This window comes from Dermacentor albipictus, chromosome 1 (genome assembly GCF_038994185.2).
Source record: "Dermacentor albipictus isolate Rhodes 1998 colony chromosome 1, USDA_Dalb.pri_finalv2, whole genome shotgun sequence".
NCBI lineage: Eukaryota > Metazoa > Arthropoda > Arachnida > Ixodida > Ixodidae > Dermacentor > Dermacentor albipictus.
The window spans coordinates 47,074,851-47,140,189 of record NC_091821.1 but is presented as its reverse complement, the minus strand read 5'-3'; the positions used below and the strand labels follow the sequence as shown (position 1 = coordinate 47,140,189).

General features: G+C 45.9%; 1 protein-coding gene across 3 annotated transcripts; it reads right to left on the bottom strand.

The window, feature by feature from the left end:
- Positions 1 to 13,226: 13,226 nt before the first annotated feature.
- On the bottom strand, positions 13,227 to 64,630 carry LOC135905847 (microtubule-associated serine/threonine-protein kinase 2-like). Of its 3 annotated transcripts, none has more exons than XM_065436925.2 (18): positions 64,434 to 64,628; positions 63,966 to 63,995; positions 63,674 to 63,871; positions 63,512 to 63,570; positions 61,490 to 61,855; positions 59,351 to 59,442; positions 53,032 to 53,197; positions 52,464 to 52,636; positions 52,330 to 52,400; positions 52,149 to 52,265; positions 51,529 to 51,770; positions 48,817 to 48,964; positions 47,865 to 47,995; positions 34,671 to 34,803; positions 34,217 to 34,362; positions 32,886 to 33,070; positions 21,161 to 21,323; positions 13,227 to 13,630 (listed from the first exon to the last, which is right to left on the bottom strand). In XM_065436925.2, the coding sequence occupies exons 1-18, from the start codon at positions 64,459 to 64,461 to the stop codon at positions 13,361 to 13,363; spliced, it is 2,718 nt and encodes a 905-aa protein (XP_065292997.1). In that variant the 5' UTR covers positions 64,462 to 64,628; the 3' UTR covers positions 13,227 to 13,360. The 3 variants fall into 3 exon arrangements, with proteins under 3 accessions (XP_065292997.1, XP_065293016.1, XP_065293005.1); XM_065436933.2 differs by lacking the exon at positions 13,227 to 13,630 and adding an exon at positions 15,132 to 15,338 and having other exon boundaries at positions 64,434 to 64,630; XM_065436944.2 differs by lacking the exons at positions 34,217 to 34,362; positions 34,671 to 34,803 and having other exon boundaries at positions 64,434 to 64,630.
- Positions 64,631 to 65,339: the final 709 nt, after the last annotated feature.

Genomic DNA, 65,339 nt, shown 5'->3' with positions numbered 1-65,339 from the left:
AACCGGTTTCTGCTGAATGCTTTGCCTTTCCAATCCTCTCCCTCTCTCTCCCTCTCTCGCATAATGTAAATGAGGTGGGCCATGTCAGTGGGCCACGAACGCTATCTGCCAAACACGAACTGAGTGTTGCTCAAAGGCGGCATCTTTTACAACCGCTGACGAGGGGACATCGACCGCTGAGTGCGCGCCGCCGAGCAGAACAGCGTTAATTGCATTACGTTTGCTGTTGCTTCAATATAGGTGCTGGTACAATGAGCCCGCAAAAGTTATACGGTGCGATATATTCATAGCTACATGTTTCACGCTTCATTACTGTCAAGAGTACTACCCCCCTATATATATATATATATATATATATATATATATATATATATAATACAAGCACAGATGCACCTATAGCATCAGGGAAGTGCAAAACATGCGGTGACGCGGCATGCAACCCTACAAATCGGAATCAAACCGACTTGAAACTCATTAGCCTACATTTCATTTCACTGCAAACAGTGGCTGAGCGAGTGTAGCTTTAAGATGTTTGCGGCTTAAATACACAGGGTGTATTAAGGTTCACTTAACCCTACGCACATGGCTATGGTCATGCAAATGCATATACTAGTCACATTGCGCTTTGTTGTATGTACACTCTGCTTTTCATAATTGTTCTCTTTATTGATTGTGTATGTGTATGTTTTTTTTACTTCTTTTGGGGGGAGGGCGTGTCTTGGTGTTTAATACATGCGTGCGAGGAGCCAGCACTCGACCACAGGGTTTGATTATTATTATTATTATTATTATTATTATTATTATTATTATTATTATTATTATTATTATTATTATTATTATTACTGTTCACTTAACACATACTCCTCTTCCATACGCATATACATTTCTCTCCAAATTACCACCATCATCCTCTTCCTCTTGTTCCCCTTCCCCCGTACCGCAACGGTTTACCCGATTTTTTTTCTTCGAACAGTTTGGCGCCTTCTTACTCTACAAGAAAGACCAGCAACATTGGCGGTGATAGCGCCGCAGGGCCTTCTGTCGTAATGAGCAAAATAAAGGAGTGCGAATGTACACGCACACGCAAGCACGCACGCTTGCTCGCTCGCTCGCTCACTCACTCACTCACTCACTCACTCACTCACTCACTCACTCACTCACTCACTCACTCACTCACTCACTCACTCACTCACTCACTCACTCACTCACTCACTCACTCACTCACTCACTCACTCACTCACTCACTCACTCACTCACTCACTCACTCACTCACTCACTCACTCACTCACTCACTCACTCACTCACTCACATGCACGCAGGCGCGCACTTAACATTCTGTTTAATTTGGGCGCTCATTCCAGTAATGCTTGTGCCGAAACGAACAAACAGTAGAGAGCCTGTTAAAGAGGGCTATTGTTCGAGTGCCATACATCTTACAGTGAAGCAGGCCGACGCTAAACTTGCGCTTATAGCTACAAGCACGGTGGTGAAAACGACCCGGTTTAGTACCGTTGCCGCCATTTTGCCTGTATCGCAACAGCGCGATGGTTCGTCTGGGATGGTCCACGGTGATGGCAAAACAGATTTACGACGGTCACTGCATGTTTAGAGGCGGTCATGCGACCGCATCGATGACGGTGACTATACGACAGCCACCACCGAATCGACAATACAATTTAACGGCCCTCATAAATGCTGTCGATGGCAGTGTGACCTTCAAGAGCTTCATAAAACATTTGTAAAAAAAAATACATGTAGGCGAGCTACCTGGAGACTCGTATACGCGCCGTATATTCCTCCTGCACCAGGACGTGCAATTTCTTAAGCAGATCGCCTGACCCCTTGTGCTTATTGGACATACATAGGCTTCTCTGCAGCGGGCCCTCCTGGAGTTTAGCCAAGAAATTTAGCATTTACCTCTAAAGTTATTCATGATGCAGAGACACTTTAATGCAATAAAAACGAAACTTGAGAGCACCTTTCCTGACTATCGGCCAGCATTTGCGTCAGTAATATCGCGGTTAGGTAACCGTTTTCATTGCATTTACGTCTCAAATCACCTTACTTGGAATCACTTATGCGCGTCTCGAACAAGTGCCTACAACGCGGAAGCTACAAGTAAATCGCGTACGGTGCATGCTACTGCGGCTTCAGCGGCGTTTCACCAGCATCGGGAATATGACGATCTTGCGTCACGTTTGAGGCGAGTGTTCTATAATCAAAAGTATGCACTCCGGTTCAAAAAATGTGCCCCAAGCGGGAGGAGGGGGAGGGGGGGGGGGGAGGTGTCAAAATATTTTTCGTATCTGCTGATCGCGGCGATGTGCCGCGGAAGTTCGGCTTTTTATGTTATCCAAGTGTCAGTATAGAGAAAATAATTGCTTGAGAGGCATACACTTTATTTTTCGGCGACAAAGCGAAGAGACTTTCACCGTATTGAATTTATTCTCTGAATAAAACTAGACAACTCACGTTTGCATGTATTGCTTATTGAGGCACGATAACCTACGGATATTTCTGTCCCACGCACGTGTCAAGCTATACAGGGGCGCTGTAACGTAAAGCTGTTCCAAACGTCTCCATTTCAAATATGCAATCAGCCGTCACCGATTGATCAAAAAAAAAATTCGGGCAACTCCCCACTTCGCCTGCCTGTTAAGCGACATCAGGAAAGCCGCCATATCTCCCGATCTGATATGACGTGTACACAGTGATTCTGAATGATTAGGCTGAATAAAAAAATTGTTATGTCTGATTCGACGCCTTTTCACAATTGACCCTCTAGTATTGGTCAAAATTTTCGGGCTGAGACCATTTCGCATCTGTCATGTGACGTCAAAAAACCGCGATAACTCTCCGCGTCAAAGTGACATGTACGCGTTAAAAATGCATTATTTTCCCAACAAAATTATTATTATTATTATTTCTGAATAGCAGGAGACTGCCCCGTTCCGAAAGGAATAGAAGATGCCTGCCCACGGTTAGCGTTAGCGCTGGCTACTTGGAGCTGCCGGAGAGCCTAGATTTATTTGCATATGAAAAATTTTTTTGCGTGGCACTGTAACGTTATTGAGCCCTTTCGGTACGTATGCGACATCCCCCTCCCAAGTTTTCTTTGCTGAGGATCCGTTTTAGCGGCCTTTTTAACCTCCCGTTGGACGCTTCCGCGATTTTTTACCAGCCACCGCAGGCTAAGTAAGGGGAAGGGGACCAATCGCACACGCCGGCATCACCCTCCTCATCCGGTTACCTATTTTCACTGTGCTGGCTCGGCCAGCGCCTCCCAGATAGCAGTGCTGTGCACTGTACTTTATGGCATCATGCTACTTGGACCGAAATTTCCAATGCCAAGCTCGGCGGGACGAAAGCGGTGACATTGAAATCACCGTGGCATACAATGGAGCGTCTCCATTAGATTCTATGGCGTCGCGTATTCTATGGCATGACGTCGCGGATCGAAGTGCACTGGCCTTGTGCTACTTAGGAAGCGTTGGCTCGGCCCCATCGAAACCCTCTCAGCTTGAGCGTGCTCCTCGCACCTTGTCAGCCGATCATATAAGAAAAACTGCTCAATGTATGCAATGTTATTCTCTTTGAAAGCAAACAAAAGTACCGTCGTATAAAGTAGGACAGCGTTTGAGTGCGATTTTCAAACAACGGTGCGGGTTACTGCGCGGTGTCTGCGTCGGCGGTTACGTAAATTTGACATCAGGAGATTGGAATAAAACAGATTTAAATAGTTCTACATTATACAGCCCAAGAACTTTTACCAAAGAAAGTCCTTAAGCTAGTGTTTATATCATTGACTTGAGCTTATTTTTCAACGGCAATTTTGAGCGAAGGAGACATTATATGCCAGAGGACTGAATTCACAGAACATTTAGTTCGTAAGTCACCTATGCAGACCACCTTCGCCTATAATATGACGAGCGTAAGCATTGGCTGGAATATGCTGTTACGAACTATTATAGCTGAAAAGTTTTTTTGTGAATACGGGCCCTAGTCTATACACAAAGCCGGCGCAAAAAAGTTGCGCGTAGTATGTCATCTTCCCAACCTAATGGTCAGCACCATCACAGATTACCTTGCTGTCTAACACCGTGCTGAAAAGAAAACGATCTTGCAACAACACCAGTCAGTCAGTCGTACACGGCTGAAGCGGACAAGGCCAACTTTGTTTCCGCGCTTTTAAAGCAAATCTTTATTTGCAAGCACTCCCCGGCTTTCCTAACCGTGGCTGCTGGTGTTGCTGCTGTATTGTCAAATAGCTCTCTCACAAACACACAAAATTGAATGACGGGCTTGATGGGGGGATCGAACCGCGGTCCCTAAGCCAGCCAGGTCCTCTAACCATTAAGCCACGACCGTACCTTTCTTTTTCTTTGTTGCATGGAAATACTAGTAACATATACTTCCATAGTACCAACGCCAACTAACTCTTCTGAATGATCGCAATGTGTGTCATAAATCTGCGAGTTTAAAGCCAACAGACAATGAAGCGAAGGAAGGCATCGGGGAAGTTAGCTGTAGTTGAAATTCAAATGTAGAAAATAATGAAGAAAAGGAAATGAAAGTGCACGAGAAGATAACTATATCTTTTTGTACGCAAGATGGAACGGGGATATTTAAAAACGTTAACGCCGTTAACTATGGCCAAATGGCCCTTGTGCTTAATTTTTTTATCTGTACCCCCTTGTTTAACATTAGCAGAGCAAACGGAAATTTTCTTTGCAGGGAATTATGACATTCGTAAAGGCGAAAATTTTTTGTGAAGTCGGATTTGTGTTGATGCTGCGGTAGGTGGTTGGTCTGGGTTACTGCGGAGGTTACATTTAAATCGAATACTTCTTTGTGGCGTCCCACGGGTTCAGCTGCTGTGGTGGTGGTGGCGGTTGAGCTGCGGAAAGAACGGCGAGGAGCGGCAGCACCGGGAGGGGAAAGCTCGTATATGAGAGAGATACACCGATTGACCTGCGAAAATTAAAACGTCATCAGAGTGTGAATGCGGAGTGGAGATAGCACACGCGAGAGGGGTGGCGTGATGTACCGGCGTTAGGTCGGCCGCAGCGACGGAGTTCACGCGAAAGCTGAGCTTACACCGATACCCACGGTGCGTGTGATCTGCATGTTTTATTTATTATCGTGAAAGCTTCATATGTCCCATGAAGAGGAACATCCGTCGTCCCTCCGGCGTTAACATTCGATGGTGATAAAACTAGCGTGACCAAATGATCACGTTCCGGGCACTGGATCTGCTGCGGCACTGCGAAATCCCACAACGAACAGTCACGGCGTTGGACAGACGCCGTGGCTCGCACTCAAAAAAATTGTCTTCGCACAATTCGAAAACTGAGTTCACCGACGTTAAAAAGCAACTTGGCCCACTCTCAAATTTAACTTGACCCGCCCCCAAAATTTGGGTGGCCAACTACCAAAACTGACCTTGCCAAATTCGAAAATTGAGTTCAACCACTTTCAAAACGGATCTGGACCCCTCCCAAAATTGACCTGACCCACCCCCAACATTGACTTTGCCTAATTCGTAAAATGAGTTGACACACGTTCAAAACTGACCTGGGCCACTCCCAAGGTAGACATGAACCACCCCCAAAATTTGGGTGGCCCACCCTCAGCATTGGCTTAAATTCCTCTGCAAATTATTTATATTTGCTTGCCTTCATTCATGCTTTCACGCAAAGTAGTGCGCTTAGGGCGATGGTCTTGTGGTCGAGGCGCTTCATAGCAGGGCATGTGTAAGGTGAACTCACATTGGTGGCTTAGCGTCTAAGACACTGCGCTGCTAAACACGCGGGATCGCATCCCGGCTGTGACGGCCACATTTCATCATCATCATCAGCAGCAGCAGCAGCAGCAGCAGCCTGGCTACGCCCACTGCAGGGCAAAGGGCTCTCCCATACTTCTCCAACTACCCCGGTCATGTACTAATTGTGGCCATGTTCTCCCTGCAAACTTCTTAATCTCATCCGCCCACCTAACTTTCTGCCGCCCTCTGCTTCGCTTCCCTTCCCTTGGAATCCATCCGTAACCCTTAATGACCATCGGTTATCTTCCCTCCTCATTACATGTCCTGCCCAAGCCCATTTCTTTTTCTTGATTTCAGCTAAGATGTCATTAACTCGCGTTTTTTCCCTCACCCAATCTGCTCTTATCCCTTAACGTTACACCCATCATTCTTCTACCCATAGCTCGTTGCGTCGTCCTCAGTTTAAGTAGAACGCTTTTCGTAAGCCTCCAGGTTTCCGCCCCGTACGTGAGTACTGGTAAGACACAGCTGTTATCAACTTTTCTCTTGAGAGATAATGGCAACCTGCTGTTCATGATCTGAGAATGCCTGCCAAACGCGCCCCAGCCCATTCTTATTCTTCTGATTATTTCAGTCTCATGATCCGGATCTGCATTCACTACCTGTCCTAAGTAGATGTATTCCCTTACCACTTGCAGTGCCTCCCTACCTATCGTAAACTGCTGTTGTCTTCCGAGACTGTTTAACATTACTTTAGTTTTCTACAGATTAATTTTTAGACCCACCCTTCTGCTTTGCCTCTCCACGTCGGTGAGCATGCATTGCAGTTGGTACCCTGAGTTACTAAGCAAAACAATATCATTCGCGAATCGCAAGTTACTAAGGTATTCTCCATTAACTCTTATCCCCACTTATTCCCTATCCAGGTCTCTGAATACCTCATGTAAACACGCTATGGATAACATGGGAGAGATCGTATCTCCCTGCCTGACGCCTTTCTTTATTGGGATTTTGTTGCTTTCTTTATGGAAGACTACGGTGGCTGTGGAGCCGCTATAGATATCTTTCAGTATTTTTACATACAGCTCGTCTACACCCTGATTCCGCAATGCCTCCATGACTGCTGAGGTTTCGACTAAATGAAACGCTTTCTCGTAATCAATGAAAGCTATATATAAGGGTTGGTTATATTCCGCACATTTCTCTATAGCCTGATTGATAGTGTGAATATGGTCTATTGTTGAGTAGCCTTTACGGAATCCTGCCTGGTCCTTTGGTTGACGGATGCCTAAGGTGTTCCTGATTCTATTTGCAATTACCTTAGTAAATACTTTGTAGGCGACGGACGGTAAGCTGATCGGTCTATAATTTCTCAAGTCTTTGGTGTCCCATTTCTTATAGATTAGGATTATGTTAGCGTTCTTCCAAGATTCCGGTACGCTCGAAGTCATGAGGCATTTCGTATAGCATGAGGCATTTCGGGCCAGTTTTTCTCGAACAATCTGCCCACCATCCTTCAACAATTCTGCTGTTACCTGATCCTCCCCAGCTGCCTTCCCCCTTTGCATTGCTCCCAAGGCTTTCTTTACTTCTTCCGGCGTTACTTGTGGGATGTCAAATTCCTCTAGACTATTTCCTCTTCCATTATCGTCGTGGGTGCCACTGGTACTGTATAAATTTCTATAGAACTCCTCAGCCACTTGAACTATCTCATGCATATAGTAATGATATTGCCGGCTTTGTTTGTCTCTTAACGCATGCATCTGATTCTTGCCTATTCCTAGTTTCTTCTTCACTGCTTTTAGGCTTCCTCCGTTCCTGAGTGCATGTTCAATTCTATCCATATTATACTTCCTTATGTCAGTTGCCTTACCTTTGTTGATTAACTTGGAAAGTTCTGCCAGGCCAGCTAGGGGCTTTCATACAATGGCGTTTCTTAAACAGATCTTTCGTCTCCTGCGATAGCATACTGGTATCCTGTCTAGCGAAGTTACCACCAACTTCTATTGCACACTCCCTAATGATGCCTATAAGATTGCCGTTCATTGCTTCAACACTAAGGTCGTCTTCCTGAGGTAAAGCTGAACACCTGTGCTGTAGCTTGATCCGGAATTCCTCTATTTTCCATCTGACCGCTAACTCGTTGATCGGCTTCTTATGTACCAGTTTCTTCCGTTCCCTCCTCAAGTCTGGGCTAATTCGAGTTCTTACCATCCTATGGTCACTGCAGCGCACCTTGCCGAGCACGTCCACATCTTGTATGATGCCAGGGTTGGCACAGAGTATGAGGTCTATTTCATTTCTAGTCTCACAATTCGGGCTCCTCCACGTCCACTTTCCGCTATCCCGCTTGCGGAAGAAAGTATTCATTATCCGCATATTATTCATTTCTGCAAACTCTGCTAATAACTCACCCCGGCTATTCCTAGACCCTATGCCATATTCCTCCACTGACTAGTCTCCAGCCTGCGTCTTGCCTATCCTGGCATTGAAGTCGCCCATCAGTATAGTGTATAATGTTTTGACTTTACCCATCGCCGATTTGACGTCTTCATAGAAGCTTTAGACTTCCTGGTCATCATGAATTGACTGGAAGTAGGCACCTATACCTGTACGACCTTCAATTTGTACCTCTGATTAAGTTTCACAACAAGACCTGCTACCCTCTCGTTAATGCTATACAACTCCTGCACGTTACCAGCTATATCTTTATTAATCAGGAATCCGACACCTAGTTCTCGTCTCTCCTCTAAGCCCCGGCAGCAAAGGATGTGCCCGCTTTTTAGCACTGTATATGCTTCATTTGTCCTCCTAACCTCACGTGAGCTCTATGATAACCCATTTAATGTCTGCTAATTCCTCCAATAGCACTCCTAGACACGCCTCACTAGATAACGTTCTAGCGTTAAATGTTGCCAGGTTCAGATTCCTATGGCGGCCTGTTCGGACCTAGACATTCTTAGCACCCTCTGTTGCGTCACAGGTCTGATCGCCGCCGTGGTCAGTTGCTTCGCAGCTGCTGGGGACTGAGGGCCGGGGTTTGATTGTTTGATTCATATAGGAGGTTGTGGCCAAGTGCTGAACCGGGGTGGCCAATCCTGCTCTGGTGAGGGAGTGCGTTACTAGTCTGGTCACCGGAATCAGGCCGCACTCCAGGCCTGTTTATGCAGTTTTATCAACACGTAGATTTTTCTTCATCCGGAGGAAAATTGCGCAGCACCGGGATTCTAACCACGGTCCTCCTGCACCGCTGCACCCCTGCACCATTTCGATGGGGGCGAAATGAAAAAACGCCCTTATAGCCTGCATTGGGTGTACGTTGAAGAACCCCAGGTGGACAAAATTAATCCGGAGTTCGCCACCACGGCGTACCTCATAATCAGATCATGGTTCTGGCGCGTAAAGCCCCACAATTTCATTTACAGAGACGTGTAAGGGGATATAATTGCTCAAGTTCGATGCCTCCACGCCCCGATTTCAACTTTCACTTTAGCGACGTTACACGACGAAGAAATCCGGAGGCTTGCTCCCAGAAGCCTGCATCACATGACGCGCAGGTCGCGCCATTGTGAGACGCCCGCGATTAAGTAGACATGCACAGAGGCCGTACTCTCTGAGCGGAGGGCGTCGGAGGAACCACAATTTTACCGGTTGTGCTCTCGCATATCTGGCAACTTTACATGTCATGAGTGACTATCATGAGCGACTATAGTATACAGTGTACTAGATTATACTCTATAGTACATTCTAGCTATAGCTTGACATTACTTGGCATCCTTGTTTTCGTCTGCTTTTGTGCTGCGTCTCGGCTGTACCATTCGGAAATCGACACGCGGCAAGCCTCGATTTGAGCGTTGAATCAGTCGGCTGCAGGATCAACAGCGTCGCGCCACTGTCAAGCGAAGAAGTGCTCGCTTTTCTATTTTGTTCTCTTCAATGGCGGGCTTGGAGGTTTTGCCGGTATAGCAGCCCTCGGACGCTCGTGTTCCCTTGCGTGTCCCAGCTGTATTCATCTGGTAACATCACAGAGTTTCCTACAATAACTTCCCTTGACCTCCGCGCTGCCCGTGTGAAGGATCAGCGGAGGCACCTCCATCGTAGCGCGACGTCACGCGGACCTGAATGTCGTACGAATATCGTGTGAATGCCGCATTGCGTACGCGGTGTCGAAAAGCGAAGTGTGCCGCGACGTCCCTCGTTGATTTAATTGACGTTTGATGGCGTCGTATGCTTCCTTATAGCCGACGAGCTGACAAGCAGCCACAAGGTGTGGAGCACAGCGATGCGGTGCAAGACACCGACCTTGCGATATCATCCTCTCACGTCCAACCTCATAAGCTACATGACGCGCGATTTCTATTTTAACCGGCCATTTTGGTAACAGATGAGAATACTCCGCCAATTGTGCTGGAAAACTTTCCAAAATAAAACGACCTTCACAAATGGCAAAATCAATTTATACATGTAAGCGTATGCTCCCCTAGCTATAATTATTGATTCAAAGTTGAATGACCTCTGCGAAGCTGACTCATCACACTAAAGAATTTAGCACACTTAAGCGTGCTAAAAGAGCGTTTTCTTACTTTGCACCCTTTATTATATCCGTTTAGCACCCATTTTTACTCAATACACCCTATAGTAAATGTATGTGCGAAAAAATCAAAACACTAAAAAATGAACCACCCATACGAAGAAACGAAAATCCTGTACGAAAGGTGTTCGGAAGCTCGCTACTGTTGAAAACAGTCGTTGCAGCCATAGGAATGTTAGGTTTCAAATGTAACGAACGCATTTTCTTCGATGAAAGATGCGACCTTGTGTAAGGTTTCTCATGAAATAAAGTAATTGGAGTTTTTGGACAATTTATGCATATATTTGATTGAAAAGCGTAAACATGGCTCCTGTGTGGCGCAGTGGTTAGGGCGTCTCGTTTCCACGTGATATTCCTAGATTCTAATCCATCTACATGCAAAACTTTCGCAACCCACTTAAGCGTTACTGGTTTGTCCTTTGATGCGGTTTGTGTAGTAATGCTAGTAAAGAACTTGCAAACAGTGGGAAGTATAACGAGCCGATAGAGACGTTTATCTTTTAATTGTAATAATAACTTCTTTATTTTCATCAGTGATGGAGGAGACTGCGGGTAAAAGTCGCTTTAGAGGCAAGCGACTTGACTAGAGCCCGCAGCCTCCTTTACAAGGCAAACAGCGATTGAACAGAAGATATATATACATAGCAATTGACGGGTGAAAAGTGCACAAAAAATAAACGCAAAAACACAAATTACCTGAAAAACGCTCTTCAATTATTTAAGAAAGATTGAGTGACAAAATGTTCACATAAAGCTCGTACATCAGTTAAATAAATATCAAGACTTGATTTCAGAAACAAATTTAGAAGTGTTGGTAGTGTGTATGATATCTTTTGTGTAGAATTATTGGCACGTGGAGTGACTACCTACCACTGTTCCGTACACCTTGTGGTGTAAGAATGTGTGTTCCTAGTGAGATTAGATAACTCATGAAGAAAATTTAAGTTCTCTTTTACCTCCCGTTTGAAAGCTTGACTTAACTTGTAATTATAAAAGTTAAACACGGGTATTATATTTGCTTTCGGAATTAAGTCTGAAAAGGCTTTGTAAAGCAGGTTAAATAGTACTCGCAAAATTTTTTCTGAAGTATATGTACCTTTTCTAGATTCGTACGTGATGTGGTACCCCACACGAGCAGACAGTAATAAAGTGCAGAAAAAAATAGGGTGTTATAAACAAGAACCTTGATTGTGTAAGGTAAAAGAGGTCTCAGCCGCACAATCATGCCAACTACACCAGATAATTTGCCCAATATCGATTCTATGTGCATGTCCCAAAACATATCTTGTGTGAAAATAACTCGAGGTATCTTAAAACTATCTACAATTTCTATGTTTACATCGTCATAAGAAAGGTTGATGGAACTGATTATTTGCTTAGATTTGGGCCTAAAGATTATTGCTTTTGTTTTGTTTATATTGATTTGTAGACAGTTTTGTTTTGACCATAGATGAAGAATTTTCAGAGCAGTGTTAGCTTTATTTTTAAGGCTACTAGTGTTAGGTCATGAAAAAAATATATTGGCATCGTCTGCATACATTACGTATTTCGCATCTTTATAGATATTTACTAAGTTATTTATATATACGAGAAACAGGAACGGGCCAAGAATACTACCCTGAGGAACGCCTCTGGTGATATGTTTGAAATTTGAGCAGCTATTGTTTATTTCAACATATTGATAACGATTACCAAGATAAGATTTTATAAGGCTTCCACAGTGCCCTCGAATACCGTAGGTTTCAAACTTATCAAGTAGAACCGAGTGAAGGATGCAATCAAATGCTTTAGTAAAATCAATATAAATACCAAGGACAATGTTCTTAATTTCAAATTGCGATAAAATTAATTCTTTTTGATGGAGTACTGCTCATTCTGTAGACCGTCGTTTTCTAAATCCAAACTGGGCTGGAGAAATTAGGCTGTGCTTGTCAAAAACCTTTGAAAGCTGCGTTAGTATTAGTTTTTCTAGACCCTTCAAAAAAAACAGGTAATAGAGAAATGGGTCTGTAATTTTTAGTATCATTAACGTCACCTTTCTCGAACAATACCGACATTCTGGCTATCTGCATCCGTTTAGGAAAGATAGCGCTTGACAAAGACAAATTAAATATAAAGGTAATGTACGGGGAAATGATATCAAGCACATACTTGATAGGGCGAACCTGCATGCCTTCTGCATCGCAACTTGAGCTATTTTTTAGTGAAAGGAAAACTGATGTCACATCGTGCTCAGTAAAGGGGCGAAGAAAGAGTGAAGATGAGTTTGGCATAAATTCATTAATATCAGACGACGCACTACCACCAGAAAAGTTTACAAGTTAATCATGAAAAACATTTGCAAGAGCACTTCCTGACACTTCGTTTCCACCAAGTATTGTTATTATTATTACAATTCACTACTACTTCAGCCAAACACCCTTCCTTAAGGGTGTTAATCAAATAAGGGTGCTCGTATTTAGCATTCTAAGTGTGCTCAGCCTTAGGGTGCTAAAATTTTTAGTGTGCACTGACCAACTTCAGTTGTGTCCAAGTGTTCATGCAAAAATGCCATTGTGAAAAGCCTAATCGCGCTACATAGCGACTCACGCAAGGCAGGTCCCAGTAAACAGGAAAAAACGTCATTTACCTTGCACCTTCTTAAAATCACTGGTGTCACCTACATAGCTAAACGCTGGCATGCATAATCGTAGGGGAGGGCCTTACCTTTCTTTTACTTCAGCGCTGCGTAATACACAGTTAAATGCTGAAGAAAATTCCGACAAGCGTTAAACCAGATCACATAGTGCCCTAACTATTAAGAAATGCTTGAACACGTACATTTTAGCAGTATCTTTTAAGAAAAACTTGAAGGCAGCGGAGGAGGCAAGATTTGGTGTGAAATTTTAATGAAACAGGCTCACGAGAACGGTTGTCTCGAACAAAAGAAAAGGTACAAACGATGAACTAGTGCGCTAGAGCGCGTGCTTGTAGCCCACAACCCTTTCCATCCTCAGTAGACTTCGTCAGTCGTTGATTTCGGCGGCCACGCTGCTGGGTTCGCCGACGCTGTCGTCGGACATGAATGTCTCGTGGAGTCGCGTGGACGAGGGCCGCTTGCGTCGCAGGGGCGACAGAGGAGCAATAGTGATCTGGATCTCGGGCCGCGCCTTGGCCAGGTACTGACGTAGGATCGAGTGGCTCATCTTGTCCGCCGGTGTGGCGTCCACGTGCGTCAGCACGTCCCCGGGAAACAGGTTCTGGCCCACGGTCTGCACACGCACGTCCTTGGCGCGCTGCGAACGCCGCCAAGTGCGTGCTCGCCATTTTTATGCATCGAACAGTGCTCTTGCGTTCCCTACGGTGCACCGAGCGAGTCTGGGACTTAAGCTACAGGCACAGCGCGACGCACCTCGCATACTAAATCACATGATTGCGAAATTTAGGATGCCAGTCGTGCTTCCGCATCAGCGTACCAGTGCGGTCATTGTGCACGAATGTGATGCTCCTCCAAATTCTGTGGTAATCTGTTTCACGATAGCGGAAGCTATAGAGCCGGCACACTGAGTACCGCGACTGCACTCCAAACTGGACAGACGATCATGTGATACGAAAGATACACACAGCGTATAGACAATTTGCACCAGAACTCATGGATTGCATGACGCCAGTTGCATATGGTTACGACATTCTTTCGAAATCTGGTAAAAAGACTTGCTTTGTGGACCACTGAGATCACAGGGTAGCGTTAAGTTGGCTTTCGGGGCACGTAGCCGCGCCTCTGGGAGTGATATATAGTTCAGTGCGGTAAGCAAGGCCGTGTTTTCATATACAAGGCAACAACGGAGAAAGCTTACGCACAGGACACACTAGACTATACAAATGAGCTTATGTCGTACCCGTGTCCGGGACGTGTGCTCGCAGATGCAATTTCGTGAAAAGGTGTACGTGCGAAGAGGGCTCGGCTCGTTGGTTTGACTCCATCACAGGTATGTGGCTTTATTGACGGGTCGCTAATTGCACCTAACTCAATGAATAATCCAACTCATCGCTCTTTTTTTTTTCTTATTAATTGGTGGATCTGCATGAATTAGCACACTTTGCCACGACCATTCATTTTATGATCCACTGACACGAACATCCGTAGGTGTTGTTCACTCACCGCTTTCAAAATTTTGAGTAAGAGCTGTATGGAAAGTGTAAAACCTGCATATGCATTTCTTTTTCTCTGAAATTATGCACATAAGTGTACAATTGGTTTCACTGCGATCTAGTTTAGGCTGTGTAGCCATACGACTGCAGTTCGGCGACTCGCGCCGTAGCGTGTATAGACGAGCAAGGGACACCGGTGTTTTCAAGGCCCTCGACAAGTGTAAAGTACTCCGGCACTAGACGTTGCACGCGCCAGGCACCTTAACGCGCCTCTGACACAATGGTCTGGAGCACAGCATTGCCTTCACGCCTGGACGTCGCATGCCACGCCGTTAAACAAATAGTTTGTTTACTATGTTTGCTGCGCCGTTGCAGACTTCGGTGCACGCTCTCGTCGCGAAGCTGCTCATTTTGCCTCTGCATATTGATTAGGGCAGTTCTTAAAATTGCTTGCGTCTAGAAAAGGGGACAATCCAGTCGCAACGAGACTTGGAACACTCACAGAAATGCTTCATTAGAAAGCCCCCGTAAATCCCAAAGCCAAACTTCATGCACTAGGTGCATGGAGAAAGGCCAGTCGCACAGCCCCCTGCATTACAGTAGCAGACGCACAAAGATATCCTCCAAATAGCGAGTGGAGAAACGTTTCCCTGTCCGTAGATATAGTCCAGTCTGGAAGCATGATATAAATGATTTATTCGAATGTCTGCCAGGATATTCACCTTGAAAACAGGTCGTGGTTCACCGTTTTGTATTTCCCAAAACTGAGAAGAAAAATGGATCTGGATGTCAACCGCTTCTTGTCGCTCCTAATGACCAGAAATGCTGTGGAGGTGCATAGTCAACGTGAGCCTGCAATATTTTTGCATACCCATACGTAAAATTCTGCACATTTTGTTTAATTTCCCCACTACTACCGGGGCTGGGCAAATATACTTTGCAATTGTATCATGATACGATACAACATACTCGGGCGACAAGTATTTGAGGTACAGATACAATATACTACTGCAATTCATAGCAAAATATATTTGCGCGCACAATTGACAAGGACACAGTGAAGGGGGACACACGAGCGACAAGGACACACACATCACTGTGTCCTTGTCAATTGTGCGCGCAAAAATATTTTACTATGAATTCGTACCAACTCGCCCAACTATCAGTTCTGCTGCAGTATACTACTGCAATTATTGTATCCGATACGATACTTTCCATTTATATCTTAAGATGCTTCGATACATTCGCAAATTTCTTATTATAGGTCTACGTACATAACGTAGATGTAAACGCATAAGCACAACAATGTTTGCTTGAAAATTTCTCAACTCCGACCACCCTTGTTTCATTTTAATTATATGATGATGATGATGATAATGATGATGATGATGATGACGATGGACCGCTGTCATGACTCGCACTCACTAAGTGGGATAGACCAAGAATGGGGCGGCAGGAGGTAGCTAGATAAAAGCCTTATTTGAAAACGATAAACGCAACGTAAAATAAATACAAAAATAAGGAGATGTTGCAATAACTAGACTAGTATGCGAGCGAGCATTCAGACTAACTGTAAGGGGAATGTTAAAAGATCCTACAATCAAGAAGGGAAATAATGTTATTAAAAAGTTAGGAGAACCCAATTTAGATGAAAGTAATGCAACTTTGATATGTAGAATAAAGATACAGTAATTAACAAGGTTTAACTGTAGCCTAGTGTCGCGGTCCCAATCGGTAATACTTGTATACTTATACGTAATCGAATTTTGCAGAAAAGCTTTCTTCTTTCTTGCTCAACGTATAATATTTTCATTCTCAAACCATTTATTCGGGTTGCTTTACGTGGTTAACGTGAAAGGTCCTTACACGCTGCGCTGTCAGCGGTTTTTGCTTGTCGCTTTTCTATTTGATGGGAGTCACTGGTCCGCTTGCCGACTAACCTGTGGGTCGCCATCGAACTACAAGAACGTCAATAAGAAGCCTCTGCACGATGACGCTAATACTGCTGTGGAGTTTTACCTTGCCCAGAAATGTGTTAGCATTTACGCAATACCGCTTACTCGCATACTTCATGGCCTTCCCTCGCAGAAGGGCTCTCGCGGAAAGGTAAAAGAATGTCACCGCCTTTAGTTTTATTCAGCTGGCTTAGTGGCAGCAGTATCCACTTGACAAGTGGAATTCAGCCAACGTTTTATAGTTTTGCATGGTGATGTTGCGATAGCAGTGTCTTGTACCTAAAGATACACAATAGATTCTTCGTCGGAAATACAGATACTGATACACGTCTTCCCAGACGATTCATGATACAGATACAAGATGCCCAAAGAATATCTCGGATAGTATCTAAGGTACGTGAACCTTCGACACTGCCCAGCACTGGCTACTACAATGCACGGCGCACCGCTATGTTTACCACTAGTTAAGCTAAAATTCTTAAATTTAGAATTCTTGCGATGACACAAGTAGCGGATATCTCTGTGTACGACCAATGATTGAATATAATCAGCGAGCAGTCGGAAAGGTAACATAACTTTGCTGGGATCAAACCGGCAAGGTCTGAAATTTGTGAAATTCGAATATTTTCATAGAAAGAAATAAAGATTATGAGTAAAGTGATCTACCTTGGAACGATAGGAGACCAACGAATTCTTTTTCTTTAATGTACACGTCACAGGAAGTAATAATTCTTCTGTGTTTCCATTGAAATGTCAGTGAGAAACGGCCGATAAGCTCGACAGTTTTTAAACAACTTCCTTGAAGTCGTGAAGGAGACATCTACCGTACCCGTCCGGCGAAACATGCTCTATTTCTTTGTGTCCTGTTCCTCCCATCACGCATTGCGCACTTCTTATCTGGCATACTTAACAATTGCTGGAGTTCACGCTGGCGTGTACCTGTAGACCATGACTCCAGAGAGCATGAGACCTGAGTATATGTTTTCAATTCTGAGCAAGCACACTGTTGCAGGAGTTTTGCCATTGGCACGTACGTATACGGTAGATAAGAGTATCAGCCGATTTCATGAATTTGTTTGGCTCTAACTTCGTTCAACAATGCATCACGTGCACAATGGACTGTATTCTCTAAAACAAGCATCCCGACATATATGTTTGTGCTTCATACTTAAGGCTACCGCAAAAAGGCGCAGGCAAAAAAAAAAGTAACATTACCCTTAAAATACGATAGAACGTTCCGGAGTACGATGTGAGATCCACATCCGCTTTCTACCCGAAGACTGAACACTTCGCTGCTTCGGCGAAAATCGCAACCCAGGGGTGCCTAAACGCTTATACAATTAAGAACGTGTACGACATCCAAACAACCGAACAGACGGCCATCCGTCCATACGAAGTTGAATGCATGCTACATGTGGCAATCTCGACATTGTGAAATAGCGCCATATTGTCGAATGCGCCATCGCGTCAGCTTTGCCTGGCTCACACGCCTTCCACGACCTCTCTGACACCGCCACTGCAGAATTCGAGAATATGGTGGGATTTGAGAGTGTCCAGAAGGGCACTTCTGCAGACTGATACGCTCGCGCACTCTGGGCACCTTGGGGCGAACACCTCCTATGCATGGTGTTCCACATAACTTGAGTTAAGAATTTAAAAATGAAAGGCGCGTCGGAAGTGAATTGCACCGAACGCATACTATTCGTAATAGCCTATAGCAACTCATATAATTTTTGTTTTCATATAACTCACTAATTATGTTTAATTACCCAACGTTTTATTTATTGGCTGAGGACCCCAAGTAGGATAGGCAGATTTGTAGGGCACCTTCAGAAACCATCGATCGAGTTCTTTCCTTTACGATAGGTTTCACGTAGTCCTTTTTTCTTTCCGGGTTGAGAAGAAAGCCCGCGAATTATGGAAAAAGCCACGTGACGGAGCGCTTGCGCAGGGGTAGCGTGCCGCTCTCAAACGTGCGTTCGGTGAACAAGGCCGGCACAATAGAGTTTCTCACTATAACACCTAAAGGGTAATCTGGCGCCACCGTCTATGGGGGCTTCTTAAGGGGGCACCGTGCCGTCATGGGAATGACGGTATATGTGCCTGCGAGGCTCGTGTTGGCTGGTGTTGTAAGAGGCTTCGTCTAAAACGTGGATATGGCTACGCAAATAAGGCGTCCTCAAAGTAAAATCTTCATAAAATGTTTCCATTCACGCATATTACATCTTTACTCACCCACGATGCATGACCAAGCGAAGAAAAGCCAGAAAAGACGACCAACTGTTTCAAAGCGAGCGCGAACCTTGTCCTCTGTCCTCCAACTTTAGCGGCCCGCTGATACTTTTTACGTAACATGTAGTCGTACACACAATAACAAGTTCTCATAGTTAAACAAAACATGTTTTCGCGTAATAATAAAGCTAAAACAGCTTTTCACGTGCTGTTCTAGTAGAAAATGAATCATTGTGACAGACGGAACGGTACTTGCCAAGCGCGTCTTCAAGGCGTCCTGTCTCTACGAGAACGATGCCAATCCGAATCCACAATATACCGGCATTCCCATGCATACCACAGCGCAGCAGCGCCAGATTTCCCTCTAGGTAATGTTGTGAGAAACTCTATGGCCGGCACCTTTCGTATGACGCCGAAAATGCATGCTGCTGGCCGAGCGCCGCCGATGAGATAAAGAACGCCCTGCCGCTTCGCGGTCGCCAGTCACGATGCAGTCGACCTTGTTCACCGAACGCACACTTGAGAGCAGCACAATACCACTGCGCAAACGCCCGGTCATGTGGCTTTTTTAATATTTCGCGGGCTTTCTTTGAAACCCGGAAAAAAAAGGACTACGTGAGGCGTATCGTAAAGGGAACAACTAGATCGGTGGTTTCTGAAGGTGCTCTACAAATCTGCCTATCATACTTGGGGTCTTCAGCCAATAATTAAAAAGTTGGGCAATTAAACTTAATTAGTGAATTGTGGGGAAAACAAGAAAAATTGTCTGAGTTACTATAGGCTATTGCGAATAGTATGCGTTCGGTTCAATTCGCTTCTGACGCGCCTTTCATTTTTAAAGTCTTGGCTCAAGTTATGTGGGACACCCTGTAGATATCACTAACAGCCTCCTCATTTGCTGCGTGACTTCACACGGGTCACTTTTCGTTGTCCGGCAGTAAACGAGGAGACAAGGCGCCGGAACACGTCTTTTGGTGATAATAGCATATGTCGTCCCTACGCTACTTCGGCGTGTGCTGTATGCAGTCAACGTTGCAGTCACTGTATGGCTGCATGTGCTACTGCCCTGTGAAACGTGAAGGGGGCCACTACCCATGCCACTGAAGTGTTCTGTGCCAGACTGCCGCGTAAACTATACCCCAACGAGCCGCGTGTACCCGTGTTCTCCTTCCCCAAGGAAGGAAGGCGCCGTCATAAGTGGTGTCCGGCAATACGGCGGAAGGAATACAAAGTGAGCAGCTATAGAAAGATACGTGAAGTTAGGAAAAGGTAAAACGGCCATTTATTTGAAAAAATCGTGCTGCTGTCTGCTAACCGCATCCTTGTCAGCTTTTATTGACAGTGTTTCTCTTACTGCAGCGTTCTAAAATACGCTACCGATAACTGTGCATAGCTTTGTCTAATGCCAAAAGCGACATTACGGCTTGAAAGTACGTATATCTATAGCTGTCTAAGCTTACCATAATGTATTTTCTCGTGGAACAACGAACGCTAGGCTTTGATTGGCGCGAATAAAGAAGTGTCCAAAACTGCTGTTGACGCCACTTTAGTCGTTCGTGGGCCCACGACATAATAGGCGCATCTCGCTATTTCGCTGCAGTGGAATATACATAAACAGAATAGGTGTTCGCCGTTGTCTCTAACTCATATTGTGCTATGCTTGGAAGTCGTGTTTCCTTGGAAGAAATGGTGATAAAACGCCAGAAAAATAATTTCATGTTATCGCGGGTATGCGCTCGGTATTTCGAGAAGTTCACCAGGCCCAACACCCCATCTACGACCCCCCCCGAGTCATTTCTTGCTGCGATGCAGTCGCTTCCTAAGTAATAAATAAAAAAAAGCCGCCTTTAGCTATCGACGACTGACTAGGAAAACTACGGCTTTTTGATTCATTTTCACTTGTTAGCTCTATTCCGATATGAGATACCCGTGGCCACGATTATTTCGATTTACCGCATGTTCAATTTATAGCGAGTTTGTACAGCGGTCTCTGCCAACGGGGACGTCGTGATTGCTAAATCTGTGAGGATAGAGAAAAAAAAAAGAACAGCAAGCAAAAAAGGGCGTGATCGCTCCCGGCTCAAAGAAGAATACCGCCGCGCAATATTTCCAGCCGCGAGAAGCGTCGGACTATACGGTGGTGACGTCACCGTCGGTGCAAGTCTAGGAGGTGTCTCTTGGGCACGCTCTGCATGATTTGTGTTCAAATGGTGCGAGTGGTCGTAATCTTCGGTATCCACGCTCTGATTTCCGCGCAGATATAAGTGCAAGGGCGCGTTAGAATGATGAGAGAGCGCGGTTGGGCGCGATAGTCGTAAACCTTGGCCGTCAGCGAGTGGGCTGTGTGCGAGTGGGCCACGTGCCAGCAGCACCGAGGCCGGAAACATGGATTGCTAGTGAAGAATGGGAACATGCATATGCGGGAAAGTGTTAAAATAAGCGACCCGTTTCTGCGAGTGCTTTAATTATGGAGCCCAGTACACGTACCTGCACAATATGCAGACGGCTGAAAGCCTTTTGCTGCTGGTCCCAGGTTTTCGCCTCGAACGTCGTGAAACCATACCACGCCCCTTTGCGGCACCCGGCTCGCACGAGAGACAGGGTTAGCGTCTGTCGGCCACATGACTGAAGGATGTTGTTCATGTCCTGCCTGCAAATAGAGCATTTAAAAAAGAAAAGTTGTCTTTTTACTGGACGCCTCAAAAGTTCGTAAACAGGTGTGGGTTCTTTGACATTGTCAGAAGTACTTTCTTTTTTCTGCACTCATTGTGATGGTTTCTATGCGATAACTGCAGTTAACTTTTTTTTTCTGTATAAGTTTTCGCATTCACAGTGGCATCTATGAGCCGGTGGCCCGAATAAACTTTCGGTCTCCTGACTTTGGGGAGGGGGGGGGGGGGGCAGTCGCATTGCACGGGATAAAAGTGTGTTTTTTGTGCGTTTAATGTGCATAACGTTCCTTTTTCGTTTTTGAATAAAATAAACAAGCATCATGCCGAAGATACATGTGGATAATTTCCCTGGCATGTACGGCGATGTTGGTTGATAAAATTCTCATTAGCTATAACGGAAACGTGTAGGAAACATTCCGACTTAATCAGCGCCCGTCCTGTCATATGTGTCTCTTACGCCTTCGTAATTAGCGCGTTTTATGAACACTGTTGGAATAAAAAATTAGCGAGTATTCCAAGGGCTTACATTGCAACCAGTATGCATGTATACCCAGTAGTTCTGGACATTTGTTCAGTTTCCTGTTTAGCCACCACGTGGCCTATCGACCTTAAGGAATTGAAATTCGCCCCATGACGTATGCCATGACGCACAGCTAGAGAAAACAATAAAAAGAAGCACACCATGAGACTGTTGCTTCACTTCGGCACTCGGAAACGAGTGCGCTCGTGTAATAACCTTATCTCGAACACGACGAGCTACTTGCTCGACTGGCAGTGAATCGACGATTTTGCTAGGCGCCTGGCAAGAGAGCCCGGCGGCGTCGCGGACGAGATGTTCTGTCGAGATAACTGCTCCTGTGGAGCTTCCGGCAGCTTTTTTTTTTATTATTGGTTTAGTTATTTTTTGTGCACCACTGCGGCCACGGGCTTGCGCGTAGCCAACGTTATGTTTCGCGGTTTGCCTATAGAACCGGTGTGAAGTATTAAGAGGAAGCTTTAGCTCGGGCCTGTATCTCCGATACCGGCTGCTCAAATACACGCAAAACGCCGCCACACTTTTATGAGGAAACCGCTCAACCGATTTAAATTAGAATTGTTGCACCTGAGAGAAAGTTCAATCACAGTGATTGCAACCAAACGGAATATTGATTTAGGCCATGGCCGGGAGATTTGCCGGGAATCGGTAAATCTGAAAGAAAAAAAACTAAAAATACGAAGTTTACAAATTCGTAACTTAGCATCAATTACAAATGCCGCATTTCTATAAACTGCAACCATTGGAGCATCTAAATCAGACAATTCTGATTATGAATTTATGACTGATGTGATTTTGTTACAACGTTTGAGGACGTTTTGCAAATGTCATGTTCAGAAGTTAGCGGCATCTTTCAGGGTGGCGTATGATATATCATTTTTTCCTCATTTGATGAAATATTAGGTGCAGCTGACATAAATGCGATATCGTTTTTAGTTCCTGAGGCACAGAGTTGTATACTTCAAGTAACCCCCGGAAGACGAGTGCTAGTTTCGGTTTCAAGGAACATGCGCGCTCCAAACGGTTGGCGGACATCCTAACTTATTTTTTGTTTCTTTTTTGAGAATTTTAAATCGGGCGAAGCGCGGGAAGTGGTTGTCTTCGTGCGTGCGTCGAGCTTTCCACCGCTCACCCAATCCACTTGTTCATCATCATCATCATCAGCAGCAGCAGCAGCAGCAGCAGCAGCAGCAGCAGCCTGGTTACGCCCACTGCAGGGCAAAGGCCTCTCCCATACTTCTCCAACTACTCCGGTCATGTACTAATCGTTGCCATGTTGTCCCTGCAAACTTCTTAATCTCATCCACCCACCTAACTTTCTGCCGCTCCCTGCTACGCTTCCCTTCCCTTGGAATCCAGTCCGTAACCCTTAATGACCATCGGTTATCTTCCCTCCTCATTACATGTCCTGCCCAAGCCCATTTCTTTTTCTTGATTTCAGCTAAGATGTCATTAACTCGCGTTTGTTTCCTCACCCAATATGCTCTTATCCCTTAACGTTACACCCTTCATTCTTCTTTCCATAGCTCGTTGCGTCGTCCTCAATTTAAGTAGAACCCTTTTCGTAAGCCTCCAGATTCCTGCCTCGTACGTGAGTACTGGTAAGACACAGCTGTTATACACTTTCCTCTTAAAACTTTTTGTGCGCAAACAAACAGGGATGAAGCATAGGAGCAACGCAAGGACGAGCGCTTTCTAACAACTGGTTTTCTTTTGAAGAACCACCTGCTTAAATACCCAGAGATCTGCGCGATCTAGTCAACAGAGAACGCCTATAGAGCATATGATACCCGCAGATCTGCGCGATCAAGTCAAGAGAGCACGTCAATAGTACATATAACACTTGTGATAAAAAGACGTCGACAAAAGCCACCCGGTCAACATACAAACAGCAAGGCGCATGAAACATGCACCTTGCTGGCATGCATGCACCATCATGCATGCATGGTGGTTATTATCTAATCATCTAATTAGGCGGAATGAACAAATAATGAGTATCTGCAAGAGACGGCAAACTACATTACTTTGATTCTGTACAGCTATGTATCATTCACATATTTTTAAACTTTGGCTAAAATTAGCTGGGACACCCTGCATATGGCTCTCCAACAGACCGCTAATATGTGAGTACTTTCGTAAAACTCTTGCAAGTAATATAACAAATTCACGAAAGATGTAAATTGATTAATGAAATTTCTCCGCTTTGGATGCTCAAATAGATGCAGTTTACAGAACTGCGATACCTATTTTTAGTGCAGAACTACGAATTTGTAATCCTCCCCCGCCTTCATGCTTCCATAGTTTCCAGTCACCAATTTCTAAAAGCTCCTTTTTAAAAATTCGGGCGCTAAAAAAAATTGCGCTCCCAACTGACACTAGAATTTAACATTATCTATTAAATGCAACAAATATCATTAAACTCGGCCCAGTTGTTATCTCCGAAAAGCGTTGCAGCATTTTACATGTTGAATAGGCGGCAGCGGAGTTGGGCCCGAGCTAAAGCTTCTTCTTAAGACGCGCCTGCATATATTTGAAATTTGTATAATGTTGCCACCGATTGGGGGGAGAATAGCGCAAGAGCGTTTTCTAATCAGATTGCGCGAGTGAAGCGAACGCTGGCGTGCTATCGCGCTCAGTACGAGCTAAAACGCTAAAGCGCGATGGAAAGCGGCCGCGCGTTGTTACATTCGCGATCACACGCGAGCGCCAGCGATTGCGCTGCAATGTACGAGCATTGAAGTCTGATGAACCGATGCCTTGATGCGCAAATAAGATTCCGACGATGGGTGACTTTGCGTGCAGACAGCGTTGTCCTTTGAGTGTTACTTATGTTATCTTCGACTGGTCGCCTCCATCTCCCGAAGCAGAGTCAGGCAGTTTCGGGAGTCGGGCTCAGGGTAGAGGACAAGCGCGCAAGCCGAACGTGCGACTCGCTCTCGGAGGAGGAAATGGCAGATGCGAAACCACGTGACTACTGCCAACGTCCGATGTTTGGCCTATCCGAAACTCCCGGCGCTGCCGGGAGAACCGGCGGACGCGCCGGTGGGACGAGCGTTCGTAGAGGCGCCAGCATGCAGTGGCCTGGGGTTGCCGAGGTTACGGTGGGCCGTCGCCAACAGCAGCGACGCGGCGCTGTGATGAGGTTTAGTATAGCATAAAATGCTTGCGTTAGCGTGCGACGCAACGCTAACGCAAAGAAAGACTGCACTGCGCGGCACAAGGTAGTGTTTTAGAATAGCGGAACGGAGAAAAGCGTTAACGTTAACGCAAACAAATACAGCGCCATCTAGATGTAAAAACACAAAGTACTGGAAAGCCAAATCCACACGAAATGTCGAGCTTATCCAATGCCGAATCCGCAAGTGTGTCCCTAAGTCAAGCTCATCGAAAGCCACAGTCGCTGCGTTAATTACGCATGTACGAAGGCCATTTTTTTTTCAACCTCCGATCGCTCCGTGCAGGCACTACGCGGGCAGCAGAAAGCGGACATGCGCTGTAGGCAACTGCGCAGCTCTCGCACTACACACTCCGCCATTGTTGACATTCAGGCATCAGTCGGCATTGTGCTACAGCCACGTAAACATGGCTGCCATTATTGTTGCTCCCGCCAAGTGTTAATTGCGAAGTGTTATTCGTTTTCTATAGGCTGAAGGCCATGGTGCTGCAGAAATCCATCGGAGAATGAGTCTAGTGTATGGGGAAAACTTCATGAGTGATGGTGATGTGCGTGAATGGTGTCGAAATTTTAAAGATGGACGTAATGATCTGCATGATGAAGGGGGCCAAGGACGCAAATCTGTCGTTTCAGATGACCTGGTTCAACGAGTTGACAGAATGGTTAAAGAAAACCGCAGATTCACCATTGCTGCTTTATCTACGGATTTTCCAGAAGTTTCAAGGTCTGTCTTGTACTCTATTGTTACTGAATGGTTACGCTACAAAAAACTTTGTGCACGTTGGGTCCCAAAAATGTTGATGGACGGCCACAAAACTCGGCGAATGGCGTCAGCTTTGGAGTTCCTTGAGCGTTATCAGGATGAAGGAGACAACCTTTTGAAATCAATCGTGACTGGGGATGAAACCTGGATTCAATATGACACACCGGAAACAAAACGACAATCACAACAATGGAGGCATTCAAATTCACCAAACAAACCAAAGAAATTTAAAAAAACCTTCAACAACAGAAAGACCATGGCTACTGTGTTTTTGGGATCAACAAGGTGTGTTGCTTGTGGAGTTTATGGAGCCCGGAACCACAATCACTGCAGCTGTTTATTGTGAAACTTTACGACATTTGCGTAGAGCCGTTCAGAACAAACGAAGAGGAAAGCTGACCGCTGGAGTTCTGATCCATGACAATGCCCGTCCACACACTGCTGGAGCAACTCAACGGCTTCTCGAACAATTTGGATGGGACATTTTCGATCATCCGCCATACAGTCCAGACTTAGCACCCTGTGACTTTCATCTTTTTCCTGGACTGAAGACGTGGCTTGGTGGGAAGCGCTTTCAAACCAATGGCGACCTTCAAACCAACCTCAAGGACGACTTGAATTCATTGGCGGCAACTTTTATTGAAGAGGGTATTGCAAAGCTTTTCCTCAGATATGACAGATGCCTCAATCTCTTCGGTGATTATGTCGAAAAGTAACCGTAACTGCACTAATATTTTGGTAATAAAATTATTGTTTTAGATGAACTTGTCTTTTATTTATAGCCCATCGGAGGTTGAAAAAAAAACTGCCGTTGTTTTGTCGAGAGTCGCGAAACATACCGATTATTCTTGGCATGCCGCGATCGAGTGTTCTGTGGGACCCATATTACGTGTCCTTTTTAAGTTGGGATGACATAGACGCCCTCATGCTTCCGGAACGAGAGCGACCGCGCAGGTTCTACGCGTCCTCAAGATCCACTCAACATCGAAGCTATTCCGGAGGGGACGTTCCACCGGCACTTTCGCTTCCAGACAGCGGATTTCCCACTTCATTCCAATTTTTTGCAACGGACGCCCACCTTGACGTCCATCCGAATGGGTTCAAGGCGAAAACCTCCTTCATAAGGTTCATATCGTCGTCGTTGGTAAAACGCACACGCATTGTGACCACAGCACCGACCACACTACTGTGTTTTGCCGCGGGAAACGTGACCTGCATCGGCTTGACATGCTGCTATACAACAAGCCAACGAGCAAAATACACTTGGGCGCCATTTCGAGGCGGACGCGCCGTGGTTGCTCAGTGGCTATGGTGTTGGGCTGCTGAGCACGAGGTCGCGGGATCGAATCCCGGCCACGGCGGCCGTATTTCGATGGGGGCGAAATGCGAAAACACCCGTGTGCTTAGACTTAGGTGCACGTTAAAGAACCCCAGGTGGTCAAAATTTCCGGAGTCCTCCACTACGGCGTGCCTCATAATTAGAAAGTGGTTTTGGCACGTAAAACCCCAAATATTATTATTATTATTATTATTTCGAGGCGGATACAGCAAACATGAGCAAACATTTACAAACCCTCTCGTTAAGCCTACTGCGCCGCTAATCGAGAACGTATGTCGTAAACAACGCCCATTTGTCACCTGTGCGCCACTGTCGAAGCATCATCACACAAATCTAAAGCAAACACGAGCATTAGTGGGGAACGAATGAGCCGAACAGTGCTGGACGACGACTCGACAGATCCGAAGCGGGCAGCTCTCACTTCGACTGGCGCCGCCATGTTGCCGTACGTAAGGCTGCCCTTGCGTGCGTTAGCGTTCAACGCTAAATCTCGAGAATAGCGTGCGTACGTAAGAGCTCCAGCACCGTTTACGTAAAGCGCATGCGCAGTGTGGTGCACGCAACGCTAACGCTAACGCTAGCTCTTTGCGTTTGCTGCTTTACGCTATACTAAAACTGTCTAATAATCTCGACGACTGCTCCGACGACAGGGCTCGGAGCGCCTCAGAGCGCTCGAAGATGGAGGAGAGCAATCGAGAAGAACCAGCCGAACGCAGGACGCGCACCCTCTTTCAACCAGCGGAAGACAACGCCGCTTGCGAGAGTGCTCTAGAGCGCTCTGAAACGAGCAGCCGAAGATCGCATAATTTGCATGAGCAAGCTCGCCTAATAATCAGTTAGATTCGTGACTCGTTCTTTTGGTACTGCTTTGTTCTGCAAATCACTACAACTTGACAGTATAGACGTGCTAGATTTTCATTGAGCGAAAACTTGGAATTGGACTACGGATTTTCTTGCGTGTGCATTTAGGCTTTTAACGAAATAATTTAATATATCGCGGTGCACGAGGTCGCGGGATCCAACTCCGGCAGCGGCGGTCGCATTTTGTGTGGGCGAATTGCAAAAACGCTCATGTCCCATGCGTTGGGTGCACGTTAAAGACCCTCCTGTGGTCAAAATTAATCCTGAGCACCCCACAACGGCGTGCCTCATAATCAAATCACGGTTTTCGCACGTAAAAAACTCCAGAATTAATTCATTATCGCTTTCGTAAAGGCCAATATTTTTCTATTTTTCGAATATTTGTAAACGTGCTCTGCGCTCAATCAAAATAAAATTGTAACAGAAGTATAAGGAATTTTCAACCCCGCGGGTATAGTATATACATAAAACATGAGAGCTTGAGTAGTAAAGGAGGCTGCGTCGCTTAGGTAGCCAAATGCTACAAGCCGTACAGTGATCATTCGCACTCTCTGAAGAGCCATGTGCATGCGAAGAAACTACTGGTTTTCTCTGAATGCTCCATTCGTGCTTTTAATAAGCAACGCTTCATGACGTATAATTACAGCAACCTGCTAGCTTTATGATTACTGGAATGCGAACATCGTTTTGCATTAATTGTGATAACGGCTATTCATTATTCGGAAGCTTTTCGAAGAGCATTCAATATTCATTTCGATTCGCTTCTGGAAGGGTTCGATTCGTACTAAATTCGGTCTCGGAAATCACTATTCGCACACCCTATACTCTTTCGCAACAAAATCTGTGACATTGTTCTGGAAATTTCGTATACACGCGCACGCGTCTAGCGCCAAACAATAACGTTGTAAGAGTACTTTAAGAAAGATCACTGAGAAAAGATTGAAGAAAAAAAGGCTGTGCTACAGTAGCCTTAAATATCGGCTGAAACATGGTAGAACTCCACTCCCCCCCCCTCCCCCAAGAGTGCACTGCGGCACCGACATACCAAAAATTGCAGAGGTGAACACTGTTCCGATTACTGGTACTTAGTAAACCAATATTTCGTGAGTCAATGTAGCCTTGCACTGTAGGGGCTGCTTCCTCCACGGTCACCACGTCAGAGCCCGTATTTAACGCGACTGCACGTATGTCAGTATTGTCCCAATATCCCAGTATTTTCTTGTTTCGGTCTAAACATTGGACACTCAAAATATATGGCGAATAGCGCTCATTACAATACTTCAGTACTTTTCGCTCTAACGAACATGTCCCGCTGCTCCATCTGTTACAAAGTACTGAAAAAAAATATTCAATGCTTTTCCCCAGGCAGCTCTATTTATTACTGACAACGCCAGGAAACCGAGCCTGATGCCACCAACGCCCAGAAATCTAATCGGGAGATCGCGCAATGCCCTCGCACACCTTGTGTGATGTAACGTAGCGCTGAGGTGTTTCTTCTATAGTGTAAAAGAATCAATTGTAAAAGCAGAAGTGCAGGGTCAGGCACATGCGTTTAGAAGGAAGCTTTAGCTCGGGTGCTCCTATCTAAATACATGTAAAAGGAGAATTCGTTTTTCTCGGCAACCACGGCATCAAATTTGACGAAGTTTGTTGCATTTAAAAGGAAAACTTAAAATCTGGGGACTGTTGGTTTCGAATTTTCGATTTATAATGTTAATATTTTATTAAAAATTGACAAAAATCTAAAATTTTCAGAAAACGAAACTATGAAGTTTACACCTCTATAACTCAACAACGAAAAACGATAATACAATTATGTGAATTGGATCTAATACTAAATATAAAGCGGACAAAATTGATATGTTACACATGAATATAAAAGAATTTAGTATAATGGAAATACAGCTTTTGCAGAACCTTTGTAACCAATGTAAGAAATTCACTTAAAATGTAAAATGACACGTCGAATTTGTCCACTTGGAATGATCTAATGGATGCCGTTTACAAAACTGCGATATCTGTTCTTGATGCAGAGCTACAAATTTGGAAACTTCGTGCGTCCATTTTTTTTCAAGTGGTCGAATATTTGAAAGTCATTTTGACAAAATTCAAGCCCTAAATTCAAATTCGGCTTCCAACAGGCACTAGAGTTTAACTTTCTCTCCCAAATGCAACAAAATTTCATTAAAATCGATCCAGGGATTATCTCGGAAAAACGTTTTTGCGTTTTACATGTATTTGAATAGGCCGCGTCGGAGTTGGGCTCGAGCTAAAGCTTCCTCTAAGCTCATGAACATGATTTGCGCCAAGATAACCTGACGAAGCTTTCACACTCGCTCTGTAAGAAGCCTACAGCAGCATCAACATGCTGGCTGTTTGTAACTGCACCAAATAAATATATTAAACCCATATAAATCTTTGAGACATCATTTTATTCGAGTGTTGAAGTCGGTACCTCTTGATACGGAGTAAGTTGAGCAGTTGTTTGCGTAATAAACGAAGCTACGGTAATTAACTTTTCAACAAATAATCTTCGGTAACTAAACAAATGAGTAGTTTGGAGTCAGTCCAGTCCTCGAGATTATTTAGCTGAGCAACCAAACCTTTTTTAATTAAACAAGATTCTGTAATAGCCACCCGAAAGCCTATCTGCACGCAGAAAAAGTACGTAAGGTCGACCTGACAGCGCCCAGCCTTTTGTGATATTGCCATTAATGGTAGGACTCCGTGAGCATGTTCCTTTCAGCCATCCGCTATAAATTTTAACACACTCTCCCTCGCACGCATGCACATTCCCTCTCTCCCTCGAACACGCACACTCCTTCTTTCCCTCGCACACACACACATATTACGCGCGCACAGAAATCCATGCGCACATAAACATGCACACGTTTGTTCGCACGCATGCATGTTCGCACACCTACATATTCACACGCGCCCACGCATGCGCCACAAGCATGCACACGTGCACTAACACGTGCATACACGCGCACGCACACTCAAATGCATGCATGCATGCAGGCACGCCACGAATGCTCCTACACGGATATACGCACCCGCGCGCATGCAAGCGCAAATACGGAGGCTCAAGTACGCGCATACAACCATACATACGCACGCTGAAGACGTGAACACCATAATCACTCTCTCTCCGACCCGGCTGCCTTTCAAAAACCTGCGCGTGCAAACTGCATAACACTCCCTCTACCATTACCGTTCCAACGCCAGTGATAGCAAATCGCTTTACGACTTTAATTTGGCGCTTCTTCCTACTTGTTCCAAGTCCTCTGCCCTCTGCCGAGAGGGTGCAAAACGATTTCCTTCTGTCGTGTGACTTCACTCTCCATCCCTGGCCTGCTCGAACTGCTTTAACCCACCACCAACGTTCCGATGAAGTGCCATAAATTCATTTGCTGCTAGGAGGGACTACCCTCTCGTTGTAGGCAGTTGAAACCTTATGACCTTCGGCCGTTATATATATATATATATATATATATATATATATATATATATATATATATATATATATATATATATATATATATATATATATATATACATATATATATATATATATATATATATATATATATATATATATATATATATATATATATATATATATATATCTTTTACTTTGACCGCTCAGTTACATTTGTGCATTGCCGTGAGGTTCCAAAAGGGAATGTCCAGAATTCCTGGACATGAAAAATTCTGACATCTGCAGCGCACATAATTTCCCCTGCATTTTTTTAAAGTTCTTTACTACTTTATTGTTTCTTTTTTATTTCCTTTTCACTCGGTAAAGTATTCTTAGAACCATCTTGTGTGCAATGGCGAATATTTAACACAATATGTTTCAGCACCAACCAGTATAATCATGCAGTTACGCTCCGACCGTAACTTATTTTTCTTAGAACTTCTGACACACGTTCTAGAACGCCACACATCAAGAAGCAATAGTCAAGAACTTGGTTAGAATCTTTCAGACTCTAGTTCAACACTGTGAACACTGCTTCTCTGTGGCGGTGCCCTTTCATCATCATTGTATTTCCCATAGCAGCACAGTAACGACAAAAGAGGCGTTGCGGAGACGCACTGATTCATAAGCTACGTCTTCCAAGGGCAGCACGCGCGTAGTTTGCAGTCAAAACCCATCCCTGCTTCCTAGAAGAATAATTGGCTGGTGAAACAAAAAAAGAAAAAGAGGCAGGGGCGTCGTGGTGAAGTGTATGTGTCATGCGTGCCGCGACCAAAATTTCAACACTCGCACGTGCATCGGCAGGCTAGTTACACACTTTTGTTAGCTCTGATTTCGTCTAAAACGCCTGCCTCGGAACGCAGAGGTGATGAAAAAGGCCAACTAAACGAGCTGTCGAAGTAACCATCAGTAAGTCTGACCACGACCGTACTCGTCGGCGCGTGCACTCGCTCAGTCCAATCCGGCGGTGGTCTAACGAAAGAAGTGTGATGGACTTTGCAAGAAAAATTCTACGACGCGTGAGGCACAAGAACGTCTAATTCCTTGTCGGATAACAGGACGTTACGCCACGCTGCTCCAAGGGCGCATGCCAGCGTTGACCTAACACAGGTGTGTGCATCGTTTTCTCCACGCACGTATAGCCAGTGCCTCGTGCGACGAGACTGGCACTAGAACTTTTTCTGTTAAAGGAAAACGTGTGCTCCGGAGCATCTGCGCATACTGGGCGTCACGCAGTGCCTGTCAGATGGAAAGTAACTATTCTGAACTATTCAGCTTCTCATTACGCAATCGATATGCCATTATAATCTCGTACGAATTCTTTGCGCTCACGTAGATATTTTCGTCCCAGAATGCGGCGATTTGCGGCACTTGTGAATGACGCACCTGGTGTTTATGATTCTGTACGGACTGGACGACAGCACGGTGAGGACAAGCTGGTCCCCGGAGGCGTTCATGATCTTCCGGACGATGTTGAGAGGCAGTCCGGCGAGCTTTGTGCCGTTGACGGCGACCACCACATCGCCGACCAGGATTTGGGACCTCTGAGCAGGGCTGCCTCGCTTCACGCTCTGCGAAATAAGTGGCCGGTAACGTCACCGCGAGAATTTTAGCTCACTCCCTGCGGGCACCCGGCGTCTTCGTTTACGTTTGTGGCGCTTTGTCTACATACGCAACTTAGCGCTTTCCCGTGTAATTTGCACGAAGTGCGCGCCAACTTATACAGCTGACCACATTTTCATACTGCAGAAGCAAGTATCCGTGCTTCATTGAGCGTTTAAACTTGTGAAGGGAGCAGCTGCTCGCATTGTCTGTACTTTTTTTACAGTGAACTCAAGGCAGCCCAACGACCCCCCTTAAGGTGTGCGGCGATCTATTTAAGAAACGTCAGCGGGTTCTGTCGCGGCTGACGCCCCGCGCTCTTCAGACTACAGCGAGAATTGACAGATGGGATTTCATTCAAAATAAAATAGAGAACAAAATACATGTCCACAAATGAGGGTCCCAGAGTAGTAATACAATCAACGTGTGCCCTTGCAGCGGTCAGAGTAAGAATATCTTGTTCTTACATAAATTGCATTGTGATAGTTAAGTAGACAGTACATCACCAACAACTCAACAAACATGTGATATACAAATACTCCGAAAGAAATGGCGGGGACATAACGATTAGCGAAAACCAACGCAAGATAATTAGTCACAATATACACACGGCAGGTACTGATATTCAGGGTTGTCTTTCTTCATAGTCATTTTCGCATTCCCCATGGTCCCCTAACGGTATTTATGTTAACTCTATTCCAAAGTTACAGGGATAGCCACACAAATCCACGCATAGAACTAAGAACGGCATGTAATTCGCTATCACTTAAGATAGTGGGAGTCGACAGAGTTGTTCAAAGGCAGGCTAAGTTATTTTAGCCAGTAAACGGCCGAACAAGGCCACCTTCATCGTAGTTTAAACAAAAGAGAAAATGTCTTTGCCGTACAAAACTATCCTTGTTGAGCGGTATTTGCGGTTTTCGTTTCGCGCATCCTGCATTTTGTGCCTTATATATAGTGTAGCGACATACAAGAATCTCTATTACTGAGTGTAAATATAGTTGTCAGAAGTTAACAATATCCTTTAAGCCTGTAAGGTAAGTCATTAAGTTACGTTATTTAAGGTAAGCCATAATTAAGGTATTCATTTAAGGTAAATCATTTTTAAGGCTCACCTCGACAATGTAGAAGTTTGCTCCTCCTTCGCCTGTCACTGCTTCCAAGTTGACTCCGAAACTCCAGAATCTTCCGAAGCTTTTCTTGCGGAACAATATCAGGTCTAGTTTCTCGGTCGCTCTACGGCTTCGGCTGAATGTGTCCGCTATAAATAAATAATGCATCAATATCAAGCCTTTTCTGATGTGTTAACGTTAAGTATGTATATTCACGAAGGGGCCCCTATTAAAGGCATTCAATAGTAATCTCCGCAGCACAGCATTTAAAACCAACGCCAGTTTTGTACACTATAGGACTTGCTCACGTTGGATACCGAGACCAGACAAAGAAACCGAGCTTCAAATCACCACGCTGAAAGAAGAACCTTCACGTTTAACTGCTGGCCCCGTCGATAACACCTACAGCTGTAACGCATCACCAAGAATTCTGGAATATTGTGTTGTGCGGGCTCACTTTTCGAAAAGCCGGTAAAACCGTAGTTGGATTCCGCGTCGGTCGTCTTCTGGTAGTCGATTTCGGATGACGACACGTTCGATTCGCCCATAAAAGATTCATTGACGGACACCGGGTCTTCACTGTCCCTCAGCTGAAATGGAAAGACGCGTCATTTAAGGAAACCGTCTACAGCTCGGAACATGTCTTTAGATTGTGGTGGAAATCAGAACATTGTGTTTCATGTTGACAGAAACCAGCATGCTTGTACCCCATCAACAAGGAGCTATATTTTTAATGTAGCTCTCAAAGTGGTGCAAGAATAACATGTGGCCTTGCCTGGGTACCTCGCCCGAGTGCCATGACGTAACCAAAAAGCCGAGCAGGGAGAGTTATTGTATTGCCTGTTTCGGGAGATATCGTAGACGGTGACTGGGTGGACGACACGAAGCTTTGGTCACAGCTTGAGAGAACATGCCGAATCTTATAACGGTTTGGAATACGAACCGTTCGCTTCGCCGCTTACGTGACTAAATGTGCCACTCCCAAGCCGGTGGTGGAAGAAGGGGAGGACGCGACCAATAGATGTGAGGGTTCCACCTCTGAAGTGTAGGTCATTATATGACGAGCTAATCCAGGAAATGCAAAATGTTTCTGCTTGCTAAATAAATATAAAATATAAATAAAATATACGGCAAGTTCTGAAATATAAATGTGTGGTGCCAGGCGTTTAAGCAATGGAGACGTAATTTATTAATGTCATTCTTTTTCATTCTCAGCCGACAGGCGGTATCGCAAGCATAAATGAGTTGGCAGAGCGCAGCGCTATATGTCGTCTGCTACCAGGAACTTGCACGATGCACGCAACAGGAACGCACTGCCAGCACTTAAGTAGCGAGCGCGACAAAACCGTGAACTGGTTCTTACGGACACCTTTACTAGCCGACTATATCAATTTTCCTCCTTTTTTCGCCCTTCGTCATCGGCTCGGACATGACTCGCTCGCCGCCGCACTCCCGCTATTCCTGCGATCTGCCCCACGGCGCGTCGCGTGATAGAAGCAATGGAACTTGAAATTGAACATCACGATATACGGGCCCTGCATTGCCTGCGCGAAGTAAAATCGAAGAGCGTGATGCGGATGGTGTGCGCTGTGCCGTGAAATTGAGGAACAAAGTGCGGCACTCCCGAACTATATATAGAGAAAAAATGGCAGCCAAATAAGAGATTTCCACAATATCTTCCCGTCCTGAATGTATAGTTTTATCAGCCGAACGAAGGAAGCGCTGAACCAGCCTAGGTTGAACCCTTCTGATTGCTGAACGGCGATCTGCGTGCTATTCACGCCGGGAATATCACTGGGAATTCGATCTCATCATGCAAATATCTCCTTGGCATTGGCTTTGAAGCGGAGGTCACGGGAATTAAAGTCGACCCAGCCCTTCTACCGGCCAACACAGTAATTGCGAGAGCAACTTTGTGGTCAGTGTCGGCAGCAGAGGTCTAGGCCACTCCGATGAATGCTTCGCGTCCGACCGACCTCTGGGAGCTGCAGGCCAGTGGCGATGAACCGCAGCGCGCAATATCCTCTGCATGGAATGACCACTGGTACGATTGCACCCGCATAGGCTGCAAAAGGTCTACTTAGAAAGCCGGCAAGGGCGGTGCAACTCATTATCCGTCACTTCTTCGAACGCGTATCAGACTTCCAGCCGTGGTCGACACCGAAAGAGCAACGCCAAGCAGACGACGAAGGCAAGTCCTATAGCCTCCGAAGCAACCAAAGCACGCGCGATGCCCGCATGTCTCCGGGGTCGCGCGACCAGCGCGCGGCCAGGGTCGCAAGCCAACAGCCAAGCGACAGCATCATCATCATCAGCAGCAGCAGCAGCAGCAGCAGCAGCAGCAGCAGCAGCAGCCTGGTTACGCCCACTGCAGGGCAAAGGCCTCTCCTATATTTCTCCAAAGACCCCGGTCATGTACTAATTGTGGCCATGCCGTCCCTGCAAACTTCTTAATCTCATCCGCCCACCTAACTTTCTGCCGTCCCCTGATACGCTTCCCTTCCCTTGGAATCCAGTCCGTAACCCTTAATGACCATCGGTTATCTTCCCTCCTCATTACATGTCCTGCCCATGCCCATTTCTTTTTCTTGATTTCAACTAAGATGTCATTAACTCGCGTTTGTTCCCTCACCCAATCTGCTCTTTTCTTATCCCTTAACGTTACACCTATCATTCTTCTTTCCATAGCTCGTTGCGTCGTCCTCAATTTGAGTAGAACCCTTTTCGTAAGCCTCCAGGTTTCTGCCCCGTCGGTGAGTACTGGTAAGACACAGCTATTATACACTTTTCTCTTGAGGGATAATGGCAACCTGCTTGCTGTTCATGATCTGAGAATGCCTGCCAAACACACCCCAGCCCATTCTTATTCTTCTGATTATTTCTGTCTCATGATCCGGATCCGCAGTCACTACCTGCCCTAAAGTAGATGTATTCCCTTACGACTTCCAGTGCCTCGCTGCCTATTGTAAACTGCTGTTCTCTTCCGGGACTGTTAAACATTACTTTAGTTTTCTGCAGATTAATTTTTAGACCCACTCTTCTGCTTTGCCTCTCCAGGTCAGTGAGCATGCATTGCAGTTGGTCCCCTGAGTTACTAAGCAAGGCAATATCATCAGCAAATCGCAAGTTACTAAGGTACTCTCCATTAACTTTTATCCCCATTTCTTCCCAATCAAGGTCTCTGAATACCTCCTGTAAACACGCTGTGAATAGCATTGGAGAGATCGTATCTCCCTGCCTGACGCCTTTTTTTATTGGGATTTTGTTGCTTTCTTTATGGAGGACTATGGTTGCTGTGGAGCCGCTATAGATATTTTTCAGTATTTTTACATATGGCTCGTCTACACCCTGATTCCGTAATGCCTCCATGACTGCTGAGGTTTCGACAGAATCAAATGCTTTCTCGTAATCAATGAAAGCTATATATAAGGGTTGGTTATATTCCGCACATTTCTCTATCACCTGATTGATAGTGTGAATATGATCTATTGTTGAGTAGCCTTTACGGAATCCTGCCTGCTCCTTTGCTTGACAGAAGTCTAAGGTGTTCCTGATTCTATTTGCGATTACCTTAGTAAATAGTTTGTAGGCAACGGACAGTAAGCTGATTGGTCTATAATTTTTCAAGTCCTTGGCGTCCCCTTTCTTATAGATTAGGATTATGTTAGCGTTTTTCCAAGATTCCGGTACGCTCGACGTTATGAGGCATTGCGTATACAGGGTGGCCAGTTTCTCTAGAACAATCTGCCCACCATCCTTCAACAAATCTGCTGTTACCTGATCCTCCCCAGCTGCCTTCCCCCTTTGCATATCTCCCAAGGCTTTCTTTACTGCTTCCGGCGTTACCTGTGGGATTTCGAATTCCTCTAGACTATTTTCTCTTCCATTATCGTCGTGGGTTGCACTGGTACTGTACAAATCTCTGTAGAACTCCTGAGCCACTTGTACTATCTCATCCATATTAGTAATGATATTGCCGGCTTTGTCTCTTAACGCACACATCTGATTCTTGCCAATTCCTAGTTTCTTCTTCACTGTTTTTAGGCTTCCTCCGTTCCTGAGAGCATGTTCAATTCTATCCATATTATACTTCCTTATGTCAGCTGTCTTACGCTTGTTGATTAACTTCGAATGTTCTGCCAGTTCTATTCTAGCTGTAGGGTTAGAGGCTTTCATACATTGGCGTTTCTTGATCAGATCTTTCGTCTCCTGCGATAGTTTACTGGTATCCTGCCTAACGGAGTTACCACCGACTTCCATTGCACACTCCTTAATGATGTCCACAAGATTGTCGTTCATTGCTTCAACACTAAGGTCCTCTTCCTGAGTTAAAGCCGAATACCTGTTCTGTAGCTTGATCTGGAATTGCTCTATTTTCCCTCTTACCGCTAACTCATTGATCGGCTTCTTATGTACCAGTTTCTTCCGTTCCCTTCTCAGGTCTAGGCTAATTCGAGTTCTTACCATCCTGTGGTCACTGCAGCGCACGTTGCCGAGCACGTCCACATCTTTTATGATGCCAGGGTTAGCGCAGAGTATGAGGTCTATTTCATTTCTAGTCTCGCCGTTCGGGCCCCTCCACGTCCACTTTCGGCTATCCCGTTTGCGGAAGAAGGTATTCATTATCCTCATATTATTCTGTTCCGCAAACTCTACCAATAACTCCACCCTGATATTCCTAGTGCCTATGCCATATTCCCCCACTGCCTTGTCTCCAGCCTGCTTTTTGCCTACATTGGCATTAAAGTCACCCATTAGTATAGTGTATTTAGTTTTCACTCTACCCATCGCCGATTCCACGTCTTCATAGAAGCTTTCGACTTCGTGGTCATCATGACTGGATGTAGGGGCGTAGACCTGTACAATCTTCAGTTTGTACCTCTTATTAAGTTTCACAACAAGACCTGCCACCCTCTCGTTAATGCTATAGAATTCCTGTATGTTACCAGCTATATTCTTATTAATCAGGAATCCGACGCCTAGTTCCCTTCTCTCTGCTAAGCCCCGGTAGCACAGGACATGCCCGCTTTTTAGCATTGTATATGCTTCTTTTGGTCTCCTAACTTCGCTGAGCCCTATTATATCCCATTTACTGCCCTCTAATTCCTCCAATAGCACTGCTAGACTCGCCTCACTAGATAACGTTCTAGCGTTAAACGTTGCAAGGTTCATATTCCAATGGCGGCCTGTCCGGAGCCAGTGATTCTTAGCACCCTCTGCAGCGTCGCAGGTCTGACCGCCGCCGTGGTCAGTTGCTTCGCAGCTGTTGGGGACTGAGGGCCGGGGTTTGATTGTGTTGTTCATATAGGAGGTTGTGGCCAAGTACTGCACCAGGGTGGCCAATCCTGATCTGGTGAGGGAGTGCGTTACCGGTTCTGGTCACCGGGATCAGGCCACACTCCAGGCCTGTTTATGCAATTTTATCAACACGCGGATTTTTCTTTTTTTTTAAATCCGGTGGAAAATTACCGGCACCGGGATTCGAACCACGGACCTCTTGCACGCGAGGCGGGTGTTCTACCTCTATGCCACCGCTGCAACTCCAAGCGACAGCAATGGAACCCAAAGCGGACTACCCTGCGCCGGTTCCGCTCTTAGCCAAAGACGGGTTCGCTTTGGAAATGATTGGCAGATGCGTGACGAGATCATAATTTGCGGTGCCGCCCCACTGTCTCTGACGTCCTCTGACGCAAGCAAAATTTTGACCATTCAGATGAGGCCAAGGGAACCGGTTCCCTTCCGAACTGTTATAAGATTCGGTCCCGGATTAACTCCTTCCCTACCGCGCCCATTGGAAATCGTTAGCCCGTTAAAAGTGGCTTGAAACGCAGCTTTCGAGATCTTCCGCGCCGCTCACGGACACATTGCGCTATCGGACGTGGAGGAAGAGAACTGTATTTTTGTTTTCGAAGCAGTTCGCTTTTTCCGCGACAGGCGTGAATTCTTTAACGCACTCCGAAGTTTCCCGATCGTCAAAGTACAAAGCAAAAATGGCCGCCTCCAGGAGCGGCGCGCGTGCTTCGGAAAATCGCGTATCTTGAGACTCTGCTGCGTGTGCGGCTGATTTTATCGGTGTATCGAGTAGCAGTGACTGTGAGGATGCTGCCTTTTCCGCAGACTTTGACTCTGTGAGCCACGACGATGCAAGCCAGCGGGGAACGTCAGCAGTCACAGCCCGGCACGCTAAACTGTAGTGCTTGCGCTTAAACTTTTGTAGTGGAGTACCTGTTACATGTTTTCTCGTGGTTGTTTTAACACTTCTTAGTAGATGCAAGCATATCTTTACAAACATTGCTCACTTTTACCCCTAAAATCTTGATTCTGACAAGTTATATCTTTTTTATGACATATATCTCGTTAATAAAACTTTTATGCGTAAAAAGCGCATTCAGTCTGCTTTTTGTTTATGCATTACGCAAGATATTGGGTGCAGTAGTTCCTTCAGAAAAAAAAATATTTGGCGTAACCAACGAAGAACGCTTATTGTCCACATGGTAGGGAAAGCGTTAACCTATGTCCAAACGGCGCGACCTGCGTATATGGTGCTTGTTCTAAACGTGGGCATACATATGTATTCCAAGCTATTCAAACATGCCGCTCATGAATTGAATGAAAATTAGTGTTTTGCTATTAGTACTTCTTTGGCTAATACTTTGAAGCAGCTTGTCAGAATAAAGTTCCTCGGTGCAGTCACTATCTGGGTATTTTCTGCCTAATCGCTCGAGGGTGTCCTCAGTTCTGATGGATTGGTTCTTGCTGCGTACAAGGCATGAAACCTAGCTGTTTCGTATATTTTAATATCTTGTAGCACAAATGCATTATCGCTAGTAACTCGCTTACTCTTGTGGACCATCATGAAACATTCAGCTTCGGTGTAACCCATGATTTATTGTGCGTATATATAGTGTGCACACATTCACGTGTGCTCCCATTCACTTAATCTTGACACGTTGGCGATAAAGTGGATGTATGTTTCCGTTCCAGATGGGGTAGACGTGTGTAGATACTGTGCGCGAAACTTGCTATGACAAGAAGCGGCACTACTCGTTTTGTCGTTGTTTACCGAGCGGTACTCACTCTTGCCGACGTTCCGGGGCCTGAGCCCTTTCTTTGAAGATTAGCGATACAACGCTGGCGAATGAGCGAATTTTTGTATACTCGAGGAAAGCCGTACATCTCAATCTGCTGGTAACACGTACGTACGGACAGTTGCAACAGCGGTCCACAAATTTGACCGTACAGATTCATTTCATTCCTTAATGCCAGTCACTATTTATTTTCGTGGCCAACTACTGCACACGCCTTCAATCCACACGATTCAATCCATCATGGTTGGAGCACAGTGCGTTAGCGAAAACTCAGTTGCACTTTCGACAGCTGATCGCACAGAAGCAAGTTAGAAGCGGTAGTGGTTTCGTATTCTTGCGCTGTCGCTGAGGCGACGTGCGGCGCGCCGCCGACAACGCCATCTCGTTTCTCTTAAACTACAACATACAAGGGGTACGGCGCCAGCGGAGGCTGTGGTTGAAAGCAGACGGCGCGAGATCTTAGCCTTTGCATTGGCTGTTTTTTCGCGTTTTGCGGAGCTTTGTCAACGCCAAGGGGAAAGAGCAGCGCCCAGATGTTCCAAATGCACTGAAGGTAAGTTTTTACTACATTTATTTTGGCCTATTTTGCGAAGCATGACACAGAAACTGCTCAGTTTTCCAAGCATAAATATTTGTACGGAGATATGTTTTGGTTCGTGTTAATATCACATTATTTTATTCCTGTCCGCTTCTTCGCAGCGTAAGGTATCCTCATGTGGTAAATAATAGGAGTGTTCTCGCATCCATACTTGCTCAAGAGATGTGTGGATGGAAATTGGGCTAACTGTGGTCGCTTAATTCTGTGGTGCTCATGCTGGGACAGATTGCCTTATTATTTGATCATGCACAGCCATTGATGAGATCGAAAAATCCAAGCAGGGGCATTTTCCGTGTTATAAGAAGCCATTTCCGCGTTAAAGCCATTGAATGTCGTCACCATGATCGTCTCCGTAGGTCGCAGTGCAATGAAGGCTAGCAGCTCTGAAAGATTTGAAACCATTCTGAATCGTGACACCCGCTCGTGGCTTAATTATGTTCTTGTATTTAATATTTGCCTTATTATCGGTGTGAACGCAAATAATTTGTGTCCTTTGGAGCTTCACATGTATCCGGAAGCTTAGCAAAACCAAATAGTACTTGTCATTAGGCTAGTTTTGGTGCGGGAGCGAGCCTACTCGATCGCTACAATCCCAGTTATCACCGCAAAGATTGTCATAGGGAAACTGGTCACGCCGTCAATCTGTTTCTATGACATCTCGAGATAGGAATTCTAGAGAGATTGCCTTACCTTCGCTTGGATTTCTTTTCACCTCGACCTTGCGAACGAAAGCGCTGAGCGCGAAGGGGAATGGGGAGTGAGCGTGGCATTGCTCGGCAAACTCCACTCATGAGTCGACTCACTCAGACTCACTCACACTCACTCAAACTTAGGGTGACCGGCGAGTGTCAGCCTGGCTGAGTAAAATTTTGCTAGTCTGAGTTAGCCTTAAGGAAAAAATAAACGTTGCGAGTTCTGACTACACGTACGGCCACTGATTCCACCTTCCTCTCGGCCCCGTACTTCTCGCTTTGCTCCTGAAAGTGTGTGTCAACTCTTTCCGCGGAACGACGGAGGGCGTTTGGCAGGCAAACATGGGAAGCCTCGCAGGCAAGCGCGAAGTGTAGGGCTCTGTGCGAGCATAGCCTTCGCCGCAGGGCCTGGTCACGCCAGGCCCTAAGACATCGCGAGGAGCTAGCATGACCGATGCCGAGTACCGAGTTTGGTTGGTTCATGCATTTTCAGCGTGCGCTCGAATTTCTGTCTCTGTAACGCGCGTGTGATGCGTAAACCGAGCGCTTGCACTGTTGCCTTATGCGGATGCGGTGCTGGCGTACAACTGAGAGGAAATGTCGATGTCACCGCTTTGCGCAGACCGTGCTACACGTACAGGGTCGTCCTTTTTGAAAGGGAACACGCGAGCGCGTGGCCTGTGCTCTGCGGCGGCTGCCTAGAGCGCCGGTCAGTGGCAGCCAGAGGAAGCACGTCCGCTTTTGGCGTCATCTATTGACGGTCAGAATGACTAGGCATGGCCGATTCGAAGCGCCTACTGGACTCCCTTCCCCGTATTACTGATGCGCAAGGAGTGGGGCCTGCAGCGCGAGCGCGATTTGCTAGCTGCAGGCCCCGCTCCTTGCGCATCAGTAATACGGGGAAGGGAGTTCAGTAGGCGCTTCCAATCGGCCATGCCTAGTCATTCTGACCGTCAATAGATGACGCCAAAAGCGGACGTGCTTCCTCTGGCTGCCACTGACCGGCGCTCTACGCAGCCGCCGCAGAGCACAGGCCACGCGCTCGCGTGTTCCCTTTCAAAAAGGACGACCCTGTACATATATGCTTTTGCGCAATTCGTATCATGATTATTACTCCTGTGACATCTGTGAAGACATCGCGGAACTTCTGAAAGTTCAGTGTCCAGGGCTGTCTTCCAGAACGGTGATGTGAGCCGGGCTTTACGCAGTTCTTTTGCATTCGAGTTAGGTGAGGCAACATTTACTTGATACTTTTATACTTAATTTGATTGACTGATTAAAGACGTTTATTGGATACTGTATTCGTGACACCTACAATGCAGTCTTGGCAAGCAAGCCTCACAGCGTCAAGAAAAGCTTAGATAATCGAGTGAACAGCTAATATTCTGATGGTGTCACTTTCGTTACCTTTTAGATGTTTGAATCTGATTATTTGATATTGTGATGTACAGAAAATAAAATATTTCGTTGTATGTGCTGCTGCGTAATTTATCTTGAATATTTGTCACTCGTCATCCCTGTGCATGTCCTGTATATCAAATTGATGTTTTTGTGCTTAGCTTTACATTCACAATTTCCTAAATGTTCGCAACATTTTGCTAAATTACAGTCTGCGATTTGAAAAAAAAAGATAGCAACAAACAAAAAGAAACCTTCCATTTCGGTTGTAACCGTCGATATTTTCCCTTTACAAATACATAAATGAGCGCTCTTGCACATTAAAGATAGGCTGTTTTCTACGGTTTGCATGAACTCACTACGGAATAAAATAAAAGCAAACATGTTGGGCTGCTGAGCGCGAGGTCGCGGGATCGAATCCCGGCCATGGCGGGCGCATTTCGATGGAGGTGAAATGCGAAAACACCCGTGTGCTAAGATTTAGGTGCACGCTAAAAATACTCAGGTGGTGCAAATTTCCACAGTCCTCCACTACGGCGTGCCTCGTAATCAGAAGGTGGTTTTGGCACGTAAAACCCCATAATTTAATTTTAAAAGCAAACACAAAGAAGCGAGAGCGCAGAGAGGGACACTTGGAGACGCCGCACCATGTCTCGCAAACACTAGATCTAGCGACGCCGGTCACTGCCGGCTAAGGTGGCTGTCTTTATGCGTAGGCCTTCCGTGGCTGTACAACAACAAAATTCAGTAATTTACATCCATGGAAGAAGACTGTTTTCTGCCATATGTCAGGTAGTCAATTTCTGCATCCTCTAGACATAACTTGCGCGTGCGCCATGTGGACAAGTCGATAGCGCTGGATGACGTACAGCCATGAGGATAGATAAAGTGGGCAATGCCTAACGGGTTCGCGAACCGTTACCGTTATATTATTTTTTTATCTGTTGGAACCGCTGCTCAACAGACAAGAAATCAGAGCGTGTTGAACTCGGACGGAACCGGTATTTTTTTTACCATAGTAGTGTGCGTTTCCAGCGCATGTTTTTTTTTTCCAGAGTCATTCCACTTCTACGTACAGTTGAATGTAGCGGGAGTATGTCTGCCGAAAAAAAAAACTAAGTGCATTTGAGAACAAACTACAGCATGCACTTTGCCCCTCGTACACCTTGAGCCGTGAATTCCGAATCAGTAAAAGGTCATACAGCAGCGCAAAAGCACTTTTTCTCGCAGCATCCAAGCCGCCGCAACAGCACCAGTGCGCCCGAAAGCGGAAGAATGAGTTGGTGTACCCTTGGAGAAAGGAAAAACTGAGAGGCCTTGACATCACTCTTTGTGAAGCTCAGTGACGCCAGAAGCTTGCGTTACTTCGCCATCTTGTCGGGGCAAATATTCTCCTCTCCTGTTTACATTTATCGCCTTCGGCGCGAAGCCACGCCGGAATGACACGGGGCTGCGTGGGCGTGCGCGAGCCGTACTGATCCGACCAATGGATCCGATCGCGGTGTATACCATCGTGATACCGCTGCCCAAGTCATTTTGTCCGAGTTCTGTCAGCCGGTCGCCCGCTACTCTTTGCGGCTTTTCTGAAAATAAATCTGCTTTCTCACTGCACTGCGAGAATGCACAGGTGATGACCGGCAGCTCACTTTACGTAAATCACGACCTATGGCTAGCCCATCTGCAGTCTATGAGGACAAACACGTATGCTGATCGCGGCTTTATAGGAATCGTTTTGCTTTAATAAACAAGTTTCGAACTGCCATGCACCGCGGAGGTACACGAGCAACAGCGTGCCGACGAAGAGGCCAGCAGAAGAGAACGTCCTTACGCGTTTAAAGACACTGGCTGCTGCCTGAGTTATTTTGTTGTCACAGTAAGTGAAGCTTCACGGAAACATAGTTCTATGGTATCTTTCGCGCGGTGTCGAACAGTACGCGCGTGCGCGTTGACCGCGCCTACGTGCGACCATAAGCCCCTTGATGTCCGTGCAGGCGCACGTTCTTATGTCCAGCCTTGTTTACTCTTGCACTGCATCTTCCAACCTCCACTTCCCTGCGCCCCTCGAGCACAAAAACTCCTGCGGTAAGGAGGGCTTCTTTCTTAATTAGTTACAGCAGCCAATGCTTTCCCATCATTGCACATGGCTGCTTTGCGAGCCCTGTATGCACCGTCCGCTGTCAAAAGCAGGATCACTGCACACTTTTCACTGACCTGCAGGGCGCTTATGGTACGTATTCTGAAGCACAACCGTTTCAGTCTGTGATGACACAGCACGAATCCACCGGAAACGGCAAATATATTCCTATAGATCGTCCTTCATCCGTGGCGTGGTACGTGGTGTACGGCTTTGCGTGCTCGCTCGTTTCATACTTTTTACTTCCAGTCCTGCCTGGCCACAACAGCCGGGAGAGCACGGTATAGATAACACAGCGGAACAAAACACAGAGACTAACGCAATCCTGCACACACGACTCCTTTGCCACGGTACGAGACCTACGGGACAGCACGCGCATTACCACACGCCACCATAACAAAACAGTCATTGTGCCCCTACAGCATGGCTGCTACAGCGAAAAATACCACGTGACTCCCTCCACACTTTTCGTCTAGCGCTTGGACTGGGTAAGGCAGCTCCTCAGTTTTTTCCTTCCTCCATGGGTGTACTGATGCGTGGCCTCCGAGATTGCCATTGCATCTAGTAATCAGTTTTGTCGGCGTCCGTACACAGTTTTTGGAAGGGCCTACGGAGATTAAAAAAAAAAAATGATGTTTTCAAGTTACAACTTGTTTTTCAGTGAATCCACTGCATTTTTAGACACCTTTAGACAAAAACGGTAGACAGTCCCTTCAAGGCAGATAGGTCTTTTCTTCGAGTTCATATGAACAAGTCCGTTGCAAGCAATGTAATACGATTAATTCAATATGGCAGTTTGGTTCGCATGAATGTACATAATTTTTTTATAATTTAACTTTGCACATATATCTTTACGGACAGCATTGTAAATTTTGTGACTTCAGTTTTAGCATTCGCTGGTAATTTTTTTCACCTCATTATTACGGTTATCACTCGTTTCTGTGCGAGAAGCGTTGGCTGCATCCTGCACATTACGTCAGCTGTGTTACGTGACAGGCGCTCTATAGATAGGCCCATCTGATAGATTGTGCGTGAGTTGCAAATGATGTATACCTTCTCGAATCAACCCGAGTACATCGGACGGCTCTGGAACTAAAATTAAATTATGGGGTTTTACGTGCCAAAACCACTTTCTGATTATGAGGCACGCCGTAGTGGGGGACTCCGGAAATTTGGACCACCTGGGGTTCTTTAACGTGCACCTAAATCTAAGTACACGGGTGTTTTCGCATTTCGCCCCCATCGAAATGCGGCCGCCGTGGCCGGGATTCGATGTCGCAACCTCGTGCTTAGCAGCCCAACACCTTAGCCACTAAGCAACCACGGCGGGTGACGGCTCTGGAACTTTCGACGTGCGATACATGCATAAATATAGGAAACATTCGCGGCGGGCCATTGGATCCGATGATTGTCAATCGCACTGCCAGTATCCTTACTCTTGCTGCCGAGTTTGGTTTCCGCGCACATATTCGCACAGTAAACAATCGCCTGCCTAGCTTGTCTTTTCCCTGCGTGCCTGCCTGTCTGCGTGCCTGCCTGCGTGCGTGCCTGCCTGCCTGCTTGTTGGCTTGCCTGCCTGGCAGCACCCGTCACTAACACGTGACAGCGCATCTCACGTAAAGTGGTCATAGCGGCCTCTCGGGAACGCAGCTTTGTGTATGCTTATTGAAACCTCAGTAATATACGAGCGTCGCATTTCGTGCATTGTACTATTCCACAGACGAATAACCGTAATACCCACCATGGAGGCGAGTCGCTTGTAACCCGATGACGCGTACGTGAAGAGTGGTCTTTGCAACGAGCTGTCCATGTCGGTGAGCTCCTCTAGTTTGATCAGCTTGCGCTTCTTTGTCGAAGTCGTAGCTCCGGGGGCTGCACAATGCCAGAGCGTAAACGTCGGATTCCTTCTCACGACATGCAAGTGCCGGTCTTGTTGTGATACGCAGAAAACTTCGGCCTGCTACGCTCCGTATTTGTTCAGTGACAAAAGTGTTCGGCTGCCAAGCAATACGTGGCACGTTTGTAGCGTGGTCGCAAGCAGCCTCATTAGTATTCGCAAAATGATGAGACTCCTCTTAATAAATCTCGCGATGACGCATATGAAAGAGCATCAAGGGAAGAAATTAATTAGGTGTCCTCTACTATGGTGTACCTTTGAGACCAAGTTTGATTGCTTTTCACAGCAGTGTGTTGGTCGCTGCCAACCGTCATGCTTCAGGATAAGGCATGATCTTGCGTGGATTTGCAATGCGGTGTTCAGTATTCCGTCGGTCTTACTAATTACATTTTTTGATGGAAACCCCACACGTGAATCTTAAAGCAAGTTTCCACACGGTAAATTATGAGAAAAGGAATGCTCGTAAAAGGCCATATGAAGCATCTTTTTTTTTTTAGCCGCAGAAATGAGCTGTGCCACAGAGACCTCACGTAGACTCGCTGCGGTAGCTTTTAGTGGCTACGGCATTGCGCTGCTGAGCTCGAGGTCGCCGGTTGGGTCCCGTCCAAGGCGGCAGCCTATCGATGGGGGCAATACGCAAAACACTCGTGCACTTGCACTTAGTTGTAGTTGCGCGTTTAAGGACCCCAAGTGGTTAGTATTAATACGGTGTCCTCTACTATGGCATGCCTTATAATCGCTTAGTCATTTTGGAACGTAACACCCCAGAATTATTTAATTTGGAGGTTTTACGTACACAGATTTAGCGTGCTGTGTTCAGCCACGTGGCTAGTTGGATCTGAGGGCGGCGATATCTGCATGAGCTCGAAGATTGCAGGGACATTGCAAAGGCTGTTAGTTGAACGCAGCCGGTTCCAGTCGAAGTCGTCGAAGAAAGAATGCGACTGCGTCAGAATTTGCGCGCGTGATTTAGTAAACAGCATTTCAACATATTAGAATAGTGCATGTATGTACGAAGTCAGTACATTTACACTGTAGTCTTAAAGGGCCCCTCAAGAGACCCCATAGCGAATTTTGGTTATACGCTGGAAGTTGTTACGTGTCCTCTAGGGGGCGTTCTGCCGCAAAAATTTGTCAAGCCAGCTTTAATAGCAGAGATAGAAATATTTCAGTGCCGCGAACACACAATTTCAGCAGGCGGGCTCCATTGCATAGCAAGACTCCCTCTCCACTCGCCTCGTCTAGCCTTCGCTAGCGAAAATCCTAGCCTTCCCCCCGTCTAGCTTCCGCAAGCGTTCTGCTATGCCGGACCTCGAGGATCACGTGACACATACGTCACGGGCCCCTTCTTTAAATTTTTTGTCCTCGCTTCTCTTTTTTTTTTGCGATGCGCATTTTCGCTGGTGACGTTTCGCGCAGCGCACAATTTTGCGCGCTGTGCACTAGGGGCGCTATTCTGGACATTCCGCCATTTTCTTCAATGCGTGACGTAGGCGCGACGCAAACAAAATGGCGCTGGTGGCCCGGTTTTGCTTACGTGACGTGACGCCAACTTGACGTTTTGCCTAAGAAACTGAAATGAAGGCACTGAATGTAGCGTTATCGGTAAAGCAAAACAGTTTTCCTCCGCAGTAAAAATAAAGCAGCTATCTCAAAGCGTATGATTATTCCGTCGAAAACGCTTCTCGCTTCCGTCGTCCGCTGCGTACAAGCCGTCGTCTGCTTCAATAGCTAGGATGCGTGTCCCTGGAAAATGGAATGAGTCATCGCATGTTGGCGCCAACGCGCTTGTTTTCTTTCTTGAGACAACATACGCGACCTACCAGTGGTGATGCGCGCACATTCTAGGCCACGTTATCGCTATTTCGTGAAACGCAAGTGACTCAGCCGGACTCGGCTGGCTGAGAAACGGCCGAATATCACCGATAGCGTTGCGCGCGCCAGAGATATCCACTATAGCGACGCAAGCGCCGGCGCTGCCATCTCTTGTTCATTTCGCTGGTTTCTCGCACCGCGGGAGGAAACTTCAAGGCGCCGCCTTGCGTACATTTCTTTTTATAAATTAGAAAGAGGCCATTGTCATAACGTCTGATTGTGCGAAAAGGCATCAATCTCGATTACAATACAAATGCAGCCGTGAAAAGTGGATAACATTGCTGAAAGCTTGCTATGTTCAACCAATAATATTTTGTATAAACGCGTTCTTATAAACAATGATGGCCCCAAACACAAATGCCAACACTACCCGAGAGCCATGCAAATACTATGAGCACGCGTTATGAACAAAAGATTTTCGTGGCGCCAAACGACGGGGAAAATGTGGCGATACACATTCCTCTCGGCTGCCGTTGCATATGGCTGCTCATTAGCATAATTCGCGCGGCTCGTCGCAGCAAAAATTATGGCGGAAAATCTCAGCAATGGCAGCCCAGCGCAACGTCACGCATCGTCAAAATGACGTTTACGAAACAGCCCTTCCTGTGACGCTCCTCGCGAGATATTCCTTCAGCCAATCAGCAAGCTGGCATGGCGCATATCTTGAATCGCCACCAGATATTCGCGCAATTGCAGATGCATTGCACTGGCTTCTGCACGCTACCGCTCACATTCTTTTTGAAGCACTAACATCACAATATATCTTCCAAGGACCAAAAAAATGTATTAGTCCATAAAATTTGCAGCTCCACGTCACGTTTCGTCATCTTGATGAAAACGCAAAATGACATTTCGCAAAACTTCCGTTTCCCGGCAAAAATTTCAAGGCACGTGAGCTCGCCACAGCCAATAAGAGAGTAAACATGGCGGATAATGGCGGCTGCGCAGCCGCCATGCGTGTCCAGAATAGCGCCCAAGGACAGATGACTAGCGCTATAATTCAGTGCTACACGAATACTGAGGCAGAACAAGCGAATCGCAGAGCATGATCACGCGCCGGAACATGGTAGAAAATGGCATGGTGTCGGTACCTGCGCACGTGGCCGCAGGACCGTGGGAACAAGCAGACGAAGCGGAAGTACATCTCTCTTGCTTCGGTGCAAAGTAAAGCAAAAAACACGCAGACATTCCGTTTGTGTGTTTTATTATTTCTCTAAACTTCAATTCGTCAATTCAAGCAACAGATCACACGAATAACAGATGGTGCCTTGAATAATTCTCGAAGTCACGTGTCACCACGAGCGACGTCACACTGCAGACTCGGCTACGTAGGCGCAGGGGCATGACTACGTCACCATCCGGCTTAGAGCGCGGCGGCCGCGAGGAGTAGGAAAAATGGCGTTCGGCTTGAAATTTCAGATCTTTCCGCGGTGCTTAGCGATGTAATACTTTGAAGACACGATTGTTATCGCGCGATGTATGCTCTGCATCTGTCAGCTCAAAGTGGCAGACCTGGTGAGGGGCCCTTTAAGGTAAGTTATAAAGTTGGATAAGTTCGATAACTTCGACATAAGGATGTAGCAAAAAAGATTGCGTTAGCCTTGTCGCGGCAAAGTGAATAGTTCTAACGCACCTTGATGTCGCGGTACTGCTTGGAGCCGAGCCGTTCAACGGGGTTCTTCTTGAGCAACAGGTAGACCATGTCTTTGGCGGTGGTGTTGGCCGAGTGCGGGTGTTCGCTCACTTTCGGCCATTTGAGGGGCGACGCAATGATGCGGTCGCGAAGCAACTTCTTGGTCTTGCCTCGGAACGGCACCCGACCGGTCATGAGCTTGTAGAATACCACACCACCGGACCACCAGTCGCAAGCGCGGCCTGCGCTCGATATTCAATGTGCACCATGAAATTCATCAATCAAGCAAATGCATGAACGCCAATGTCGAATTCTACCAGCCAGTTTAATTAAGGAATTGTAGAAAAGCGACAGCTATTGGCAAGATCCATAATAATAAGTTACTCAGCGCCGTCATTTTCCCGAATACCTTTTCATGAATGCTACCACCTAAATCGCTCGTCTGTGTGAATAAACAAAGATCGAAAAGAAAGAACGCTGGGGAGATAGCTGTGTTTGTTGCGGTACATACTGCCTCTATTTCAACGGTAAAACCACTACATAGCATTATCATGGATCCTCTGGTACCGAAGTGACAGACCGGTGGTAAAGAACATCCATAAAATAGCGTTTCGGCTCACCATACGGCCTTCGTTTGAGAATTTCAGGAGCCATATAGGGAATAGTCCCGGCGGATTCTCCATCCCTGAATTCGAACGGGGTTCGCCGGAAGTAGCCCCGCATGACACGTTTCGTAACTGCGGAAGAAACATGAAATGTGACAGAACGACCGAAAATTCATCATCTGATTTTGATACTTACAATGTCCTAGGCAAACTTTATTGGTGTCAAAATCTATGAGCTTGACTCTTCCTCCGGGAATCATGAGCATGCTGCAAATGAAGCCTCAGACGAGTGAGCCTGGAGTAGACTGAGGGCGCGCTATGCACACTTACTTGGACACCTTAATGTCCCGGTGCAAGAAGCCCTTGAGGTGCAAATGCTCTACGGCCAAGATGAGCTGGGCCATAATGACGCGCACCTGGTCGATGGGCAAGAACATGGCGCGCTCCACCACGCGCATCAGGTCCACGCCACACACGTATTCCATCACTGTCACATACGCGTCCTGCGACACGCAGACTGCTCAGTGTGGACAATGGAGAGCTTTAGCGTATGCACTTTTGATGCAAATACCGAGATGCGGTAAACTTTGCACAGCAGTAACAACGCTGGTTGTGACATCTTACTTTGTCGAACAACACGCGAAATCTTAGGGTTGCATGAGCGCTCTCCTCGAAACAGTAGCCAAATTTTTTTCTGTGTGACAAAGGTCTACGACGTTCATTTTTACAATCCCAATAACGCAACGAGGTCCAGGGGCCTACTGTCGTACTCAATACGAAAGTGACAGTAATTTTAGTTTTCTTATTTCGAGCGGCTTTCTGCGCCCATAGATGAAACCTCGTCAGATTGCAGCACTAAGCTTTACACTTGTCCCAATAGAGCCATGGTTCCGCTTACCTTTGTGGCGAAGCATACGTAGTACTTGACAAGAAAAGGGCTCCGCACAACGGACGCAACCACCTTGTCAATACAAGCCTGCTTGGGTCGATTAAATCGGTCTGAGGCGATCAGCTTCACCGTGCAGATAAGGTTGGCCGGCTTGTATCGGGCCTTGTATACGGCGCTGCGTGACGGAAAGGCCGAGTTAACATCACCTGCAGCACAACATTGAGCACGACCGGTGTGCACAACAGACGTCAGATTCAACCTGAACAATCGAGACCCGTCTCTAGCATCTCAGTTCTAGCAAGCAGAGGCTGTAAGGCGTAAACATCAAATATGTCAGAAGGAAGACGCCGTAAGCTATCAGGTTTAAAGCACCCATACCTAATATCTCTAGCACCATCCACAGAAGGGGGAGCAGAAACAAAAAAAGGCGCTTGAGGTGTGTTTGGGTTAAGTATGACGGAGGCTGCACGGCTGCTTGCACCCTTGTGAAGAGTGCAGTAGTGATGCACTTAGACTTTCGTTCCCGCCGTATGGGGTGAACCACCGCTTTATGATTCAAAACGACTTGCCTTGAGCATGCGTTCCCATATAGACTCACCGCCGCTGCTCACATGCTTCTCACTGTGCGATTACTTCCGTCGCCCACTTTTATTAAACACTCAGGCCTATGCGCGGAGAACTTCAGCATACGTTAGCCTGCAAATCACTGTCGTACCACTCATAGAACCAGCCATCTCCACAGTACAGAGCAAAGTTTACTTTAGTAATAGCCTGTCACTCGTGAAGCGCAGAAGCCTGATGAGCACGCTTTTCAGGCTACGTATTTCAACTGAAACTTACTCCTTCTACTCAGCGCACAAAAATATATCACGTAAAATGCAAGCTGTGGATGTAACAACACTTGCGGCATAAACTCCTAATTACAGGTGTTCCTCGGATTCCACGGAACTGGCAACGCTTCCCTGTCGAGTTGCTGTGGTCACCTTGGCACAGTGCCGGCGATATTGGAGTTTTAGATTAGGGGACGCAAGCGGCTTGCGTACGCAAGAACTAGTCTAAAGTTTGAACTCTCTATTGACTGTCCGACAACACGTGCATGCCGAGCCATTGGTGTTATCACTGACAGCGCCGCTGGACACGTCAATTCAAGGTGAAACGCCGCCTAGGTCATGTCGGCAGGATCCTTTTGGAGCACCAGCAAGACCTGGCACGTCAGCGGGGCAGCATAAAAGATCTAAGAGGCATCGCGCGCACTTCACTGCGCTTGGCAGCACCATTGAAAGCACGATGCTAAACTTCGTGCTCTTCCCTCTACCGGTTGGTGACAAATGGTCCTATGTTAAATCTAGTAAAACTAGTCATGTCCGTGTACTTGTGCTGCCAAGCCCTCAGTGCATTTAGTCTTGCTAACTACAGTCTGTTGGTGTGATTTTCTTGTTACCGTGGTTGAGTGGCGATGTCAAAGAAAATCCAGGTTCTGATAAAATAGATCGCATATGAATGGCCATCAACAAAATTAAGACATCGCACTCAGCTCTTGAAACTGGTTTTGAAGATGTGCAGCTAAGGCTTTCGTAGATAGAATCTGCACCTAAGTCCCTGAAGCAATGTCAAGAAAAGGTTGAAAAATGCGAAGTAACTATTTTCACCATGCGTAAGGAGTTCACAGAGATGTGCAATGAAATTGATGGCCTTGAAATTAGAAGCCACCGAAACTATATAGTTATTTATGGTCTTGAAGAAACTGAACAGAAACGAGAAGAGCTGGCACAGCTAGTGTCCAGGGAAATACCTTCTGAAAAGTTAGACAAAGTGAAATCCATCGAGCGCGCGCACAGAATACGTATCAGGAAGCCTAACCGCAATCTACCGGCAATATTGCGCTTTTACGACTTCACTGAAAGAAATGTTGGTATTAGGTTGCTGTTAAAAACATAAAAATACACCCATATCTATGTGAACATTTATTCAGAGCCTGTTCGAAAAATGGCCAACCCTTCCCCTACCGCCAAATGGCGGTAAGCGAAGCTTGTCCTGCGTGCACCTGACATTCGTCATGGTTAAGTAACCCATAGGTAACGCTGCCGGATTGCTTCGGCCTCCCGCTCCCTCAGCTCGGGATCTTTTCGTTGCTGTCATACTGTCTAGGATTGGGTGGCTCTAACGGCTGGATCGGCGCACCGACGGCGTGCCCTTTCACAGACGAGTTCTCGCCGCCGCTCATCGAAGGCTGCCTGTTCCTCGGGGGAACGCACAACGCGTAGCTGTCCCGTCCGTTTTCTGAGACTGAACTGAACGGAAACGAAGCCGGCGCAGCACGCGCAAAACCTTTTCCTGCCCTTTCCCTCCACGGCGGAAGAAAAACCGCTGATTGGTTGTGCGCGTGGCGTGAGCGCGTGCCTATACAGCTGGAATCCTTGCTAATGACTCACGCTCCGGCGCAGCTGTCAACACATCAAACCACCCTTTTAGGTAGCTTCTCGGCTCTGGGAGCAACGGGGTTTTTTTTTGCGTGACCACGACAGCGCCGTTGGAACTTGTGAGCAAATACAAGCTTCGCTTGAAAAACCCGGCAGATGTTGTGGCATTTGTCGGCGTTGAATCGCAGCAATGGAGCAAAAGTGACTAGTGTGCGACAAGCTTGATATAAACGGTGAATTACTTGCCCGGCATGAACCGACAAATAAAATGATAACTGTGAAACATGCTCGCACGCAAGGTGATGGAAGACAAGCTCTTCGAAAGCCTGACGGCGAACATTTTACATTATTAGGTTTTGATGCAAGAGGTATTGTAAACAAAATACAGTAGTTTGAAGGACTGTTGCGTTGTCGTAGTTATTAAAGAAACGTGGCTAAACTCCGATATCCACGACTCGGTGAAGGTGCCTTCATCCTACGCACCACTTCGTACAAATGGAGTGGCCGTGTCGGGGATTGACCATCGCTCTTACACTAAGCCTGTCTTTCCAAAAGGAAAAGGACATCGCTTGACACGAAAGTGTATGATGTAGGGCTCTTATTAATTCCGTCACCGTGTTGATTGGTGGTGTCTACTAGCCTCCGGCGGCCGTTGGCGATTACCCTGAACAATTACATATTTTTTTTCACAGCTGCGTGAATGTGCGAACTAGATTCAAACTAACTGGGGATTTTAATATGCCAGGAATAGACTGCGGTAGTTTGGCAGTAAAAAACACCGAAGTTAAAAGTTCAGACATTCTTTTTGATACAATGTTTGGTTGCACGTTGATACAGCTAGTGAGGAAACCAACTCGCGTCCAAAACTCATCATATTCAGTGCTTGACCTTGCATTTGTGTCCAGCTTTTTAATGCCAGAAATAATCATTGAAGAAGGGATGTCTGACCACAACCTCATTCTACTAACATTTCATGGCCTGGGTAGCCGCGTATCGCATGCTGGTCCAACGATTCGTATATCAGCTAAAAACTATACCAAAGCGAATGACGAAAGTGTTATAGACTTCCTTGAAGCAGTGCATGATGATTTCTTTAATAAACTGTCAGGTGTTGATCTATGGCGGAAACTAAAAAATGGAATCGCGACCTTTATACCCACTAGGTTTAAAAAAACTAATTGAAAACACCGTAGATTACGAGAAGTATAATCCACCTCAAAAGAAAAGTACAAATGATGCGGAAAAAATGAAAACAAATCCATTCTAAAATAGAAATTTCAGGTAGTTTCGTTGAAGATGCGCGTACTATTGCAAATGCTTTTAACACTTCCAGTCAGTTTTTATGCGTATACAGCCTTCAAATGTTCTAGTAACAAACATCGAGTCCCAGATGCCAGCATAACAATATCAGGATATGGAGTTCATCTGCTTCTACAACTAGACGTTAAGAAAGTCACATGGCACGCCCGAAATTTGAAACACATTTCTTAGACGCTGCGCTGCTCCGTTACCGCCTTTCCTACAGAAGATATTCGACTTATCATTGGAAACAGCGGTGCTGCCTGCTCACTGGTTGTGTGCGAAAGTTATACCTATCTATAAAAGTGGTAGCAAACAGCTGATACACACCTTCAGACCCATATCTTTAGCAAGCACATGTTGTAAGTTAATGGAGCATATAAATAAAGCGCTCAGGAATCACTTCGAGGATAACAACTTGCTTTACCCCAACCGACACGGTTTTCGACCACTTCGCCGCTTCTAGAAATTACTCATGACTTTGCAACAGTTATTAATTCTCCAAAGTAAACAGATGCAACATTTATTGAGTTTTCTAAGCTATTCCACCGCGTCCTACACTCCTTACTTATAAACAAGCTAGAATCATTTGGAATTAATTAAAAAAATGTCATTAGTATTGCGGATCATCTCGACAACCGCATGCAGTATGTCAGCTTTAATAACGCTGAATCTGATTGTGCTAAACTATTTTCTTGCGTATTACAGGGATTCTAGAACCAACACTATTCCTCATTTGCGTTACTGACATTTATACTTGCGTGGAACCAGGTGTTACAATGAGGTTCTTTGCAGACGACTGTGCAATATACACTTCGGCTAATAAAGCGGAAGACTAAGTAAAGCTTAACAAATCCTTAAGATAATATTGGCGACTAGTGTGATAAGTATAGCACCCAAATTAACACCGATAAAACAATGTACATTGCCATTATCCATAGAAAGACACCTCTCCATTTTGAGTACACGCCTTTCTGTACAGACATCAGACGGGTGAAAACCGTAAAGCACTTGGGGGTGACGTTAACGCAGTATTTAAATATTAATCATGTTTCTAGACGAGCATTCAAACAACTAGGTTTCTTTAAGGCGTAAACTAGTTAGCACGTCCCCCCAGGTGAAACATCATACAACACACTAATTAGACCCATCTTAATATATGCAGCAATAATTTGGAACCCGCACCTAAAGCACTTGACTGACATTTTAGAAAAAATCCAGAACAGGGTACTTAGATTTGTTTATGCAAAGTACGCCAGATAAAAGAGCATTACTGCGCTACTGTGCCGCAAATCTGGCTAGCCGGCGTAAGCTAGCCTGCTTAAAGTTTCTTTTTCCTCTTTCCCATAATTTGGAAAATAGATATGTAAGGAAGAATACTCCGGTAGAAGTAACCACTAGAAATGTATACGCCCCTGCCTCCGACGCTGTAATGCGTTTTAGTATACATTCTTTCCTTTAGCTATCGAAATCTGGAATGATCTGCCGAATGACGTTGCCAATGCTGAATTAGTTGACACATTTTTGCCACTTTTAGAATCTTATTTTGAGTTATTGCACTAAGCCGCTAGCATTTGGTGCGCAAAGAAAAGCGATAACAATGCATCACGCATGTATTTACACGCGCTTCATTTGAAACCAATTTTTTTTTCTTATTGTGTTGCTTCACTTCATATTACCGCGTTCTCACAGTGCATAACTTTTTGCTACTGCATTCTTAAATTATCCTAAACATCTTTACAACTTATGATATGGCCACTAAAATATTCAAATGTACAGTGCATTTGTTGCTTTATTGCTGTTGGCGTTTATGCTTAAAACGTATTATAATTTTTTCTTCGTTCGTCATTAACATGTAGTCTAGTCCTTTGTACCTCATATGGCCTCTCCCGTAGAGGCCTACAGTATTCAATAAATATAAAATAACAGCCGCACTGCCGCTTTGCATGAAGTAATATTTTATTTATATCCTGAGGTTCTTGGTAGGTGAAAATTGCCACTGTACTGCAAACCACGGAGCCTGCTTTGCCGCGTCGAGACAGTCACAGTTGCAATTCGGAGCACGCTTCGTACTTACATAACTGCTCGATCGAAACACGCAGTAATGCTCGCAACTTTCATACATCTCGACATATGTTAGTGAGTTTAGTAGCGTTCTGTTGACAAGAAAAAGTGCATTGTCTGAAAAAAAAAAAGAAAGGTAAACGCTCAGCTTTTGTCTGTGTAAGAGGCGCAAATTGGCTTTCCATACAAGATCTTGAATAACACTTATGCGGTTATTGCAGGCTTCTGTACGGTCTCTTGTCATATGCATAATACATGTGCGCATTAACACTGCGCGTATTTCTGCCAGTAACAAAAGTTTCAGTAATATCGAGCGAGCTTCGTTAAGGTTGTCCCATTTTACACCGCAAATAAGACACAAGGGAATAGACAAGACAGCGCTGTGCCTTATATTGTTTATTCTCCTGACTTCTATTGTCTCGTCTTGGCTCTGAAAAATATAGCACTCTGTCAACCCAGCTAGCCCAACAGTACATTCTTACGTTAACATCCAAACATGCGCTCACGTCCTTAACTTAACTCGTAATGCACCATCCGCTGCTCACCCAAAGCCGCCTGCCCCGAGAAGCTTCACAGGCTCAATATCTCGGGTCCTCGGAATGAATTCAGTGAATGGGGCCTGTTCTTCAATTCTCATCTGCCAAAGAAAAAAAAATGATGTAGAGGTGCGCAGTGTGGGACATCTGTCGCCAAGAAATACAGTTTTTCTTTCAATCAAGCCGTCCCCAAAAAGTGGGCGATGACAATCAGCAAACTTCACAGACTCCCAATACACTTTCTTGCTGGTACCAAAAGCTTTGATATATGTCTCTGATATCGCGCTTTCAGAGCGATGTAAAGAGAACTTATCCAGCAAATAAAAAGAATTATTCAGAATTTTTTCTACTTCGTAAGAAGCAGGGAAGCGTGCGTCTCAAGGCACAAATGCGCGACCAGTTTCTCCTCATTTTGTAGTTATCTAAACATAACCGCGCACCTGCTACTTTAACGTCTTCACTGGCATGCAGCGTGCATTGTGAGCAAATCGTAGAATCAAGCTTCTCCGAGGGTATTCTCAGAACCACTACGAGGTCTAGTCACCTGTAAGGGCGCAAGCGTCCTCCAGTGAACCCTCAGCCGCTTTTAAAAACTAAATTTTCGGGTTTTACGTCCCAAAACAACGATATGATCATGAGTCGCGTCATAATGAGGGACTCCGGAATAATTTTGACCTCCAGGGGTTCTTTAACGTGCACCTCAATCTAAGTACACGGGTGTTTCGCATTTCGTCCCCATCGAAATGCGGCCGCCGTGGCCGGGATTCGATGTCGCAACCTCGTGCTTAGAAGCCAATAATATAGCCACTAAGGAAACACGGTATGTCACATCCGCTTTTGACTCGTCTGATTATGCACATCACCCTCTAGAAGTACCAGCCATACTAACGCTGTCACTGCAAAAATTACACCTTACTCAGCACAGGATATGTCGCTGCCCAAGCAAAACCCCCATCGTTGTCCCCTTCTTCCCTCTCCCTTTTCGCTCAGGAGCTAGTTCACTGGAACCGGCCGCGATAGCTTCGTGGCTATTGCGTTGTGCCTGCTTAGCTCGACGTCGTGGTTTCCACACAAGGCGCGGCCGCTGCAATTCGACAGCCGTGAAATGCAAAACCGCTCGTCAATACTAAGATTTAGGTGCACGTAAAGTACTCCAGGTGGGCAAGGCTCATCGCGAGTTCCCCACTACGGCTGGCCTCATAATCAGTCGTTGTTTTGGCGCGTGCAAGCCCAGAATTTAATTAAGCTTTACAGTTGAGCTATTGGAACCTCGCTGGGCTTCGCTTGACGTCCGCCGCTTCGCCGAGCCGGGGGAGAGAAAGCTACGGAGAGGAAGTTGCCCCTTTGCATAACAGCACGTAATCGAAAATAGCTGGACGAACTCAGAGTAGAGTGAACAACCAGAGTTGTTTCTCATTGTGTGATTAAGTTGTTTATCTAGATGTACACACAACCGCGTTCGCTTGTTTGTTTGTTAGAAAGAAATACCAGTTCTCTTCAGTACGGTCACTATGTATATTGTTTGTCGCAAACTGCTCATTAAACGCCGAACGCATAAAAGCGGCGGCAACATTAAGGAAATAGCATTGCTTTGAAGAAATTTCAACTAACATTGCTGCGGGGCAAGGTGCTTTTCCTAGACTTCAATTTCAAATCATGTTTGTGTTACCCAACTACAGTTATAGTTACCTGTCATTAGGCCAAATGTTTCTTTATTTTTTCGCAACATTGGTCTGGCATTTTATGAGCACGCTTCCTGGGCGAAATAAGAGCAGTCCATTATTAGCCTAATACGTCATTTTTATGTACAAATTTCTCCAGGTTCTTACATACTACTCGTAATCGTACTAAAGAAACAAGGCATTATGCAAAGAAATAATTAGATATTGTGGCAATTACTCGTCGCTTATTCACTGTTATAGCAGAAACATTCTTTTCACTTTGCAAGCATTCCCAACAGCCAGGCCAGGAGATATTATTCTTTATGGCGGAGGAATGGGAGAGGCGGCTTTGATACAGCATTACCAATCTGTTGGGCAGTCTCATTAACGGTTCGACCTGTTGTCGAGCCTCAGCGCGTTTCTTTCTATACAAACGACTGTGCAGACAGCATGCAACATGTACGCGGTGGCGGTTAGGCACGCATACCTTGTCGGTGCGCGTGACGACCGCGTCCCCAACAGCCATCCAGTCGGTAACGGGCACCTCGGAGATCTTCTCGAGAGAAGTGGCCAGCTCACCAACGATGATGGTTAGCTTGCGGATGACCAGGCCGAGGCTGCGTGCCGTGACGGGCGCCCGCTTCAGGCACAGGCTGTGGAGCCCCATCAGATTCTCGACCATGTCGCGGATGTCCTGGTACGTGATGAACTGCCGGTGCAGCTTCTGCAGACAGTCCTGTGCCGCCAGTACCGACTGCTCCTGGCAGAAATGTGACAGCGGGTCGCGAAGCAGCGATACCTTGTTCTCGCGCTTGATGAAGAACTCCAGCAGCACCGTGGTCACCTTCGGTATCTGCGCCAGCGACCAACACGCGTATGCGATTCGTCTTACTATGACGAAGAATAGATGTAGCTATACCACTGCTTCGCTTAACACAAATTTCTGACCTAAAATATCCGTAAGTTCTGGAAAAAACACGATTACTCGACATTGTATCCTTATTTCAGTCCGAGTGGCATATCAGGCAACGTCACTACGGAAATGTTTTCGGTACTGAAACGCAGGGAGGAATGGGACAACTGGAGCAAGAGCTTGCAGTTTTCCGTAGAGAATAGCCTCAGGGAGTTAATAATTGGTTTCACAGATGGCGCTACTGTGGCCCAGTTTTGTTTAGCAATGGCTGTTTCCTTTAGCGTGGTAAGCGGGCTACGAGTGAACAATCAACTATTAAACTCCAAAAATTAGGTATTCTGAACCTTTTCGTTGTTGTTTTTTGTGTTTCTTTCCTCTTACTTGGAGGTGTTAGTCGTGCTCCCAAGCTACGAAAAACTTTAGGGATTCTGTTATCGAGGTGCCCAAGGCCGCCGTCAATCGGAACCCATGATGTGGTCTTCATTAGTAAGTAACGTTTTTCTCGAGGTGCCCGTATTCAGGAGAAATGCGGCTGCGGTACAGAGGGAGGAATGAGCCGGTGTCCCCTTGCCCCCGTGAAAATATAGAAGCAGGAGCTCCGCCTTGGACATTGAGGATAACGTTTCCCTTTGATAAGATAAAAAGCCCTTTCTTTCCAATATTAGCACTCAGTCGCTCCTAATGATAACAAAAGGTTACCGCTAATTTGGGGCTTGTTTATATTAATTACTGATCTGCATAACGTGAAAGAATGCAGATTTCCTGTAGCGAACGAAAGGGAAAATAACACTATATCATATGCTGCATGGGGAACTTATGTTACCTCGAGTTATGCAGTGTCTAAGAGCTTAACGACTAAAACGCATTGATCAAGTTAATTTTAAGTTTCAGTAAGATGCCTATTATTTGGAAACGGAAACGTCCTGTAAGGACTCACGTCACATAATAATGGGGCACTTCACACTGTACAATTAGTGTACGATCAAACGAAAAGCGTAAGTGATGTTGCCAAAGCCTTAAAGGTGTTTATAAATCCGCTCTTGCCCCAGATGCGCATAAGTATAGTGCAAGCGGTGACACCATGGACAATTTAAACAATGCCAAGCTTGTGTGAGCACTGATTTCGGTTTTCTCTGCGCACCCACGCTTGTCGGCCGAACCAGCTGTTGCAGTCGCCCCTCGTGTTCGAAATATGGGCCTGTCAGTATACGGTGTTCTCTTGAGAGACGGACACATTTCCCTGCCCATCTCATTCCTTTTTTTTTTCTTATGTCCCACTCCTGTCAAGGAAAAGGGCGGAAAGGGACAACTTAAGTTTCACGCGAAATGCTTTTTTCTTTTGTATAGGACGCCAGAAACGAAAAAATTATATGAGCTATGACGATACCACAACAAACACTTACCACGAACATTTGTCAATCTCGGTGTCGCATGTTTTTGAATAAGAAATACCGTTATGAAAATTTTCCAGTCCTCATCACTGGTCATTTGGCTAAGAACTCTGCATGAATGCCTTTGCCATTGGGAAATGGAAGGCATTCAATAGGCAGTATCTAGTGTAGAAACTTATAGAAAATAAGTTGGAGCGTTCCTCACCCTTGGAAACAAGGTAACCAAAACTTTCACCGCAGAACTTTTCTTCTGTCGCATCATCTCTGTGGAAAGGCAAACGAAAATGCACATGGAATGATACCTGTCGAGCTTGTCTGTTTCGGTCACTACTACTTTCCGCAAAGCAAACAGTGACACACAGCCCACCTTTTCGTTTTTGGGGCGACATAGACGTCCCCTCGGAGCTCATGCTTGTAGGCTCTTCCTCCTCCGAGCTGCTCGTGGTCGACGTCGCAGGCGACGACCTGCTCGCCGAGCTCAAGCTTCCCGTACCGCCCGACGCAAAGGTAGATGTGCCACCCCGATGTCGCGTTGACGTCGTCACCGGCATCGTTGTAGCTCCGTCTGTGCGATACAGCCCCGAAGTACAGCATTAAATTACGACAGTTCAGCAGTTATCCCAAATAGGGCGTAACTGTGCGTGACAGATTGTACTTACCGCCACGGTTTGTAAGTTTCTCGGAGTTTCCTGTGTAACAACACATTTTATTTTTAATTAGGAATTACTTGCAGGAATATTGTCACCACTTACATATGTAAGACTGACACTGGACTTTTGAGCGCTTCCGTGCTCAGCATTACGTGGCCAATACATATTACCAAAGGGTCAATAAAAGGAGCAGTTGTACCGCGAACCTTGCAACGACAGCTTTACGTGCGACTGCTATTTTACAGGTTGCACAGCATTATTTTTATGCATTATCACCACCTTCATACCACAAAGCACCCGCAGTGTTTTAGGGTTCACACTTGAAACGAATCGAACAGGAATTTCGGTCCACCTAACCACCACCTAACATTTCAAAGGGGGCATTAGGATACGTTAGAAATGTTCCACATTTAGCTGTCAACAAAAGCAGCAACTTCATTACGCAGGCTGGCAGATTTGACATAAGCGAATACACACCTCCGAATTTGTCCGAGCCTGGCATCATAGCGTCACTGCCGGTGAAGTGTGGCTCGAAGACAACGGTCAGCCTGGCGTCCTGTCAATTGTGCGAACGACGCTGGCCGCACGAATCTCGTGCTTCGCGGGCCGGTGCCACAGAACGTCACCTGCCGCACGCCCCGCGCAGGGCTCGCGCGCCACGTTATCCAACCGAAGAAGCGGCCACGACGACGACGACGATGATGATTGGAATTTGTAAAAAAAAAGGTCGGTGAAGAAAATGGGACAATCTAAAAACACGCCGCTGCATTGCCCGTTTTTCGAGCTGTTTGTTATTATTTTTGTCATGATGACCGCTCACCAACTAGCTCACCCTTGTATTCTGCTCCATGGTGATGGTGATGAAACCTCAATGCATGAAATCGAGGTTGTTGTTGTTGTTTTTGTTGGTGGTGGTGGTGGTGGTGGTGGTGCCGCATCCACCGCCGCCCTGAAGGCACGTAGCAGATACCTATAACGGTAAATAGGACAATAACCGTGGTCCGTATTCCCAAAATATTCTTACGCTGGAATTGTTTGTAAGACCTCCAGCGAATCCTATAACGCAGGACATGTTATTCGCGAAGGCAACCAGCCAATGTGAAAGATCGCTTACAAAAGAAAAGCTTTTTGAATTCGGCCCCGGGTTGTTGCCAGAAACACACGGAGATAAAGCAAAATAACAATTTAAACTTTTTAAGGTGGCAAATTGTACTTGTTTGTTGGCATTCATTGCAGATAACAACGCTAGTGTCCGCTTTCGTTTTCGCCTCTTGTTCTTAACCCTGTTACCTGTCTTTATGAAGTATTGTGACGTTGTCACAGTCACATGCAGATATTTAAACACAACAAAGCGTAAAGAGGAAGAAGCAATTCAGGAGGGTA

Bases quoted from the DNA above. Each gene is read 5' to 3' on its own strand.
- LOC135905847 (XM_065436925.2), bottom strand. From the start codon at position 64,461: ATGATGCCAGGCTCGGACAAATTCGGAG. The intron at 63,996-64,433 runs GTGTGTATTCGC...GTTGTTACACAG, and splicing joins AGGCTCGGACAAATTCGGAG to GAAACTCCGAGAAACTTACA. The intron at 53,198-59,350 runs GTGAGCAGCGGA...TCCGTCACGCAG, and splicing joins CTCGGGGCAGGCGGCTTTGG to CGCCGTATACAAGGCCCGAT.